This window comes from Sorghum bicolor, chromosome 3, assembly GCF_000003195.3.
Source record: "Sorghum bicolor cultivar BTx623 chromosome 3, Sorghum_bicolor_NCBIv3, whole genome shotgun sequence".
Classification (NCBI taxonomy): domain Eukaryota; kingdom Viridiplantae; phylum Streptophyta; class Magnoliopsida; order Poales; family Poaceae; genus Sorghum; species Sorghum bicolor.
The window spans coordinates 55,720,333-55,790,287 of record NC_012872.2 but is presented as its reverse complement, the minus strand read 5'-3'; the positions used below and the strand labels follow the sequence as shown (position 1 = coordinate 55,790,287).

The 69,955-nt window shown below is 41.3% G+C and overlaps 6 protein-coding genes across 11 annotated transcripts; 3 read left to right on the top strand and 3 right to left on the bottom strand.

The window, feature by feature from the left end:
• Nucleotides 28,109-34,681, bottom strand: LOC8054389 (cleavage and polyadenylation specificity factor subunit 3-II). Its single transcript, XM_002455915.2, has 13 exons — nt 34,265-34,681; nt 34,013-34,199; nt 33,828-33,900; nt 32,267-32,384; nt 32,082-32,155; nt 31,825-31,961; nt 30,890-30,953; nt 30,533-30,598; nt 30,284-30,353; nt 30,097-30,201; nt 29,623-29,764; nt 29,397-29,490; nt 28,109-28,713 (listed from the first exon to the last, which is right to left on the bottom strand). The coding sequence occupies exons 1-13, from the start codon at nt 34,287-34,289 to the stop codon at nt 28,192-28,194; spliced, it is 1,677 nt and encodes a 558-aa protein (XP_002455960.1). The 5' UTR covers nt 34,290-34,681; the 3' UTR covers nt 28,109-28,191.
• On the top strand, nt 34,796-40,401 carry LOC8054388 (transcription factor bHLH121). 2 transcript variants are annotated; one of them, XM_002458118.2, is made up of 5 exons: nt 34,796-34,988; nt 35,334-35,455; nt 38,765-38,892; nt 38,971-39,486; nt 39,583-39,916. In XM_002458118.2, the coding sequence occupies exons 1-5, from the start codon at nt 34,942-34,944 to the stop codon at nt 39,718-39,720; spliced, it is 951 nt and encodes a 316-aa protein (XP_002458163.1). In that variant the 5' UTR covers nt 34,796-34,941; the 3' UTR covers nt 39,721-39,916. The 2 variants fall into 2 exon arrangements, with proteins under 2 accessions (XP_002458163.1, XP_021312273.1); XM_021456598.1 differs by having other exon boundaries at nt 34,819-34,988; nt 38,741-38,892; nt 39,583-40,401.
• LOC8054387 (perakine reductase) lies at nt 41,246-45,349 on the top strand. Of its 3 annotated transcripts, none has more exons than XM_021455255.1 (6): nt 41,248-41,692; nt 41,839-42,216; nt 42,353-42,525; nt 42,628-42,724; nt 43,925-44,073; nt 44,753-45,349. In XM_021455255.1, exons 1-6 carry the CDS (start codon nt 41,621-41,623, stop codon nt 44,775-44,777), a joined length of 894 nt encoding a protein of 297 aa, XP_021310930.1. In that variant the 5' UTR covers nt 41,248-41,620; the 3' UTR covers nt 44,778-45,349. The 3 variants fall into 3 exon arrangements, with proteins under 3 accessions (XP_021310931.1, XP_021310930.1, XP_002458162.1); XM_002458117.2 differs by having other exon boundaries at nt 41,257-41,692; nt 43,920-44,073; XM_021455256.1 differs by lacking the exon at nt 43,925-44,073 and having other exon boundaries at nt 41,246-41,692; nt 44,753-44,933.
• Nucleotides 51,489-54,779, bottom strand: LOC110434184 (psbP domain-containing protein 5, chloroplastic). Of its 2 annotated transcripts, none has more exons than XM_021457983.1 (11): nt 54,588-54,779; nt 54,307-54,485; nt 53,908-54,028; nt 53,724-53,773; nt 53,501-53,568; nt 53,140-53,238; nt 52,478-52,537; nt 52,329-52,388; nt 52,102-52,156; nt 51,950-51,999; nt 51,489-51,789 (listed from the first exon to the last, which is right to left on the bottom strand). In XM_021457983.1, exons 1-11 carry the CDS (start codon nt 54,656-54,658, stop codon nt 51,691-51,693), a joined length of 912 nt encoding a protein of 303 aa, XP_021313658.1. In that variant the 5' UTR covers nt 54,659-54,779; the 3' UTR covers nt 51,489-51,690. The 2 variants fall into 2 exon arrangements, with proteins under 2 accessions (XP_021313658.1, XP_021313659.1); XM_021457984.1 differs by having other exon boundaries at nt 54,307-54,479; nt 54,588-54,773.
• Nucleotides 56,025-59,452, top strand: LOC8054386. The gene is made up of 5 exons (XM_002458116.2): nt 56,025-56,319; nt 56,430-56,519; nt 58,537-58,607; nt 58,688-58,753; nt 58,872-59,452. The coding sequence occupies exons 1-5, from the start codon at nt 56,253-56,255 to the stop codon at nt 59,139-59,141; spliced, it is 564 nt and encodes a 187-aa protein (XP_002458161.1). The 5' UTR covers nt 56,025-56,252; the 3' UTR covers nt 59,142-59,452.
• LOC110433823 lies at nt 60,937-69,668 on the bottom strand. 2 transcript variants are annotated; one of them, XM_021456529.1, is made up of 14 exons: nt 69,358-69,668; nt 68,884-69,068; nt 68,698-68,783; nt 68,526-68,625; nt 67,978-68,165; nt 67,318-67,901; nt 67,074-67,220; nt 66,962-66,992; nt 65,336-65,418; nt 64,478-64,589; nt 62,469-62,551; nt 62,036-62,144; nt 61,833-61,940; nt 60,937-61,304 (listed from the first exon to the last, which is right to left on the bottom strand). In XM_021456529.1, the coding sequence occupies exons 1-14, from the start codon at nt 69,499-69,501 to the stop codon at nt 61,180-61,182; spliced, it is 2,085 nt and encodes a 694-aa protein (XP_021312204.1). In that variant the 5' UTR covers nt 69,502-69,668; the 3' UTR covers nt 60,937-61,179. The 2 variants fall into 2 exon arrangements, with proteins under 2 accessions (XP_021312204.1, XP_021312205.1); XM_021456530.1 differs by having other exon boundaries at nt 60,960-61,304; nt 69,511-69,644.

The window sequence follows — 69,955 nt, the reverse complement described above, 5'->3', positions numbered from 1 at the left end:
GGGCTTTCAACATGCACTGGCCAAATCTGGCCTGGCTGGCTGTACCGGGGTACCGGCTAGTCTAGGAAGGGAACCAAACACGCTCTTTGATTCCCCCACGTAAGTACGTATATTTTTTATTTTATTTTTTATTTTATTTTTTCTTACTTTATTTCCTTTTCTTTTCCCTCCCGCGTGTTTAGTTTTCTTTTGTTTTTTCTTTTTCTGTTTTCTTAGTATTTTTTTCTTTTCTTTATTTTGTTTTTTCACTTTGTTTCTTTTCTTTTCTTTTTTTATTTATTTTTTATAGCTTCAACTTATTTTTATTTTCTTTTCCTTTCTTTTTGATTATTTTTTATTTCCTTTTTCAATTTATTTTTTCCTTAGTTTTTGTTTCAAGTGATCTTTCATTATTCTTTTCATGATTTTTATATTTCTTAAACTTTTTCTCTTTTCTTCCTTTTAGTGCATCATTCAATTTTAAAATTTATTTCTTTGTTTTATGTGTTTTTTATTATTTTTATTTTTTTTTACTTTTCTTATTATTTTTATGATGTTCTGTGTTGTTTTTATGTTTATGTAGTATACATGTGATTTTTTTATGTTTATGTTTTACGCATGTGATGTTTTATGTTCACGTGATATATATGCAATAATTTATGATGTATTTTGTGATATTTGCGTAATATACATGTGATGTTCTATGATGTGTTTTTGTGATGTTCACACAATATACATATCATATTTTATGATGTATTTTATTGATGTTATAGAATTTTTACTTCAAAGAAAATAAATATCATATATATTCAGCAAATGAAATAGAGTCGGTGAATTTAACGTATTCACTAACAACTCAATTTACAGATCAAAAATGAAAAAAAGAAAGCACATAATATATATGTGTTGTTTTATAATATATTAAGTGATGTTCACTTGGTATATATATATATATAATATTCTATAAAGTATTGAGTGATGTTCTATGATGTATTTAATGATGTTCACTTAGCACAGATATGGTGTTCTATGATGTATCTAGTGATGTTCACACAATATATATACGATGTTCTAAAATGTATTTATTGGTATTCTATAGTGTATTTAGTGATGTTCAGTTTAGTATACATATGATGTTTTATAGTATATTTTTAGGATGTTTGAAAAGTATCCATATGATGTTCTTTTAAAATTTTTCTTTATCTCGTGTTTTTTATTTTTTCCTTATGCATTGCTCTAGATTGTATTTTTTATTTACATTATTTATTTATTTATTTGTTATAATATTAGTTTCATGAACCTAAAACTAGAACAATATTTTTTTGAAACCGAGAACATTTTTCTTACAAAGACGGAATATTTATTCTCTGAACCTAGAACATTATCTCTCCTAAATAAAAAAGTTTTATCATTATAAGATAAATGTTTGTTAGTAAAATTTTATCTAAATATATTCATGTAGGATCTTGTTTTGAAGGATTTATTATAAGGAACACGATGATGTAATTGGATTTTACTTTACATATTTAGTTTAGGAGTTATGACTTTTGAATTTGTTGATAAAAGTCTCCTATATACAACTAAAAAGACCAAAACGTGGACAAACTTTTCGTGCTGACATTCTACTCTCGCGGTTTCGTCCTGCCCCTGCGACGCGCATCATTTCTTTCGTTCTGCCTCTTGCGGCATGCGACCATATCCCCATACTAGGAAACAACCGCAATCTGCGATCCCCTCCCCCTGCTCTCTCGCGTCGTGATCCCCTCCGATCTCATCCCTTCCTATACCGCAGCAAGCGCCCTGGTCCCTCGCGATCCCCTCCCTCCTCCCTCGTGATCCCCTCCCTAGTCACTCATGCCCCAATCCCCTCCGCGTTCGCGAGCAGAACCACGAGCTCGTCGGTGGCCGCATCCGAGTCCGCTCTCGCCAGTGGCTTTGCATCAAGATCCCATCCCGCCCACTGGTAGCTGGCCGGGTGCTCTCCTACTAGGGAGATTTGGGAGTGAAAGGTCCTAATATGGCTAGAGGGAGGGTGAATAGCCTATTTAAAAATCTACAAACTCACTAGAGCAAAGGGTTAGTAAATAACAAAGCGAAGCTTTTTGCTCTAGCTTTAAAGGGGTGTTTGCAAGCCACCTATCCAACAATTCTAGTTGATATGATCACTAGGCACACAAGAGCTATGTCACTACTTACACTAGAAAGCTTCCTAAAGTTTCTATACAAGTAAGTAAGCTACTCTAGTTTACAGGAATGTAAAAAGAGATAGTTTGATCTTTATACCGCCGCGTAGAGGGGATGAACCAATCAATAATATGAAGTCCAATCACCGGGAGAAATCCAATGAATAATCACAATGGAGACAAACAATTTTCTCCCGAGGTTCACGTGCTTGCCAGCACGCTACGTCCCCGTTGTGTCGACCAACACTTGATGGTTCGGTGGCTAAGAGGTGTAGCATGAACCTCGTCCTCACTAGGACACCACAAAAACCTACCCACAAGTGAGGTAACTCAATGACACGAGCAATCCACTAATGTTGCCTTTGGCTCTCCGCCGAGGTAGGCACAAACCTCTCACAAATCAATGTTTCTTAGGTACCCACACTTGCTTGGGTCCTTGGAGGTTAGTGACTAAGCTCTTTGGTACCCAAATGGCCTTCTTCTTTGGACCCACAATTGGTGTACCAACAAACTTAGCATGCACACCCTTCTCACCCTTGGTAAGCACATAACAAGAATCAAAAGGAATGTAAGGTACATTAGCAATTTTCTTGTTCTTGTTCATTTTGTTGCAATTAAGCTCTAGGTGCCCAATTTGCTTGCATTTGTTGCAATACCGACCATTGCTCTTCACAAAGCTAGGCTTGTGAGTTGCAAAGGCTTTCTTGCCCTTCTTGGGGGTACAGCCTAATCACTCTTTATTGAGAGAAAACCTTTGGCTACCCAAGCACTTCAGCAAGCGGGCCTCACCACCATAGGCTTTGCCTAGGGCATGAGTGAGCTCATCCACCTCTCTCTTGAGAGTCTCATTCTCAACCTTTAGTGAGGTATCACAAGTGACACTAACACTAGAAGTAGAGGTAGAGTTGGTGGTGGTGGATGAAGACCTACATGAAGAGTTAGTGGCAACAACAATAGGTGGGTTGGGTGATTCTTTAGTTAAGTCACATGTTGTGCCCACATCACATGATACAACAACCTTTTCCTTGTTCTCTTCTAATAACAAGGAGTGAGCTTTTTCAAGCTTGGTGTGAGCCTTGCCAAGCTTCTCATGGGCTTCCACTAGCCTCTCATGATTAGCATTGAGCTCATCAAAGGATTGCTCAAGAGCTTTTAACTTCTTGGCCAATTCTTTGCACTTCTTGTTTTTAGATTGAATAAGTGAATCAGCTTGTTCTAGCATGTCCATGAGTTGTTCATTAGTGAATTCATTTTCATCATCACTATCACTATCATGTTCATTTTCACTTTCACTCTCATCATATTGTACCTTGTGGCCCTTGGCCATGAAGCATGAAGGAGTGTCGAAGAGTGATGGCTTGTTGATAGCAATGCTTGCAAGCGCCTTCTTCTTGGATGACTTGTCATCATCACTAGAATCATCATCCGAAGAAGCATCACTATCCCATGTCACAACATAGGATCCACCCTTCTTCTTCTTCTTGAAGACCATCTTCTTCTCTTTCTTTTCTTTCTTCTCCTTCTTGTTCATCTTTTCATGCTCATCATGATCACTATTATATGGACAATCCGTCACAATATGATCGGGGCTCTTGCACTTGTAGCATAGCCTCACATATTCCTTGTTCTTGGAGTTGTCCCTTCTCTTTCTTGTATGGTAGCCCTTCTTCTTCATCATCTTGCCAAACTTGCGGACAAAGAGTGCTAATGCTTCATCATCACTATCATCATTGGAGCACTCCTCATCACTTGATTCTTCTTTCTTGGACTTGCCCTTGTTCTTGCTCTTGTATGAAGAGCTAACTTTGAATGCTACACTCTTCTTCTTTTTGTCATCTTCATCCTTCTTCATGACCTCATCATCATCATTGTCATTATATTGATCTTCGGTCATGACATCTCCAAGTACCTCATTGGGAGATACACCGGTCAATCCACCTCTAAAGATGATTGTTCTCAATGTCTTGAACCTCTTGGGCAAGCACATCAAGAACTTGTGAATGAAGTCCTCATCCTTCACTTTCTCACCAAGGCCCTTGAGATCATTGATGATGACTTGGAGCCTATAGAACATCTCCGGTATAGACTCACCATCCTTCATCTTGAAGTTGGATAGCTTGTCCTTGAGCATGTACAACTTGACACTTTTTACCGTTGTAGTGCCCTCATATGTTTCTTCTAGCCTTTTCCATACTTCACTAGCCTTCTCAAGATCTTTGACTTGTTCAAACACTTTTGAATCAATGCCATTATAGATTGTGTTGAGAGCCATAGTATTGCATTGCTTGTTTGCTCTCTCATTGTCGGTGGGGTTAGCCGGATCAAGAATCACAAAGTCATTTTCCGTGACTTCCCACACTCTATCATTGATTGATCCAAGGTACATCTTCATTTTTCTCTTCCAATAGTCAAAGGAACTTGTGCCATCAAAGAATGGTGGTTTGCTCCCAACATGGTTGAACACTATTTGAGCCATAATTTGAGCACCGAGGTTGTTAAGCCTTCACAAACGGTGACCACGACTCTGATACCACTTGAAAGGTCCTAATATGGCTAGAGGGGGGTGAATAGCCTATTTAAAAATCTACAAACTCACTAGAGCAAAGGGTTAGTAAATAACAAAGCGAAGCTTTTTGCTCTAGCTTTAAAGGGGTGTTTGCAAGCCACCTATCCAACAATTCTAGTTGATATGATCACTAGGCACACAAGAGCTATGTCACTACTTACACTAGAAAGCTTCCTAAAGTTTCTATACAAGTAAGTAAGCTACTCTAGTTTACAGGAATGTAAAAAGAGATAGTTTGATCTTTATACCGCCGCGTAGAGGGGATGAACCAATCAATAATATGAAGTCCAATCACTGGGAGAAATCCAATGAATAATCACAATGGAGACAAACAATTTTCTCCCGAGGTTCACATGCTTGCCAGCACGCTACGTCCCCGTTGTGTCGACCAACACTTGGTGGTTCGGTGGCTAAGAGGTGTAGCACGAACCTCGTCCTCACTAGGACACCACAAGAACCTACCCACAAGTGAGGTAACTCAATGACACGAGCAATCCACTAATGTTGCCTTTGGCTCTCCGCCGAGGTAGGCACAAACCTCTCACAATCATTGGGAGATGGCCACGAACAATCACCAACTCGTGCCAATCCTCCTCCGCTGCTCCAAGCCGTCTAGGTGGCGGCAACCACCAAGAGTAACAAGAAAACCGCAGCTAGAACGATCCCCAAGTGCCACTAGATGCAATCACTCAAGCAAATGCACTTGGAATCACTCCCAATCTCACAAAGATGTTTAATCTATGAAGGAGATGAGTGGGAGGTGTTTGCTTAGGCTCACAAGGAAGTCTAGTAGTCAAGAATGCCAAGAGAGTGAGCCCCAAGCCGGCCAAACACGTATATATAGCCCCTCAAACAAATAGAGCCGTTGGCTCTATCACTGGGCAAAACACGGGGTCACCGGACGCTCTTAAAGGGGCACCGGACGCTCAACACCAGCGTCCGGTGCTCCTAAGTCAGCCACGCGTCACCTTTCAAAACGCTCGTGTCAGAGTCTAACGGTCACCTGCAGTGCACCGGACGCGTCCGGTGCACACCGGACTCTTGCGCAGAGAGTTCCGCAAACCGGCAGGTCACCGGACGCTAAGCACCGGTAGCGTCCGGTGTTCACCGGACCCATGCGCAGAGAGGGTCGCAAAACGCCCGCACACCGGACGCGCACCACCGGACGCTCCAAGCTGCGTCCGGTGCCTATCGTCCGGTGCCTAACCCTAACCGAGTCAGGCTGCCTACTCACCGGACGCACAGGAACAGCGTCCGGTGCTTCTGAGTCAGCGTCCGGTGAGTGTTCCTCAGCGAGAAACACTCCCGCGACTTCTCCAATTTTCCCACCGGCGCAATAGAGAATATGCACTTCATTTTCTCGAATCCCACCTCGCAAGCTCGGCATGAGGGAGAGAGGAACCATCCTCTCTCTACCCTTCAAACTCCACCTCCTTCTCAAAGTGTGCCAACACCACAACGTGTGTACCAACAAGTGCACGTGTGTTAGCATTTTCACAATCATTTTCTTCGAAGGAGTTAAGTTAGCTCACTAGGTTCTAAATGCATGCACATGGACAATGACACCTAGTGGCACTTGATAACCGCTTAGCCAAAGAATTCCCCTCTTTATAGTACGGTTATCTTATTCTAAATGTGATCACACCCTCTATGGTGTCTTGATCACCAAAACCAAAACCCTAAGCAATACCTTTGCCTTGATCTCCATAGGGTTTTGTTTTTCTCTTTCTTCTTTTCCAAGTTGAGCACTTGATCATCTTGTGGTCATCACCATAATCATCACTTGCTCCATCACGTGGCATGTACCAACCTCATTAAGTCTACACATACTTAGCCTAGAGGTTAGTACTAGGGTTTCATCAATTATCCAAAACCAAACTAGGGCTTTCAGGGAGGGATACACGCACGATGTGGACGACTTCGCCGGCGGCCTCCTCCATGGCTGCGGACCAAGGTACCAATGCTCCCATTCTAGATCCCCTAGAGCTCTGATTTGGCATGAGACGTCTTCTCCATTATTCTAAGAGCACGCAAGTTTCCTTAGGCAGCCATGACGATGAGTGACGCCCTCTGGACACAAGTGAGACCAGCGGCAAAACGGATCGATTGTGCGCTCGGTCTTCCTCTCCGACGCCGAGCTCCCCTGAGCCCCCACGGCTAGCTCCCCTGTGTACTCCCCCACGCTGCGCGCTCCGCACACCTACCCTCGCCCGCGCGGCCCGCTTGCCCGCCATGGCCGGCCCTAGCTCGCCATGGTGTGACAGCAGCGCCTCCACGCCAGTGCTCCCGGCCATAGAGCACAGCACCGCAGCGATGTCCTCAGGGCACACCAAGTATTCAATACCGAGAAGCCGAAGGATTTCAAGTGATGGACTCCCTCTTGTTCATTGCGAGCACTGTAAGTGCCGGTTTCTCAAGGTCCTTACAGCGAAGATGCCCAAGAATTATGATCGGCAGTTCTATGTTTGTCCGACTTGAACGGTGAGAACAAATGGCTACAAATTTCTATGTGATTGTGTGATTTGGTAACTTGATTAGTTTCTGTTTATTTTGGCTGCTCGATCCGTTCTGGAGCGGAAGAACTGGTGGCTCCGTTCCATTCCAGCAGCCACGCAGGGAAAGAAAATAGAAGAAGGCAAGGGGCAAAAGGGGCATTAAAGGCTCCAAAAATTATCCGATGACATTCTAGCGATTGTGTCGCGTTTCATAATGGTACATTGACGAAGCCTCGTTGCGGGATGGTATATCTCCGAAGCCCACTTCTCGTAATGCTACATATCCAAAAAGCTCCAAGTGATACATGATCTTTGTCAGATTTTTTTATATCGATACATGATCTGTGTAATGTTATTTAACATTTGATCCTTCCATGTTCAAGTTGAGCTTCTTAGATGATTTGGCCAGTCATGTTTTATGCAGTTAACATTACACCGACACATGGTTGCAGTTGGGATTCTCAAAGGAAAGAAGCATGAGAGGTATTTGTTGAAATTCTCAGAAAAATGTGTTTGTGATTAACCCATGTTTCGCTCTATTCTGTTTGATGGAACAGGAGCTGTCTGACTTCAGCGACGTTTGCCGGAAGGTAAGGATTCTTTTGCCCCCCTGTTTTCTCTTGAGCGTGAAGCCATGGACTCTTGTTAGCAATTCAGAAATAAGGAATATATGTGACTAATTTAGCAATTTAGAACCCATTGTTCAAGTTGTGCTTCTTAGATGATTTGGCCAGTCATGTTTTATGCAGTTAACATTACACCGACACATGGTTGCAGTTGGGATTCTCAAAGGAAAGAAGCATGAGAGGTATTTGTTGAAATTCTCAGATAAATGTGTTTGTGATTAACCCATGTTTCGCTCTATTCTGTTTGATGGAACAGGAGCTGGCTGACTTCAGCGACGTTTGCCGGAAGGTAAGGATTCTTTTGCCCCCCTTGTTTTCTCTTGAGCGTGAAGCCATGGACTCTTGTTAGCAATTTAGAAATAAGGAATATATGTGACTAATTTAGCAATTTAGAACCCATTGTGGCACAAGAAAAAACAAGCACCAAGAATCAGAATTAACATACCAAGTCCATCTTGGTAAGCAAAAGCCAAACTGAGTAATTATGCTCATTTGACATAGCAATATATGCTCTGGCATAGCGGTTAGCAACTAATTTTACCTTGCACTATAGCTCTAAGCTAATGCAACTGTTTTGTGCTCTTCCGTGTGTGTTCTGTTAAATATGATAAATGCATACACACCTTTGGACAAAAATACTGCTTGCATGAACCACACAATTTCTTGGAAACCTATGCATTGTAATTATTAAATTCAAACAAAAAGGGTGTATTGTCTTGTGGAGCGCTCCTAATCACAATGACAAGATCCTTTGTTAAATCACAGTCCATTATATCTAATGTTGAGCTTAGGTGGTTGGACGATGGTGTGCATGACATCATGATAAGCCTGAGCTACTAGGATCAATGGAGAGGGCAGAGCTCCAGCATGATAGATGAAGGGTTCAGCATGTGGACTGAGCACAAATAAGCAAAATAATTTCCCTTTTGCTGTTGGACATTGTGGACGAGTAGAAAAAAATAACCCACCACTCTATCCAAGTTCTAGACTCAAAACATTGGCTATCATTTTCACATTTTGGTTCACTATTGGATGACCAAGAGGGTGTTGGTTCACTATTGGATGACCAAGAGGGGGCAAATATTATGAATGTGGGAGAAATGTTTCATGCTCACAATATGGTTTGGTTGCTCGGTCTCATGTATTAAGGTCTCAACTTTTTAATATTTGCAAAATCTCAACCGATGATTGTCCATAGTATCTTTTATATTCTTTCTTTCAAAGGAGATTGGTCTCTAATTATATATATATATATATATATATATATATATATATATATATATAAAATCTTTAATCTTTTATTTGGTGCTGCCGAGGAGGATTCGCCACATTGGAGGTGCAGGAAGGAGGAAGGGGATGGGGAGGAGAGCAAGGTGCTCGACAAGAGAAAGACGCTGATAAGGGCGCCTATGTCACCTTTGACCCATGCAAGCCCCAAGTCCACCTTTAGGGCAGCAGAGCTGGCGCGGCATCCCGACTATGGAGGCTGCGTGATGCTCCCCTCCCACCCCTCCTCCCGCGTTCTCTTCCAGTGCAACACCGACGCCGTTACTACACTACATCGACGTGTATGTTTATTGCAAGGTTCCATGTCATTCCTGTGCTGCATATGATTTCGTTGGCTGGATCCCTCAACCATCATTGGCATAGCAGATCATTCTCCTACTACCTACAAAGTGCTCGAGGACTAGAGCCACCATCGACAGATTCGCCTTTGTCAAGCATAAAACTACAGTCAGTGCATTGTCATTGGTTATTGTCTGATCTTGTAAATGGTTAGCACAAAATATCAAATGATGACTGAAACAACCTAGCCAGCCTCATATCAGTTCTTTAAAATGTTAATTTTTTTTCTACAAAAGTAGTTTATTCCTATAATAGTGCATGAGTATCATGGCTTCTCCATTTTTTGGTTACTTTTTAGGTCTGGCAATAGTTAAACGTCTATTTGATTGAGTTATCATATTGCTAACCTGATTGTTCTTACATTATTGAATTTACCTGCTAATGAGATTGTGCACTAAATCTGAAGGATGCATGTGTCCATGGTAGTGACATAGGTAAGTGAGATGGTTGGGATGGGGTGAGGTATGGTCTTGTATAATAGGGGTGATCATGTTTTATTATGGCTTATGAAAGGGTGAAACAAGATACTTACAATTGTGAGATTGGTGTTTTTTTTGACAATTTTGGGATTGGTGTTAGATGGCTGAAAACAAGATAGAGTTTTGGGATGAGAAACGATTGCGGGATTGCCGGTGTCAGATGCCTGGCATGCTAATTGTTGGATTATTATAATATGAATGTTGTAGCAAATGATTATTTTTTTTATCATTGGTCTATTGAACTTCTTGATCAATAACAATTTAGATACCTTTGGTGGTTTTTCATGATTGAGCTATTAATATATAGTGACAAGAACTACTGGCGATTTAAGAAATTTGAACTATGTGTTTTCGGTGTTAATGTTTTGATTTGAAACTTGTGTAAAAGCGATGTTTGGCTACAAACTAAATGTTTGTAATGATACAACAAATGTATATTTAAAGTGTCATTGTCTTAATTGTTTCCCATTGGGAAAGGTCATTGTATTGTTTTCACGTTGCATTGTGTAGAAAGATCTATACAATAGAGTTGGTGAGCTTGTGATGCCGCACTCTTCATGAATGTTAATTTCACGAACTTTATTTTTTTGAATGCACTTTAAAGTTAATATTTAATTTCACAATATTGTTATCTTATTGTGTGATCCGTGTATTTTTAATATAAAAATTAGGTTGTCCCGTAGCAACGCACGGGCACGCTACCTAGTGAAGAATATATGGATGGGGTGGGTATCTGTGCGCGTGTGCTAGTTCTGATACCGGTCCTGCAGACTTTGTTCACGTGCGCCTGCTCTGTTTAGGCGGAAATTAATTGGGTGGGAAAGCATCGTCCGTCCAATCTAACTCTAGCAGCCCCCCTCGCCCCACCCTGATACATGCATGTCTAACCTACAAAGTTGCTCAATGCTGCATCACACTCGCCCCACCCACCCCGCAACTGTCTGCGTTGTGTCGCTAGCGTGATGCCATACCCATATTGCCATGCGAGGACCCGTGCCACCACATCATGCGGTACACTCGCACTACCACGCTACAACATCATGCCTATGCAGACGTCGTTATGTTGTTTCCTTGATGAGGCACTTTGCCCAGTGTAGGCATGCACACCCATGATCCACACGGACAAGCTCATCATAAAGGGGTTGAAGGAAGGCCAGGAGGGAGGAGAGTGGTGTGTGAGGAGATGGTGAGCATAAGAGCTTCATGATGAGGGAGATGAAGTGTTGGTGTTTCATAGTATCGATTGCTCCCTTTGTCCTAAAATATAAGGGATCTAGGGTTCAAATTTTGTACCAACATATAAGGTATTATGAGTCCTCAATCCTCTCTCCCCTCCCCCCTCTTTCTTCGGTAGGAAATATTGAGATTTCTTTTAAACATGATGTCATCTAAAAAGTTATCCGGTAACTAAGGGTGTGTTTGGTTTGAGGATGAAGTTGGATGGAATATGACAATCCATGGATATTAGAATAAGAATATCCATGATGCATATTTGGTTGGTTGGATTGGACGAGTCATTTTTCTGTTTGGTTGGATGGATGAAAGCTGAAAGGACCTTGATGTCGCCGAGGAGGCCTAGAGGGGGGGTGAATAGGCCTGCAAAAATTCTGCTCAAACAAAAACTAAAACTCAGGGCGGCACTGCCTCCCTTTGAGGGCGGCACTACCTTCCTGCAACCGTGAGTCCAACAGAGCCCAAACTTGGTGAAGATGTACTTGAGATATTCAGTGACAAATCTGCAAAGTTTCAACTCAAAACTCTATCAGATTAGAGGGCGGCACTGACGCCCTACGCAGGAGGAACTTAGTATAATTCAAAATTCCACCAAGGAAATTTAGATCAAATAAATTTCCTAGCTTCCTGCAAGTATGTTAGTCACTGAATAACAGATATAAGCAGTAGCACAAGTACCACCAAGTAGATCGGCCACACAAGGACCGGCTTGCCACCAATGGCTTGCCCTTCCCTCGTTCTCCAAACAAGAGTGTTACCTCTTGAAGGAGGGGTGATTTCACTAGCTGCAAGAGATGATTACAAACTGTTCCCGCTGCTCACCACAAGCACGGGAGCTCGCCGGGTGACGCCTAGCCGTCTAGGAGGCTTCACCTCCAAGAGTAACAAATGCACAACGAAGATCGACGAATCCCAGCAAGTGCTCAAGGTTAGGATTGCTCTAATCTGCTCTCTAACACTTAATCACACAGCCCCAACACTTAATTGTGGACTAAGCACAATACTCTCACAAAGAGAGGGTTGGGGAGAGGCTTTGCAAGGTTAGGAAGGTCTGGAGCATCAGCAGCACGACCAAAAGCGGTGGGATGGGTATATATACTCATCCCACTCAAACTAGCCGTTAGGATTTGAAAACTAGCTATTGTGACTATACAAGGGCGGCACTGCCGCCCATCAAGTGTGGCACTGCCGCCCTTGTAAAAACAGCACAGGTCACCTTACGGAAAAAGCCATAACTTTTTTGCAGTGATCTTGGACTTTTCGGAAAGCTTGTTTCAAGGGCTATCCAACCTTGTAGATGTCACACCCATATTTTAAGAACAAAATAGGATGCATAAAAGACTCATATGTGCCCCAGAAACAGTCGCACACATAAGTAGACAAATCTCAAATGTACCATTGCAGTGTTTATTACACAGCGGAATATATTTTCAATCACATAGTCTCATACAAAGATGATAACAAGAAGTAAACAACGCTCTCGACGGAAGCTCCACACAGGAACACTGTTGACTGGTTGACTCCAAACCTAGTACTCATAACGATAATCCTCATTCCAGTCATCTTCATTATCATATCCTGAGGTGTTGGAAAATTGCAAGAGTGAGCACATATCGTACTCAACAAGTATAACCAGGGGTTCATGAGGCTCAAATAGCTGACACTGGTTTGACTGCATTTAGCTTTTAATAGTGGATAGCATGTTCATAATTATATAACAAATGTCAAGGTAGCATAAATAATTCATTAACCACATGATCAAGTGTAAGCATAATTAATCCATAGCATAAACGATAATCAAATGAACATAACAACTTAATAAGCTCATCGTCGGCGCAGCAAGAACCCCCAAGGCCGCTCATAACCGTGAGCACGGCTAGTATACCAGTTTTACACTCTGCAGAGGTTGTACATCTTTACCCATGAGTCATGATTTACCCTTTCGCCCGAGGTAGCTAATCTCTTAACCCCCTTCCTAGGGAGGTCGGCAGGGATCACTATGAAGTCTTTCAAAAGTTCGTCTAACAAGTTAGGGCCGCAAGGTTTCCTTTGCGCGCAGATATAGAGCCCCCCTTCCGATGGCACAATGACTCGCAGCCTATACTCATACAGACAGAGGCCACACTATACCCAAAACGGTTCAGCCCCTCCGCCCTTTCGGGTAACCGCTAACAAGCTAGAAAAGGGCTTCATACTGAGCTAAAGCCAGAGCCATTATAGCCCTCATGGTTGCACTGTTATCCCGGGTGATCACGTACAGACAAGATCTCATACAGTTATTTGTCATTCTTTTATGTTCATTGCATAGCTATTAATCATCTTACAAGATCATGGATTATATCAAGCACTAGCGCATCTACACCAAATGCATATCAAGTAGGTAGCAAGGAATACAGGTAACAATCATCTATGATTTTGCTAAGGTCGACAAGGTGATAGCATGCATATGATATATATGTGTACTTAAGTGAATAGGTAACAAGGATGATCCCAAGTTATACTTGCCTTGCTCAAAGCTCTCCTGAGCCTGCTGGTCTTCGAAAGCTTGGTCTTGATCACCAACGTACGGCTCACCGTCTAAATCCAATCACCAATCAACAACACGCAATCCAATGTAGACAATCATACACAAAGTAAACAAGCGATAATTAGAACATTACACCAAACAGTGGTAAAATAAAGATAAAAGTTTATGAAAATAATCTATGCAGCGCTACGATCACACAAACGTAAAGTTCACGAAAATCGGAATTAAAACGTGAAAGATATGAATTTTCTAAGATTTCCTATAGAGAAATAATTAATTAAATGCTACTGCAGAATTAAAAAGTTTCAAAACAGTAAACTAATATTTCTAACATGTAGAGATCGTAATTACGAATCCAACGGAATTTGAATGGACAAAAACGGAGTTAAAATGACCATTTTATAAGCATTATAAAATCAGTGGCAAAATTGTAATTAGCCGAAAACGTATTTGGCCTTAACCGAACATAAATATACGCTTTCAACACAAGGAAACGTAATCTGTTCCAGGGCGCCAGGGACCGCGCGGTAATTAACCAATCTTTCCAGGGACTCTTTATGAATTCTCGCAGTGAAAGGGTATCTTCTAATCCTGGCCCTTGATCTTGGATCCGACGGTCCTCAGTCCATTCAGGGGCGCAGCGGCCAGCGGCCGGCCAGCTCCTGCTCCGGTGCGGTGGCTTCCATTGCCGCTCGCCGGCGACGACGGGATTCTCGATTCCGAGCACCGTTTCGCGAAAGAAAAACACCATCGGAACGAGGAGCTCACCGCGAACTCGAGGAGGTGCTTTGCTGGGGCCGAAGAACGACGGGAGGAGCTCGCGGCTTGCTCGGCTTTTGGTCTAGGGCAGCAGGAGGTTCTAGGGCACGGTTTTTACGGCGAAGATAAAAAAAACAACACGCGGGGTTGTTGCTAGCAGCTTTATAGGATCAGATACGCGCGGAAAGGAGAAACCCGAGGAAACCGGGATCGGATCTCCTTCGATCGAGTCCGGATTGATTTCGTTCCGGGGAAGAAGAAAAGAGGAGGCTGACGGGTGGGGTCCGGCGGTCAGGGGCAGCAAGCAGAGAGGAGAGGCACGCTGCGGGCCTGGCTGTGCGTGCGGGGTGAGGGGGGTTCGGCTGGGGTTTTTCCTGTTCCTTTTTTTTATTTTCTTTTCGGTTTTCTTTTCTAAAATAAACCTTTTTCAAGTAAAATTTTGAATGCAAATAAATTCAAGCCAGAGGCAAACAATACAAAATGAGATCTTCGGCATGAATGCATAAACAAGTTTCTAATCTTATGTTAAATTTTAATTTTGACAAAAAATATTTTATTTACTAGATTAAATGCTCATCAAAAATGCTTAATTAAATCAAATAAGTTCCTATTGATTGAAAACAAATTTTTGGGTGTTACAGTAGAGAACAAGCTCTAAGATCAACTTGTGCAGGTGCAGTGCTAAGTGTTTTCTCTCATGTTAGTACTTGGGTTCGGTTAGTTTGAGCACTTGAGACTTGTCTATCATTCGTATTACATCCCCCTTGATAGTACGGCATACCTATACTCAAGAATAAAAGAATATAACTAATTTGATCACTTGAGTCAATGTCTTCATATGCCATTTCTTCTCAATATTACTCCATAAAGGGTTGCAATCAACTTTGTCTCCTTTTCTTGAGCAAAGACACCTTGAGCATGTGACTTGACCCATTTCAACACATATGAGTTCACCTTCATGGCTTCAAGTCACTTTTACTAATGATTTGATTCTCAACACAATATGACTCCTCATAGCTTGATTAGTTCCTCGACTCAATGCAAGTACTCTCTTCTTCACCTTAGCCATGGTACCTCGGTCCTTAAGCCGTCGCTTATCCCTTCACCTCCGCTTAGTCCCTCGAAGCCCTTTCCTTGCTATCTTCACCTTACCAAGCCATACTCAAGTCATATCACATTAAGCATCCATTGAATAACCATTTCTTCAATATCATGATCCTTGCTTGAATATCTTCTAGATATAAATATTTAGATCAATCAAGTTTCAGTTTGACTCACATAGAGACATATATAGATTAGCATCAATATGGTCAAGCCAATTCACGGTTCCTTATATCCTCTCTACTTTGGCTTGACACTCAATACTCACTTCAATCTTTATCTTCATACTTCTAGCTTGATCAAACCTAGTTCACTATCAAGCTCTTTTTGTTCATGAAAAGCAAGCCATTGTAAAGACCAATCCAAGAACATCAACTCATGTCTCTTTTGCCATTTGTCAAATATGCTTGCTTTCTCATGATGTTATGATATCCACAACATATAAGCCATTCCATAGATTTTATTTGCATTGTTGTCTTTTGCTTGACCTAGATTGTTTCCATAATCCTCTAATACAACAATACACAACTTGGCCTTCATTTCAACACTATGTGGTATATCATCAAGTTTGCCTGCTTGTTGAGCCTTGAACATACTTGTTAATACACAACCCACAAGTATGTGCAATAGACTCAATATCCTGTTCAACACTTAGCAAACATATTAGACCTTTAATCATGTTGTCATTCAATTCACCAAAACCCACAAAGAGCTAGATGCACTTTCAATCTCCCCCTTTTTGGTGATTGATGACAACACAATGAAAGCTTACAAGAGATTGATAAATATTAAGATTTTGAATCCCATGATATAGTGAGCTCCCCTTAAATATGTGCATAGAATAGAATTTCAAGTTTTGGCCTCAAATGCCAAATGCACATATTCAAGATGATGTGTGGGAACTCTTCTATATCTTAGCATCCGTGGGGTGCAAGGTGTCAACATGATAACCGTGGTGCTCAGGGCAAGTCATGCACTCAAAGTTTGCTGGCCAGCAGAGGGCGGCACTGTCGCACCAAGAGGGCGGCATTGCCGCACTTGCCAGAACAGCCCAGAAGTAAAGGCAACCACCAGTCAAGGCATGAACATTTCACACTAACATAAATAGTCCTTATCAAGAGCATAAACTATCCTTGCACACACCACACAATTTGAAAAATCTTATATGCCTCTCCTTTACCCCTTTCAATCCACATATTAATCTCTCCTCATATCAATCTCTCCTCCCTTACACTCTCTCCCAATATATCTCCCCCTTTGGCATTAATCTCCAAAAAGGATCTCTCAACCGAAAGGAAGAAATAATGGTAGACAAATGAGGGCAAGAGGTAGGTAAAAGTTTAGCATATAGGATTTCTCTCCTAAGTTTTCTACCAAACCAAGTATGCAACACCTTAAGTCAAGATTCTTGAGAAGTTAGTATATTTAGCTCATACCTCACTTAGATGATAGTTCTAACATGAGACAAACTCACTTTATCACCACAAGAGGTATCAACCAAATATCTAAGTTATTCTCTAATCGTCACCATAAGAACAAACTCATGGTGTGGCTCAAATATTGCATACACATGCACACACTAGCATGTAAGGGCCTAGATGCATAAAGGTAATACAAGAGTTCATGGAGCGATACAACTATGTTCTAAACCTCATAATCTCCACTGTGATCATGATATTATGAATTTGGTGCTTTGATGGGGTTGGCAAAATGCAAAAAGACTTCATTTGTGCCCATCTCTCTTGATCATCATCTTGAAGGAGATATCATAAACTTGTGCTTGATTTCAGTGGAAAGTCCATTGCCAGCTCTTGTTGTCATTTTGAGATACCAATTGAAGACATATTTCTTGATATGACAGGTTAAAAGATTATCCACCAATACCAATTGAAATATGATCTTCTCAATTTTGACACCAATTGAAGGAATCTTCAAAAGCTGATGCCAATTGGATGGGATGCTTGTATCTCATATTGTCACCTAGGTAATGCTCACAAGACAAGAGATAACATCAAATTGCACAAGCTAGAGTTTCACAACTAGTGACCTTTTGGATGTGGAAGGCATGTAAGTCACTAATTGCAAAACCTCATAACATAGACTAAATTCCCCCTTTTTGATACTGCATACATATATGTGTGGAAGGCAAGAACATATGCACTTTTGGTCAATTAAGTCCAAATAAGGGAATTTAAGCTATATTATGGAGAGTAGCTACTTAAGTGGTAAAATTGCAATCCATGTAAATATGAGAGATACCTTTACCCATTTGGATTGAGTTAATGTAGCATACCCATGAGAAACTCATTCTCACCAAGAGACTACACAAATTCACTTGAAGAAAAGGTTAGTCTCAAAGACACAAGACATAGAATAGACTCCCCCTTAATATATGCAGCAAGTACTTGAATTACTTATAAAGTGCATTTGAGTCGGTTTAAGAGTCAAGAGGAGTTCATCCTATATCTTGGTCAAGGCATCATAAATTTGCAATAATTCAAATTATCCCAAGGGAACATACCACCACAAAGGTAGATAGATTACCACATAGATTTTCATTGATATGACCATCATAAGTGAGACTCCAATGATTTGGATGGACATATATTTCTCAATTGATGACATGTGGTGGATTAGAGCTCTTATGATCATCCAAGATACAAATTATGTTCCTAGTTCTTTCTTTACCTAAGGCAACCCACATAGAGAGCAAAAGGTAAAATTCATGAAATTTGCAAATTATGAACTAGGAGTTACCACTCTTTGTTGACAAGATCCTGGGTAATCAATGAGATGAGTCGTGAAAACTTGAGAGCTCTAGAGAGGAGAAATAGCCATGAAAGCTCATTCTTCAGTTATTTTCTCCAACTCATTCAAATTCAGTTCCACTAAGGATTGGGGCATTCGACATTAAACTGGCAGCACCTGGTTTATAAAAACCAAGATCCTAGAATAATTGTGAAGCACTAAGAGAATCCATTGGAATTATCCATCTTACTTTTTCCATTGTGTGGGACTGCACAACATACACTTGAAAGAAACCAATAGTCTCACAATATATAGTCTAAACTCCCCCTTAATATGTGCATACAAGAGTACACAGAGTACACTCACGCATATCAATACCATGAGGTCAAGGGAGAAGTTTACACTGCATTCCAACTGGTTTCAAACTCCTTCAAGTTGCTGTAATCCAATTAGTTTCAGCTAGTTTCAGTTGCTTCCAATTGATTTCAGCTAGTACCATCTGATTGTAACTCATTTTTGCTACTTGTCACTGCTGAAGCCAACTGGTTTCATCAAGTTTCAACTGATCTTAGCTGTTGTTTCTGAAAGACTGCATTTGAATTCTTCTAACAACTAATTGCAATTATTTGCTACTGCTTGTAATCTGATTGCAACTTGTTTGGATCCTTGTATGAGTTCTTTTCTTCCAATAAAACTCCTTTATCCAAACTGAGGCTGCTCATTTTTAATAAATCTTTCATGACCAACTTGAGAGCCAACTGAAACTTGTTGTTACACTGCAATCCAATTCCAAACTGCTAGTTTTCAGATTCTGTCATCCTCAGAGAAAAATTCATATCTCTCATACCACTAGCCCAATATGCATGAAATTTGGTAGAGGTCTTCATCTATGAGTCCTCTAACTTATGTATAAATTTCATCTCATTTGGACTCCATTGGATCAGTCAAAATAATTTTCTACCAAAACTGCTATGGTCTGAATCTGCAATGCTGAAGCTGACAGAATTCTACTTGTCATCTTGTGAATTCTTCTAATATAGCTCATCCAATTCAACCTCAAACTTGATTTCATTCAAATTCAGATTTTTGATCAATATGACCTCTAGCAGCAATATCTTACTTTAGGTGAAGAGTAACCTTCAAGCTTGTGAATTGTTCAATTAACCCAAGCACATCCTCTTATTGATTTTCTATACAAGTTCAAGCTCAATAGGGTATTAGAAACACAAGCACTAGTTTCTCACTTAGTTAGCCTTTATATGTGGATGGCAAGTGGGTCACTAAATAGAGAAACCTCACAGTATGGACTAAATCTCCCTTGATGTCTCATGCACACTCTTTGAGTGGTGTGAATGTGCATAGTTGGTCAATTAAGTCCAAAGGGCAGATTTAAGCCATATTATGGTGAGTGGCTGATCATAGATGAATCAATTCCAAAATAGCTAGAGAGAATACATCACATGGTTTTGGAATAATGATCTTCATATAACAGCACACTCCATTTGAGAAACACATTCTCATTTAGTGAGACTACATAAATCACTTAGAGAAATGGTTAGTCTCACAACTCTAGTCATAGAGTAAATTCCCTTTTGATAAGTGCTCTAAGCATTTGAATTTCTCATATAACACTTTTATTCATTCAAGAACTTGGGATTTTCACTCTATGTCTAGGTCATGGCAATAATAGCGTAATCAAATTGAAATATGTCAAGAGATACTTACAAACCATTGCAGCATGTAGATGCCCTTAAGATGAAAATGAGAATTTTGGCAATCTACCATATGACTAGATTCCATCAAGTAGAGAGTTCTTGAATTGTAAATAATAAGTGCCTCTACTTGAGCCTTCTTGAAATTCTTGGTTTGAGGTCCACAGAGGAAACTCCTTAAAGTCATCTATGTTGCTTGGTGTGGATGATCTATTCAAATCCAATCATACTTTTCTTTCATGACCAGCAACAAATGAATATCTCCAAGTGCTTCATTTATCCTAAGTGACTACACAAGACACAAAGGAGTTTAGTTTTAAAATAATTGCACTTGAGATATTGTTGTTACCACCCTTCTTGAGATATAATGGATGAGGTGGTCTCATCATTTTCACTTTGCTCATCATCATGTTGTAGGCTTCATCCATGTTTTGGACTGATGTCAGCTGCTGCTATCTATATAGGGGCGGCACTGCCGCTCTGAGGGGCGGCACTACCGCATCAGAGGTGTCAGCGGAATTGATGCAGCAGTAGCTTGAGTATATCCTTATCACTATTACTTGAACTTCTTTGGTCTCATATCATCAGTGGCTATTTTCTTGATTACCTCATAAGGTGATTCCTCATTACCTACAACATGAACAAGATCTTGCTCTACTAGAGAGCCATTAAAAGCATCATATGATAAATGATTCATTTAAGCTTAAGGTACTCTAGCCACTCTTTATAATTCACAAACACACATATATTTGTGAACTTCTAGAGACTACACAAGTCAAATGGCTAGCTAGCAAGGGTTAGGTACTAGTTACCAAGATGAATATGAAGTTTGAGATAATTCCATTAATTTATCTTCGGGTCAACCATATAAGAAGAAACAATATGAATTGGTTGATAGCTTGAGTGAATATTTTCAGTTAATTTGCTTAAGCACCCCGAAGCTTCATATCACCTTCAAGTACCTACAACACTCATCATGCACAATTTGGTACCCAAACTATGTTGGGTCCATCATGGTTAGTCACAAGAGACTTAGGTACCCAAATGGCCTTTGTGCTACCACTTGGTGAACCAATCACCTTTCTAGCACAAGTGTCATTTTTAGGTCTCCTAAGCATATTTGAATTAATTGATGAGTTGAGCTTAGGAGTGTTACCCATGGGACAATCCATGCTTAGGTGTCCCTTTTCTCTACAAGTGTAGCATAGGCGGCTCTTGTTTTTGTTAGCCTTCTTTTCTTGCATTTTGCTTGCTACCTTGCTGAAGAACCTCTTTGTTGATGATGACAAACCTTTACTTTTCTTGTTGGGACATGAGTCAATTTCATGTCCCTTCTCTTGAATCTTGCTCATGCTCTTCTCTTCTTTCTTTAAGGTGCAATCTTTCACATGGTGACCCTCTTTCTTGCACTTGAAGCAAGCGATGAGAGTCTTCTTTGGTTGATGCTGCACCTTGATGGCTTTGGGAGCTTTATTGTTCTGTCTTGACTTTTTCATTATGAGCTTAGTTTGATTAGGAGACAAATTGGTAGCCTTCCCATTTTTGCGGGGCGTGGCACTGCCGCCCTTGGGGTGCGGCACTGCCGCGGTCTGTGCAGGCTGAACTATACCAAACTGCTCTCTCCTCTCAAACTGCACACATTCAAAGCCATTCATAATTTTCTTGCCAGCATATTGAGTTTTGTCATTCATGCACCCTACTGCTATGATTTCATTGAGCCTAGCAATCTCCTTTCTCATGACTTCCATATTGGCAAGGTTAGTGGCATAAATATTCAAATCAAGATTAAAGCATTTTCCACAACCTTGGCTAGTGGAGGGAGTATAGGCATCCTTTGCCTTAGAGGGATTTGAGGTGCTCTCCCAAAGAAGACTATATTGCAGCTCAAGCTCTTTGTGCTTTTCATCTAAGTCACAATACTTTTGGTTGAGTGCAGCATTTGTCTTCTTTGTGAGAGCATGGTCATCTTGCTCTTTAGCCAAAACCTTGTGCAAGGAGGCCACCTCACTTCTCTCTAATGCAAGAGCTTCCTTACTAGCAATATAAATATTTTCTTGTGCAATAAGATCATCATCTCTAGTTGCTAGTTCAGCTTGAATGCCCTCTAAATCCTCCATTAGTTTAGAGATGAAGAGTTTGGTCTTAGGATCCAAATTTTTAATTATGTCATCAATCTCTTTATCACTAGATTCATCATCACTAGAGCTATCACTAATATCACTACTAGAGATGTCACTAGGAGGTGAAGGAGGTTTGGCTTTTGATTTCACCTTCTCACCTTTTGCCATGAGACACATAGGAGAAGTGGCATGGAGAGTTGAGCTAGTAGGTGAGGTGGATTCATCATTTGGCCTCCATCGATCACAAGCTTCTCCTTCCTTCAAAATGTTAGAACAACAAAAACTAGAGGAAGTAGAAGTACCACATGTAAAAGCATTGTTCTCACCAACCATTTCATTACCATCAATTAAGTCATGTGTTGGCGAGGAAGTGGATGTGGTATGATCCATTAAGTCTTTTGGGAGAATCATTATTTATCGGTGAAGTTGAGCACTCCTCAAGCGGTTCCTCCAATGAGAGCAACTTTCCATCACATTTGGAGCTGCCATATTTTTCTTTGAGCGTGGTCCAAATGATATGAGCATCATCAAGTGGTTCACCCTCTCCAAATATGATAGCATCAAGAACATCTTCACTCAAGGCACTAAATAAGACATTAGTAGCTTGAGCATTGTATTGTAAGCATTTCACTTCCTCTCTAGATAGATAGTCCAAATTATCACTAGGAGGTGAAATACTTACATCTATAATCTGCTCTATTTGAGGACCCATGGCCCTAAAAATATCAAGCATACAAGCAGACCAAGATGTATAATTTGATCCATCTAAAAGTAAAAGTTCTAGAGATACCTCCTCACTTGTCGACATCGTCTCTCAAGGCGGTTAAGCCCGAAATTGAGAGCCTAGCTCCGATACCAATTGAAAGGACCTTGATGTCGCCGAGGAGGCCTAGAGGGGGGGTGAATAAGCCTGCAAAAATTCTGCTCAAACAAAAACTTAAACTCAGGGCGGCACTGCCTCCCTTTGAGGGCGGCACTACCTTCCTGCAACCGTGAGTCCAACAGAGCCCAAACTTGGTGAAGATGTACTTGAGATATCCAGTGACAAATCTGCAAAGTTTCAACTCAAAACTCTATCAGATTAGAGGGCGGCACTGCTGGCCTTAGAGGGCGGCGCTGACGCCCTGCGCAGGAGGAACTTAGTATAATTCAAAATTCAACCAAGGAAATTTAGATCAAATAAATTTCCTAGCTTCCTGCAAGTATGTTAGTCACTGAATAACAGATATAAGCAGCAGCACAAGTACCACCAAGTAAATCGGCCACAAACCCTACAATCACCTCAACAACAATATTGCAAGAATATAAATCAGCACACAATATTTATCCCGTGGTTCGGCGTCGCCACTAAGGCTGGCCTAAGTCCACGTTGTTGAGGTGGACACACAAGGACCGGCTTGCCACCAATGGCTTGCCCTTCCCTCGTTCTCCAAACAAGAGTGTTACCTCTTGAAGGAGGGGTGATTTCACTAGCTGCAAGAGATGATTACAAACTGTTCCCGCTGCTCACCACAAGCACGGGAGCTCGCCGGGCGACGCCTAGCCGTCTAGGAGGCTTCACCTCCAAGAGTAACAAATGCACAACGAAGATCGACGAAGCCCAGCAAGTGCTCAAGGTTAGGATTGCTCTAATCTGCTCTCTAACACTTAATCACACAGCCCCAACACTTAATTGTGGATTAAGCACAATACTCTCACAAAGAGAGGGTTGGGGAGAGGCTTTGCAAAGGTTAGGAAGGTCTAGAGCATCAGCAGCACGACCAAAAGCAGTGGGATGGGTATATATACTCATCCCACTCAAACTAGCTGTTAGGATTCGAAAACTAGCCGTTGTGACTGTACAAGGGCGGCACTGCCGTCCATCAAGTGTGGCACTGCCGCCCTTGTAAAAACAGCACAGGTCACCTTACGGAAAAAGCCATAACTTTTTACTCCGAACTCCGTTTGCAGTGATCTTGGACTTTCGGAAAGCTTGTTTCAAGGGCTATCCAACCCTGCAGAGAACAAGCTCTAAGATCAACTTGTGCAGGTGCAGTGCTAAGTGTTTTCTCTCATGTTAGCACTTGGGTTCGGTTAGTTTGAGCACTTGAGACTTGTCTATCATTCGTATTGCATCCCCCTTGATAGTACGGCATACCTATACTCAAGAACAAAAGAATATAACTAATTTGATCACTTGAGTCTTCAATGTCTTCATATGCCATTTATTCTCAATATTACTCCATAAAGGGTTGCAATCAACTTTGTCTCCTTTTCTTGAGCAAAGACACCTTGAGCATGTGACTTGACCCATTTCAACACATATGAGTTCACCTTCATGGCTTCAAGTCACTTTTACTAATGATTTGATTCTCAACACAATATGACTCCTCATAGCTTGATTAGTTCCTCGACTCAATGCAAGTACTCTCTTCTTCACCTTAGCCATGGTACCTCGGTCCTTAAGCCGTCGCTTATCCCTTCACCTCCGCTTAGTCCCTCGAAGCCCTTTCCTTGCTATCTTCACCTTACCAAGCCATACTCAAGTCATATCACATTAAGCATCCATTGAATAACCATTTCTTCAATATCATGATCCTTGCTTGAATATCTTCTAGATATAAATATTTAGATCAATCAAGCTTCAGTTTGACTCGCATAGAGACATATATAGATTAGCATCAATATGGTCAAGCCAATTCACGGTTCCTTATATCCTCTCTACTTTGGCTTGACACTCAATACTCACTTCAATCTTTATCTTCATAGTTCTAGCTTGATCAAACCTAGTTCACTATCAAGCTCTTCTTGTTCATGAAAAGCAAGCCATTGTAAAGACCAATCCAAGAACATCAACTCATGTCTCTTTTGCCATTTGTCAAATACGCTTGCTTTCTCATGATGTTATGATATCCACAACATATAAGCCATTCCATAGATTTTATTTGCATTGCTATCTTTTGCTTGACCTAGATTGTTTCCATAATCCTCTAATACAACAATACACAACTTGGTCTTCATTTCAACACTATGTGGCATATCATCAAGTTTGCCTGCTTGTTGAGCCTTGAACATACTTGTTAATACACAACCCACAAGTATGTGCAATAGACTCAATATCCTGTTCAACACTTAGCAAACTTATTAGACCTTTAATCATGTTGTCATTCAATTCACCAAAACCCACAAAGGGCTAGATACACTTTCAAAAGTGGATAAAATTAGAATAGTTGACTAATTCTATATATTATTTAAAAATAATAACTACTAATTAAATACTAATAAATATGCACTAATACTAATTTTGCCATGATAATCACTATTTTGAAATAAATATGTTGATTAACACCACTAATTATCCAATTAGCACATGAAACATGCACTAATATTAGCACTTATCAAAACTAATCCTATCATCATAATTACTAAGTAATAATATAACATACTAATAATCCTTATTTTTTTTTACTAATGACAAAGATTAGAAGACATGGATGAGCTAGTTCGTGAGATTTTTACGAACTAGCAAATCCAACATCTGGAGGAATATATTTCCTATCCATGGATTTGCTGATCCAAATGATCCATCTAACCAAACGCCGGTGAACCGTGGATGGTCCAATCCTATCCATACAAATGCAACCAACCAAATACATCCTAAGAAAAGTAACAACTTAACCACTCTATTCGGGATTGGAGTAGTGATAGTCCACCCACGCCTGGATTGGTATAGTAATGACAGAATGCCCATACCTAAGTTGGTGGAGTAGTGACACTACAATCGTCCACGATTGTTGGTGTCACCACTTATTCTGCAAATGGTGGCTACATGGCAAGTCATGGTAAACCCTATTCACATCCTCACTTGTAAGAAGGTTAACAATGGGCCCTTCGTCTTGTGGAGTGGAGCGAACATCCAACCCCCTGACCAACCCGACTTTTCAATAAGGCATTAGATAACTGTGCCGAGGGAGGTCAATCTAGCATCTCTAAGCGTTTGGCAAAACAACTTAGTATCCATAGAATTTTGGTAAAATAAAAAAATGCCTCCAGCAGTTGGGCAAATCAACTTGGCAAAATAGCAACTTGACATATCATGACTTCTAGCGCTCAAAAATAGCAACTTGACATATCAAGTTGCCATCTCGATTTCTGGCTCGACGTTTCCTTTCTCCACGCGCGCAAAGAAAAGGCCATGCCTCTCCTTCATCCGTGTGAAGAAAAGGTTGCACCGCCGCCATTCTTCGCTCCTCAACGCAAAGTCAGGCCATCCAACGTTCAGGTACGTGGTTCCCTCTTTTTCCCACCGTCAATCTTCATGTCCAGCTAGGATAGTCGGCGTCTGCTAGGGCAAGACCGACGCTGTGGGTAGTCATTGTTCTTCTAGGGTCCACGCTAGGTCTGACGCCAGGGAACCGATCGATGAAGCTACGATGCGGCGGCGGCGTTCTCGCGAAGGGGAGGAGGGGAAGCACGCGGCCCAGAGGAAAAAAATCATCTTGTGGGATTTTTTTTTTCATTTTGCCAAGTCCAAAATAGCAAACTCTTGAAGAGGTACTATTTTTTTTAGTTTCCTTATTATTTTGAGAGTTGACAAATCATAAAATTTGTCAAGTAAAAAATAACAAACGTTTGGAGATGCTCGGTATCCTCAACCTATCATGGTCGTTTCCACCGGAGGCGTGCGGGCACAACTAGTGGGCCTACCTCACTGACTGATCCGAGTCACCAAGGGCTTAGTCTCTTGTGGAGTCATACCATGTTAACGAGGATACTTGTGGAGCAAGGGCTTTTAGTCTCATGTGGAGTCATATCGTGTTAATGATATATGGTTGTATGGGCACACCAGCAAAACAGTGTAGGCAGGTGTGGGACGACGACACGACCATGGCACATGGTGAGGACTGAGGACAGTGCAGTACGAAGGAGGGTTTGGGCTATATGATACAAGTACTGGAACAGATATGAGAACTTAAAGCAGTTTTACAGAGTTGAGTGTGCAGGCTTAGAGAGCCAAAGTGTGCGATAAGTTTAGAGAGTTGTATGTACAATTTGTAAATACACTCGGGATAAGTTTAGAGTTGTGTGTACAATTTGTAAATAAATAAATACCTGAACCACGAATGATAACTCGAAACAAGTTCAACCGTCGGTAGAATTTATTCTAGTCTAATCATGGAATTTTAATGGATAATATAATACAACTTGGTATGTATTAAAAGGCACAAGGAAACCGTACCTACTGAAGGTCCCAAAATTTGGTACCTAGCTCTCCAGTCTACTTAAGAGCAGCTCCAACAACATATTTCAAGATCATATATATTTCAATATCATGTGAGGTTGTCATATAAGTCGATCATACTAGGAGTCATTGCTAAAAGTAACACCGAGATTATCTTACAGCCAGGAACTAACTAGCTCTTACAGCTGCAGGTGCCCTAATAGGTGGTAATTCTCAAGGACCCTAAAAAGGCTTGTAGGTAAGGTAAGAGCAAGTATTATGGTGGGCTGTAAGCTGGCTAAATGCTGATGTGGAGGAGAGAAGGAAGAAGAGAGAGGAGAAGCAGGTTGTAAGCTTACAGCCAGCTTAGACACAAAAACCAAAAAACTTTGTGAGAGAGATAAATGGACCATGTATTAGAGCAAGTTTAATAATACAGCCCACTTGCTGGCTGTAAGGTTTCCGAGCCCACCCATACAATAGTTAGCTATTCACTATTAATACATGACCCACTTGTCTCTCTCACAAAGTTCCTTGGTTCCTGTGCCTAAGCTGGCTGTAAGCTTACAGCCCGCTTCTCCTCTCTCTCCTCTCTTCTCTCCTTCACCTCAGCATTTAGCCAGCTTACAGCCCACTATAATACTTGCTCTTAATAGTGAATAGCTAACTATTGTATGGGTGGGCTGCAAGAAGGCTGTAAGGAACCTTACAGCCAACAAGTGGACTGTATTATTAAACTTGCTCTAAAGTGGTGTATGGCATTCCCCGCATTGTCGGGAAAGAAAGGTGAAATAATAATGGGCCAAATTATGGCAATGTACACTTATACTGTTGCATTCATTTCCCATCGCTATCTAAATCCGCTGCCTTAGCCCGCTGCAACTCCGATTCAACATCAGCTACAATTCTGGAGACCATTGGTTCAAACTGGACAAGATGCTGCTCCATGCCCAGCACTTCAAGGAGCTCATCCTCACAAAGAATTTTCGGAGACTTGTGTTTCTCCATCAGAAGAATGCCCTCCGCCGCCTCCTCATCGCTGCCAATCACTTCTGACAAACCTGTACCACAAATCAGGTTCCGCTTGTGCAGGCTACGTTTACCTTGCTCCACAGCACAGCTTGTAATGAACCTTTCTGTGGCACTCATTTTAAGGTTCTGGGTTGTCGGAATGGAGACGGATTCATTATTCCCTGGGTAATAGCAAGGCATCCCCAATTCAGATTCGATCCTCTCCTTCAGAAAAGCCATCTGAGGCTTTTCACCATGAACGAGAATTACATGTTTGGGTGACAGGAATTCTGTCAGATCCATAATCCCTTTGGAGTCTGTATGAGGACTGAATGCTAGCTGATGAATCTGGTAAAAAAAATAAAGGGGGCAAAAAACTCAGTGTAGGGGGCAAAAACATCAGAAATTAAAAAAATGCAAGGGTTCGAGTAAATCTTAGGTGCCAAAAGAGACAAAACTGAAATGTAAGATATTAGACACTGACAGCAGCATTCTATCAGAAACTTCAAACATCATGATTAATCTCAGAGAAAGCTCCAATTCCTAGACTTACATGTTTCCTGTGGACCTATTGTGTTGAGTGCTAACACTCATATGCTTCATGAATGGTACTGAGTAGATTTTTTTTTTCTTTTTTTTATCAAACAACACAGGAGCACTCCGTGCCATTTCATTAAGATAAAGTACAAAATGTACAAAAACAGGGAGGAGACTACGAAAGCCCCTCCTCAACACATACTACTCACAAAAACTCATAAAAAGAAACAAAAACGACCAAAACCAGCCAACCGCACTAGACAACTAAGGGCCTTGAGCAAGCAACCTTTAGTGAGTAAAATTTAATCGTGCAGAACAATAAGTAGAGCTTGATATGGATCGAATTTAAAAGCCAGACTTCAACAATGTATAAGCATATGGTAAAGATAAGCACTAGTGTTTTACATGGCTTCCTTCTGGTTGACCATGTTTTTGTCATTAGTATTTAACTTTGTACATTTTTTAGCAAAATATGAAATGAGGTGAAAATCAACCTGACATCTGACATCAATATGAATGTCCTTGTAATCAATCCTTGTAGGTTTCCCACACATTAACTTATGACCAATGGTTCCAGAAACACAATATCTGTCGGGAAAAATAGAAAGGCAGCATCAGAATAACTGTAGAATAATAGGTTTCATAAAGCTTGCCTATATGAATATGATATTTAACTAAAAGATTAAAAAATGGAATAAACAAGAAAGGTAAGGAGTATACCCGGGAAGTGTAATCAGATTCTTCTCTGATGGTGCCCATTTCTTAAACGCCTCAAGAGAAAATCCCCCACTAATCATACCAGGTGTTGCAAAAAGTACACAGGGACCAGGGTTGTTAATGAAGGAACGCTCAAAGTGGCAAACTGAAATGTAAAAAATACTCTCTGTTATTTCAATATTTGCGAATAAAAGACAGAACACCTCATATCTCAATTGTGGTTACCACATAAAAAGTGAAATAGCAACAATTATTATCAATATTATGATTAAATAAACAAATGTTTCATTAAAGAAATATAAAAAACCAATTGGTGTCATGGAATTACAAAATATAGCAAAAAATAAAAGGATAAATTGGAGGGTTAGTTACTTAGTTAAAATTCTACTGATATTCGGATTTTGAACTCAATCATATGCACTTCATCTTCACTCAAAGTAGGATCAGACAATTAGCTTTTGTAGAACTGAACCATACCATGCTTGAAGTCAAAGGGGTTATGCACTGCATGGCTGTCCTTGATCTTTTGGCTAGTCCATCCGATCAACATTTTGTAGTACACGTTAGCTTGAATGGTTAAACCTATAGCACAAATCAACAAGTAAAACTTCACATGCAGCAGAAAATTAAAAGACTGTTTCAACTTTCAAGAAACCACACATACCAGCTGAAAAATAAATAGGAACTTTCAAGTCCATCCTCTCCCAATAGTCATCCAGTAACATGCATAGTTCCTGAAATACAGGCGTCATACCTCATAAATGGATACTCAAACTATGAAACCTTTGAACACTGTGCCTTCGGGATGGTACTTCACAGTGAAACTTGCTCATTTAACTATTTAAGTCATATAGTTATCACACTTAATCATCACTTGGTCCCATAAAGTAGAGTTAAGAGAGACGAAGAATACCTGAGCTCTTCCCAGAGCAAACGTTGGAATTAGAACTTTACCTCCACCAGAAACACATTTATGTACCTAGAGGGAAACATATACTCAGTTATGCCTTAGAAGCAAAATCAACCGTGTACACTTCACAAGATTTTGGCTTAATACAGTCAGAATGCATCTTCTTGGACCAAAACGTCAGGGAATAAAAACAAACATAGACACACTTGGTGGACTGTATTGTGCCCAAATAATCTTAAGCACATACAATGTAAAACCTAGAAAATAGAGTAGTGCATCATTGGAAAAGCATTGGTTGCTACACATGCAATGAAAAATCTACAAATCTATACACTGCAGCGAAGTTCAGATTTTGCATACCGCTTTTAAGAACTCCCTCTCTCGGGCATGCTTTGAGTCACGTATAGTTTTAGCATATGTTGATCTGCATAAAGAAAATCAGTTAATTGGCTATGTATGCAGGAAAAAAGAATCATCCACAACATTAGATGCTCTTGATTCAAATATAACAGTAAAACTTTAAGCCACTGCAACCACAAAACAAATGCAGGTTCATTGACTATCGCAGCATTAGAAACTAGTACATTCAACTGCGTAGCAAGTCCAATAACAAACTATATAGATAATTTACAAGTATAACCCAAACAATGTCCGGGAGAACAGATTGGCTAACAACAAGAGCTAAGCAATGGTCCACGGGTGGTCTGGAGCATATTCCCAAAATCTGATATCAACCAAGACAATCACAGACATGAAAAGTCAAATAGGTAAAACATACCCTCTAGACCCTGTTTTTATGTAGGGCAAGCACTATAGCAGATGCTCCATGAAGAGCGGTGCAGGCGTGCCATGAGCATAGCGGTAACACACCAGAGAGTACGGCAACAACTGCTTAACAAGTTACAAGGTCTTTAGTTTCAGTTGGTTTGGTCAGTTCTAGGATTGCTTTGACTTGTTAGCTATTGGTTTGTTAGTGCTTGGAAGTAGGAGGTTGCTGAACTTGGTGTTTATTAACTGAGCAGATGTAATCAGTAGGACTTGGGCAACAAAATACCATCACTCCCTCCCTCTCTTCCCAAATATAGGGCACCAAGGTGAACACGCTCGCCCCTCTACCGATTATGACTACCATCTACATAGTCAGGGTCCTCCACCCCATAAAAAACTGTGGTGTGAAGACATAAGAAATAACCTATGGATATAATGTAGCATAAATCACAACACTTGGTTACAAATCCATGTAAAGGCAACCAGAAAACAGAAAAATATGTTTAGAGTTTGAGGTTAGACCATACTCTGTTATCAAGAGATCCAACTTCAGGTGATCAATTTGTGCGGCCCCAAGATGTCTATCTGGTGTCATATTGTAATCCCCGGTGTAAACCATAGCAGCATCCCCAACTTTTGCATAAATCATGGCAGCCCCTATAACCTTGAGTTTGGCAACGGTTTTACTAGATTAGAAAGTAGAGAACTAAATCAATACTTGACTTCAAATTACTTAAAGAACACTAAGCAGAATGTTGAATGAACAACAGCGTAAGAAACTTACATGTCCAGCATAATAGGCACGGATCACTAGGTCTTTATCTACTTGAATAGTCTGCTTCAAGTCCATTGGTATGACTGAAAGGTCAAGTATTACAAGTAAAGAGGATTATGATACAAGCTTACTTCTGCGCCAGCATCAGTGCTAAGTAGACAGGTACTAGAAGTTCCAAACTGAACTAAGATTACCTTTCTTCATACACCTAAGAATATCTTCATAGCTATATTGCTCTTCCTCCCCTCTCTGATCCATCGTTACTTTCCGATAGTCCTCGAGCATAAATGGAGCTAAAGCCTTTGTAGGATACTGATTGAGGTACCATGACATAAGTTATGGAGTGACCATCAATCATCGCGACATATAGATGCTTCATATAAGAAGTAGGGAGACCAAGGAATACAACCACCCAAGCATATAAGCTAATAATGCAAGACCATTCACCCAAGCATACTTCTTCGATCAGAAGCAGTACAATCCAAACTTTAAACAACCCAATCAATCCAGATTGCTCTGCCTTTAATTGATTTCACATGTTGTGTAGAGCATGTTTAGCTAATTTAGAAGACAATCAGGTGCAAAAGTTATAGTTTGTTTCTATGGATTAAGTTCAACCGCATCAAAACTGCTTCATGGTAATCATGGTTATGAAGTATTTGGTTCTTCATATATTCATATATGTAGATGAAGATATATACTATAGTTATTGAATACATGGTTCTGGACATATTCTAGATATGTAGATGGAGATATACAAATACGATTCCCAAGCTTCTCTTCCTGAAAGTAGGTATTGGTTGCTTGGTCAGAGAAATATTCGTGTGGTGCCAGGGGGGGATGCCTGTACTCTACCTTTACTATCCAGCCCAAATGATGTATCCACATTGCTAAGACAATGCTTGGCTGCTAACCATATGATTCCTCAGGTGATTCTGTAACTGGGTTTTGATATCACACATTTGTACGTTTTGAGTGATTGTTTGAATGTAACATTCCAGTTTAAGAATAAAGTCATTGCAATTGATCGCCATTCAGTCTTAACTGGAACATTGAAACTTCAGCATGCCTTACTCAATATATTATTCATGTGCTTGCTGCTTTCAATTAGTTTTTCAGTAAACACTAACTGGCTACTCTGTTAGACTTCAACATCAGCACCAGTCCGAAACTAGCTAGGTGCCTCAGTTTTATTATACCATCTATATACTGATCATGGAAGAATAACTACTCAATCTTGCACAGCAGGTCTGCATCAATCTCCATTGTGAAAACAAAAAGATGTCCAAGTATGTTTCAGTCAATTTCAATGTGCTCCAGGAAGTTACTCAGATATTGCAAGGGGTGATATGCGTGCATATTGCATTTGTACACTTACAGCTGATGTCAATTAAGAGACATGTCTTAGCCAAACCCAAGGTTTGTTCTACTATGATGGCTTTAATTTAACCTGGATTTATGGTTTCTATTGCTTGCGATGCTTTCTGGATCAATTTTGAACAATACTCACTGTGTTGCTAGATTTTTGTGTTTTAATTTTAATATTAATTGTAATTTCCTATTGGCAAGGAACTTATGATTTTTGTTACCATCAAAATAATTATGAAGCTTTTATTATAACAAAAAGTTATAAAAAAATTGCAATTAGCAGTTAAATTCACATGAAGCAACTTTTGTTAATAATTTCTGTTGGCCATAGTAACTCACGGGCACTTAGCTAGTAACACTAACAATAATCACGTGTTCATAGCTCACCGTCATGTAGATGGGGCCGTGGTACCCGCAGATCTCAGTGAAGTAGGGCAGCGCCCCGATATGATCCAAGTGGCTGCACAGCACAAGCTTCCTCAGCCCGCATCCAATCGTGAGAATTTGAAGAAAATTACCAGTACAAAAAGAAAAAAAAAGAGGAAAGGGTGAAATGTTTATCTGCAACGCACAAATGCGTGATGACGACGCAGGAGATGGCGGTGGTGAAGTCGGGCGCTCCCCAGGCAGCGAGCGCGCGCGCAAAGTCCGGGTAGTGGCGGTGGTCGTGGTAGCCCATGTGCATGCCGCAGTCGAACATGACGCGCTTCCCGCCGATGGTCACCACCACGCAGCTTTTCCCCACCTCCTGCCCCGCCCCTGCAATCACCAGCGTTAGCATTGCGTTCGAAGGAGGGTGAAGAGAGGAACGCGATGCCGCGTACCTAGCACGAGGCACTCGATTGCCATTGTTGAAACTCCACGCCTAGAGCCACAATCTAAACACCCATACCGGAGCCGAGGGCCCTGTTTGGAACAACTTTATTTGATCACGCTTCAATTGGGAGTGTGCTTCCAGGAACAACTCAGGCACACAAAAATCCAGAGGAGAACTCGGCGCCGGCGGGCCTAAGCCCGCTCGGAGAAGCTCTCTCGGGGCTCGGGCGCCGCCACCTTCCCTCGAGGGGAGGAACTGGAGGCAGGCGCGGGACCGCGCGAGCCGGCGAGGACGGAGAGTATGGAAGAGGGCCGCGTGTCGGCGAGGACGACGGAGAGGGCGGCGGCGGCGGGACGGCGACGATGGAGAAGGGCGGCGCACAACTCGACTAGAGGATGGAGTACGGCGGCAGGCCGGGGAGTTTTGCGGAAGAACGAAGCCCAATGTTTATGCGGCCCAGTCTGCTAGCTAGGCTCGTTCGTTAGAGAAAGTGGCCCAGTAGCGCGCGGAGAAGTTTTTTTTTTTTTTTTTTGGATTGGGAACGCGGAGAAGTATAGCTGTAAACAGCCTCGGATGAACTGCGCTCAGCGCTCTTGCGTTCACACCAGTCTGCTGTTTCTCTTCTCCCGTTCACCCCGCGCGCGCGAGAATTAGAGCGACCGCCGCCCTACACCCCTGCTGCCCATGTCTTCGTCGGGGCCTTTGCCGGCGACCGGAACCCACCATGGCAGGTATGCCCGTCCCTTCTCTTTCCTTCCTGCTGTGTAAAATTGAGCACCGGAACCCTAACTTGAGCTATCTGGCTATTTGTATTCGGATCTGATCTAACTTGAGCTATGTGGCTATTTGTATTCGAATCTGATCTAATTACAAGTGTATACATGTACTACGCCTACTAACTTCGGTTTTCTTTTTATCGGGTGTACATGTGTACTGTCTACACCCATGTCTTTTGTTGGGTTCGGCCCTGTAACCAGTGGAATTCTAACATGGATCATCTTGCCTGTGATTTTGTACAAAACAATTTATTATCAGACCTGAAATTTGCTCTAATTAATGTCCCTTCTTTTATCAAGTCAAAGGGCAGAGTGTAAAGCCCAGGGTTCAACCTCTGCACGCAAGGTACAAAAGGCTGATCGAGAGAAGATGCGAAGAGATAAATTAAACGAGCAGTTCCAGGACTTGGGAAATGCACTTGGTATGATGTAGTTTTCAAGGATTTTCTTGTTGCTCCTATGAGTTATAAAAAGAAAAGAAAGAAAGACTAAATCAGCAAGAATGTTTATCTTAAAGCACAAGCTACGTCTACGACCTGTTCATCCTATACAACCAACATATGCTCCAATACAGTGCCATACTGCCATATACTAACTATATAGCATTTCCACAGTATCATGCTGTATACCAATCTCTTCAAGTTGACTAGGAAAGTTAACAAGAATATATAGTTATTACCACATTTAATGCCTTATATTAGAGATACTGTATGGTACTGGTAAAAATTTTATGAGGTCTACAAGTGTCTGTATCCAATTTGAGTTTTGGTCTTGCTGTCCTTATGGTTCACGCGTCATACTCTATCTCTTTCATAGTGTTTCCCATGACGCATACCAAGGGCATGTTTGGTTCGGACTAATTAGAAGGAGGGAATGGGACTTAGGAGGTAGGAATTTAAAAATATTTTGTTTGTTTCATGAGAGTGGGAATTTTGGTGGGACAGGGAATGGAGTTTAGAGGACCAAATCCCCCACTAATCGCTTCCTAGGGGAGGGGTGGTAATTGAGTGGGAACTGTGCTTTTAGTGGAAGATAAATACATTCTATCCACCGATCATAACTTGTCATATAATTTCCGACTCAAAATCCACACACCAAACTTAAGTGCCCCCCTCTTATTTTTCCTCCACAAACCAAACAAGGGATCGGGACTGAAAATCAAATTACCATCTTTATTCCCTCTATCAACTACCACTACTAATTCCTGTGCCCCTTTCCAGTACTTGACAAATGCACTGCAAGGGTTATAATATTTAAGTAATGTTGAATTAGACCACATTTTTCTCTATTATTAAAAGGATTGTGCTGCTCCATCTAATTGAGGCAATTAGGTCTGTTTCCTTTAAATATTACTTGTGTATCTTTGCCAATCTTTTCTTGGTTTATCTGTTTTACTTTTGTAATGATCAATATTTTCAAATAATATCGCATATTGATACTGAAACTAATTGTGTAGTTTAATTGGAAACTTTTCCTTATGGGGCTGGAAAAGTTATATTTCCAAAACTTTAGTCATGGAGCTCACATCATGTTAACCCTATCAGACCTGATGTTCGAACCAAAAATAAGTTATCAGGAACTGGTAATCCTCACACATGGTGTTTGTAACTGCAGATATGTGCATAATAACTGCATAAACTGTACTGCAAGTGCTTTGTGTCTTTGCATGTTTGGCTATCTCCACATGTCCTACTCAACTCATGATTTTTGACATTTGTTTAGGATTTCTTTTGTTCTGCTGTCATACTACTTGAAAGTTCCATGTTTTTTTTCTCAAACAAGCAAAAGATTTGTGTATCATTTCATTAACAAGGGAGAAGAGAGAAATACATCGGTGAAAAGGAGTTCTCCCACTCAAAGACACACACAAAACCCTAAAAGAAAATAAGAGGGAAACCACAGATAAAAAACTGAAAAAAGATGATCAGGTCCCCTGAAATAAAAAATGAAGGCCTCCTGTAAAAGCCCTGACCAGGAGCTCTTGGAGATCTTTAGCTTCTGCTGAGCACCAGAGGACACACTCATCTGCCACTACCTGTAGGATGTCATGACATTTGGCCTTATGCCATTATAAACACATTCATTCTGGTGCTTCCATATTTCCCATGCCATCAGAATGATGAGAGAGTTGAGGCCTTTCCTGATTTTCTTTGGCAACTTTTTTATTGCTTGGCGCCACCAGCTTGAAAAACTACTGGTATTGGCCTGGGGCGCCCTTAGGTCCAGATACAGCAGGCACAAACACATGAGACAAGGAGGTGTTGGATGGATTTTTCAGCTTGATCACAAAGGGGGCAGAGAGCCAGGTGAGGAAGACCATGCTTGGCAACGCGATCAGCAGTCCAACATTGATTTTTCACCGCAAGCCAAACGAAAATTTTGGACCATAGGGGGCCCCAAGTTTTCCAAATCCTTTTCCAAGGCGCTGAGCGAACCCTTCCTAAAAAGAAGGCATTATATGCAGATTTTCTGCTGCATTGCCTTGATTTTTAAAGACAGGGGTGGTTGCTCCATGGAGCGAACTTGGAACTATCCACCGACCCATGCAAAGATGGAAGGGGCACCATTCAATCCTTCTGCTGCAGTGGACTCGATTAGGATCTCCATTGGATCGTGTGGTACCCATCACAGCATGAGCACACATGCTAGCCGAAGGGGGGTAGGATGTTGTCTGCCGCCACGAACTAAGGACAGTTATTGAAGACTGAAAGATCCTATAGCATGGAGCTAAAATATCAGTTTATTATTAATATTGACTCATGGACAGAAGAACAAACAAACATTATACCCCTAGTGTAGTTCAATACAAGAGTACATCACATTCATCTCTGGCGAAATTTCACAAAGAGAAAAAGGTGACCCAGAGAAACGGTGCGCCTTGCTAATGACAACTCCAATGCTAGGAGAGCGTCAGGGATCGCCGACAGCGGCTGCGGTCGCTGGAGGCGTGGAGGAGCTAAATCTACTAGTTTCATCCTGTGCCCTCCTACTCATCGGGGCATTCTCTTCAAACAATGCACAAGGAACTTACATTTGCTATGTACCTTTCATTGACCTTATTTGTGTGTTAGTAGTGAAACTATGTATTGACAGTATACTTTAATGAGCTGATCTGCAGTGAAACTTGTACGTACATACATGCATAGATCTTATGCAGTTATGCAGTGAACCACAGGGTGATAAGTTCTTTTACTGCATTTTAGAAGCGGCCCTCTATACTAATCAATTTTGACCTGTTCAGCATCAGTGTAGGACATTTGGGACAAAGTCCTGGCTTCTTTAGTCTTTTTTCTTCTCCATCCACCAGACCTAACAAAGGCCCTGTTATGAGCCTTTTATGAAGCTATTTCAAATAACCAATAACAAAAATTATGATATAATGCATCCAAAATCTTGGAAAAGGATTGAAGTCACTTTCTTGAGCTGTTGGAAGGTCTCCACTTCTTGGCTTAGCCTGTGTATAGGTGCCCTTGATTTTTAGTGTTTATTAGTCAGTAATTGTCCACAGTGGCACCTGTAGAAAGGTTAATCACAGTAAGCTAGTCTGGGACCTTGTGTTTGATGTCCTGCAAATAATGTGTTACTTGTCTTAAAATTAAGAAAAAATATGTTGTAGCTTTGATAGTTAATCATAATCAAAATTAAACAATGTTCAAAAGTTGTATGTGCTACTCATAATACTAGCTCCATCTATTTGATTTCTGAAGTGGTAGAGTTGACTCTATATCCAGATCCAGACCGTCCCAGGAACGATAAGGCAACTATACTTGGTGACACAATCCAAATGCTGAAAGATTTGACTACTCAGGTGAACAAGCTGAAAGCTGAATACACGTCACTTTCTGAAGAAGCACGTGAGGTAAATATTAGTACAAAGAAACAGGTCAACTGCAGAAATGTTCTGACTCCTGATACACATTTCTACTGGTACTTGTAGTTAACACAAGAAAAAAATGAGCTTAGAGATGAGAAAGCTTCACTGAAATCTGAGGTTGATAATTTGAATAACCAGTATCAGCAACGAATGCGAGTGTTATACCCGTGGGCTGGAATGGAGCCTTCTGTTGTCATGGGGCCACCTCCAGCATATCCCTATCCAGTCCCAGTTCACATACCCTCTGGTGCTGTACCCATGCATCCGCAGTTGCAAACATACCCCTTCTTCCACAGTCAAACTTCCGGAACCATCCCAAATGCATGCATCCCTTACATGGCATATACACAGCCCTGCCATCTTCCCACTGATCAGCCATCTAACCAACTTAATACTCCAGTTGGCCATTCAAGTAGTCATAGGTCTAACTCTCCAGCACAAGACTGTAGAAGCAAGTCATCTACACCGCAGCAACCAAGCTGCGGAATGAGAAGCAGTGATGTTGGTGATATCGCTACTGATCTGGAATTGAAGACTCCTGGTTCTTCATGTCAATCACACTCAGAGATTGCTAACAATGTAAGGGACATTTTTCAGTTAGTAAATTCTTTTGTTCAAATTATGATTAGATATAAAAGCAAGCTAAGTTATAATCGATGTTTGCCATTGTCACAGGATTCCTCTTCGGATTTGAAAACAAAGAAGCATTGCATAAAGCAAATTAATGGTTGCACTCTCACTGAAAGCAGTAGTTCAAGCAGATGCTCTTCCAGTGGGCCCCCAGATGTTTCTAATAGTGCTGTTGATGAATAAGTTGCTTGACGATTGATTAACATACAAAACGTAGGCAAGTATAGATTGAGAAAAGATCTATGTTAACCTCCCATAAGTGAGCTACCAACATTATATGCAGTGTAATTTGCTATTGTTGCTAGCTGGATGACTCACAAATTGGGAGGCGTGTGATTTGGTAGAAGCATAGTATCTGTTAAACGGGGTGCTGTTCTCATGATTGTTAGTGGATAAAAGTTTGCTGGAAAGGAAAACAAAAGGTAGAGAACAAAATCATAAGCAGCAAAATCAATGGCGGTTCAGTAGGGACTCCAGTAGGCAAGCATTGTCAGTATTCTGCATGCCAGATAGATATTCATAACAATAACTGGATTCTAGTACCATTGCATAGTTCGTCCTAGAGAATCATTTTACATAAATTTCTGCATGAAATAGGTAAATAAGTGGAATATAGATAATATAGTATAATGTTTGCTTAATCTATTTGCTGGGCAACGCGGGGTTTGGTAGTGATTAATTTCAGCTGCAAGTTTGTTCTGCTGGCATCTACAAGAAATTGTTCCTTGGCTACCTCAGCTATACCAAGCTTTGCTGAACAAGGCAACAAGCCCTTGAAGTTTGTACATTGAGCTTTGTTACACAATTGCATTGGAATATAGTTCTTTGTGTATTAATTTGACAGACCACCAGTCCTATTCTTCCCACGTTATATTTCATGGTGGATTTGTTCACTTGGCGAGTTCGAAGGTAGGTATTATGCTTTGGGACAAATCATGTTTCTATTTATGTAACACACAAGCTTTGTTATACCATTGCATTGGAATGTATAGTTCTTTGTGTATTAATTTAACTAGACTACCAGTCTTATTCTTCCTACTCACTCCATTTCAAATTTCAAATAATAAGACGTTTTAGTTTTTCTATAAATATATTATTTATACATCTAGTTATGGTATACCACCATGGACATTAGTAAAAGTTACGAATCTTGGGCCAAATCGTCTTACATAATTTGGAAGCAATTACAAGTGCACCAGAGGCACTCCAAGCATTTTTGCAAGCTGTCCAAAAAAGATTGGCATGTCTACCGCCTTTATAGCATGATGAAACATCGATCAGTAGTGTTTGCGTCGAGGCCGCTAGGCACTGTTTAGAGAGGGAATTAGTCCAAAAAAAAGATTGGCAATTCCACATGACTAACCTTGCTGCTGTCCAAAGTCTAGGCTGTAGCAGTAACCGAAGGAAGAATTAGTGTAAATTTCCATACAATCAGGTGGCGTGCTAAAATGGGCACCTTGCCTTCAGTCTCAAGTTTCTTCAAAAACTTGTGGTCACTCTCAGGCCTTGTTTAGATCCAAATTTTTTTTAGATTTTGATACTGTAGCACTTTTGTTTTTATTTGACAAACATTGTCCAATCATGGAGTAACCAGGCTTAAAAGATTCGTCTCGTGATTTATAGGTAAACTGTGCAATTAGTTATCTTTTTTATCTATATTTAACGTTCCATGCATGTACCGCAAGATTCGATGTGATGAAGAATCTTGTAAAGTTTTGGATTTTTGGACAAGACCTCAGACGAGCGTTGACTTTGCGGCGACCGGCGAAAGCGAAAAGTCCAGGCTCCATGGTATCCGGCCCCGAAGAACTAAATGCCCACCACATATATAGACATAGACTGATAGAGACATGATGAAATATATGAAAGCAATACACATGTGTCAAGATGACAATCATCAGCTAACTAGCTAGTTAAGGGAATTATTAACTAGATTACAAGGTTGCGGTTAAGCTTAAAAACGAGAAGTGTTGGTTAGAATCCCGCCGGAAATAGGTGCGAGCTAGTAGTTCTACGACTACACCACTGCAGTGCACCGTTGTCGTCCTGCTGCTCTCCCCTACGCTACGACGAAAGCTAGGCTATGGAGGAGGAGCAAGCAGCAGCCATCCAGGTGGTGGTTCCCCGAGTCAAGCTCGGCGCCCAGGGATTAGAGGTGAGTGATCCGATCCACTGTTCTCCTCATCTCTGCATGCGTGTGCAGCTGATTATTCAGGAGTCGTTATAGTTCCATTGCCATGATCGTCGTTTCATTTCTCTTCTGGCTCTGGGTGGTTTCGTTGCGATGACAAACAAATTAAGGTGTCCAAGCTGGGTTTCGGGTGCTTCGGCCTCACCGGCGCTTACGGATCGGCGGCGCTCGACGACGAGGCGGCGGCCGCAGTCATCGCGCACGCCTTCCGTCGCGGGGTCACCTTCTTCGACACCTCCGACATCTACGGGCCTCTCACCAACGAGATCCTGCTCGGGAAGCAGCTCAAGCAGCTGCCGCGGGAGCAGGTGCAGGTGGCCACCAAGTTCGGGCTTGCGCGGGACGACGCCAGCGGCGCCTGGACCGTCTGCGGCCGGCCCGAGTACGTGCGCGCCTGCTGCGAGGCCAGCCTCCGCCGCCTTGGCGTCCACTGCATCGACCTCTACTACCTGCACCGCGTCGACACCACCGTCCCCATCGAGGACACGGTCTCTCTGATCTGCTGCTGCTCTTTCACTTCCATAGCTAGTTGATGTGAATTCTCTTAATTGCTGTCATCGGTGCTCATCGGAGTTAATTAATTAATTGTTATATATGTGCGAAATCCAAATTAATTCGCGGCAGATTGGCGAGCTCAAGAAACTGGTGGAGGAGGGGAAGGTCAAGTACATCGGATTGTCAGAGGCGAGCCCGGACACCATTAGGCGTGCGCATGCTGTGCACCCGATCACCGCGGTGCAGATGGAGTGGTCGCTCTGGTCTCGCGACATCGAGCCCGAGATTGTGCCGCTCTGCAGGTGAGCTCGGCTGGAACTTGGGCATGTGTGCATCATTCTGACCTTCACGATCATCATCATCTAGCTAACCCAATGCATTGTGTGCTCCTGTGTGGGCGCTAGAGAATTGGACATTGGAATTGTTCCTTACAGCCCGATTGGCAAAGGGTTTTTCGGCGGACGAGGAGTCACGGAACAAGTGTCCGCTGCATCTAATCTGGTAAATATACTCTATCAAATCTATGCTCCTAGACGACTTAGAATCTTTTGCCCATAGGATAATTGCCCAGAGTCTGATTTTGGCCATATCAAACCTCAAAACCGAACATTTTCGCTGCGCGTCAAGGGCCACTGCTGCCCCCCGCCCTTGCCACGCTCGGGCACACCGCATGCAGCGCGGCCGCCGCGCGCCTCGTGCAGGCCGGCACGGCACGCCGCCACCTGCCCGGGTCAAATGGCAAGGCCGCCGCGGTCAGGGCCGCCACGGTCAAGGCCGTAGAAGATAAGAGAGAGACAGGGGGCTGAGGATGGGATGGAGCAGGCCCCACATGTCAAATACATACCACATCAGCATAAGTGTGGGTTAAGATCCATTTAGATATTGATGAGACCCGGAACCAAGTTTAAAGACCTAAAACTAGCATTTTGAGTGTACAGGGACCTAGAAGGCATTCCATATCAAGTTCGAGGACCGCCAGTGAATTTTTCTCAAAAAAAAATATACTCCATCCGTCCCAAGATGAGGTCTTGTTTAGTTTCCAAAATATTTTGCAAAATTTTTTTAATTTTCCGTCACATCGAATCGTGCAGCACATGCATAGCATAGAGTATTAAATATAGATAAAAGAAATAACTAATTACACAGTTTACCTGTAATTGCGAGACGAATCTTTTAAGCCTAGTTAGTCCATGATTGGACAATATTTATCAAGTACAAACAAAAATGCTACAACGTCCATTTTGCAAAAAAAAATTGGTCAGTCAAGCGTTTTTTAAGTTTGACTATGTTTGTAGTAGATATTAGCAACATTTTATATTTTCAAATAAGTTTATTGTGAAAATAGATCTAATGATATATCTAATGATTCTAATGATAATAATTATGTATTATAAATGTTAATACTTTCCTGAATATATTTGATCAGAGTTGAAAATATTTGACTCCTCAGAAAATGAAAATGACACTTATTTTTGGAATTGAGGGAGTAGATGATATCTAATTATTATTAGTATTAATGTTAATTAGAGTCCACTAAATTGAGGTCGATCTTTCGAATTTCCATGGTAATTTTTAGGGTTTATCTTTCTTTCTAGCGCATCTCGTAAAAATTAATATGGAGACTCCGTTAGAGCTAGTAAGAGTAAGATTTTTCCTTGAAACATCATTTCTTAAGCATTTTTACTTTTTTTATCAGCGAAGGCACCCAAGGTTTTCAGCAGAAAATTTGGAGAAGAACAAACAAATTTATCTGAAAATGGAAGAGCTGGCCAACAAACACCGGTGCAGCCCTGCTCAGCTAGCTCTAGCTTGGGTTCTGCATCAAGGGGACGATGTGATTCCTATACCAGGTGTGGCTTTGTAATTCTAGTTTGATGACATTAATACAAATATCAATACCCTCTCAGTACTTGATACAATATATAATTATCAAAAAGTTTTTTTAGTGAAAACTGAAATATAGCATTCAGAAGTTGTAAATAGGTGCAGAAAATAAGGTAACTGAGGCATCCATCTTTAGTAATGACTATATTTGGTTTGACTGAGGAGCAACAATTTATTTACAGAAGCAATTCAGATAACATAGAGAGCTCCCTTTCAAATGTTATCTAAGTGGTAAAACCTTTTGCTAACTACCGAGTGATGTATGATTCATTTGCTAAGCTGCAAAATGTCAATATTGGTTCCAAACATGGGCCGTGTTTAGTTCCTGAAGGGAAAATTTTCGTCACACTGTAGCATTTTTGTTTGTTTGTGGTCATTATTGTCCAACTATAGACTAACTAGGCTCAAAAGATTCGTCTCGTAAATTTCGACCAAACTGTGTAATTAGTTTTTATTTTCATCTATATTTAATACTTCATGCATACGTCTAAACATTCGATGTGACGAGGAATCTTAAAAAAATTTTGGGTTTTTGGGTGGAAGTAAACAAGCCATGACACATGTGCCATTCTTGAACCCTTCTTGGTTTATTATTCACTGCCAGCATTTAGTTTGACAGAGATATTATTCTCTAAATTTACTCAGGAACAACCAAGATCAAGAATCTTGATGCCAACATTGACTCCTTGAAGGTGAAGTTAACGGACGATGATCTGAAAGAAATCAGCAGCGAGATACGCGAAGAAGATGTTGCTGGTGCGAGACAGAACACTTCTTTTGGGCCTACTAATTGGAACTATGCAGATACACCAAGGAAATAGAGTTGCTAAAATAATAAAATGTTGTAGCAACAGATGAGCTATTCTCCCTGCAATTCTGTTATATTATGGGGACAGTATCTTGAGAACACTCTGTTCCAGATAATGTACGACAATGCATGATGCCTCGTCTCATCAGGAAATATTAGTAATAGCTAGTTGATTTTAGATTCTATTTTGGACATCTGTCGCGATACTGAAGGTGGCGGCAAGCCACAATAGAGTTGGACGCGGGGCTGCTGGGTCTTTTGTGCGTGCCGGAGTGTTGATTCTTTCAGGGGTAAAAGCTGACAGGTGATGAGGATGTGGCTCGTGCTGTGAACGGGTCACGGGGTGAAAACGCTGAAACAAACAGCTCCATTGTTCTAGCAACAGCAATGACTTGTGCAGTGCGACAGTTATGATAAATCATTTAGATAACATATGTTTGGAAATACTATGTTCAAAATAATGGATGACGAAGAATAATACATTAAAGTGAAGATCTGAGTGTAGAGCTCATGGTTCTATGGTCACAGCCAAGATTGAACCTATTGAATACATGTATGCTGACTCTAATCTCATTTGAAAGCTGACACTGACAACAAAAGCAAGAGATTAAACAAAACATGATTCTCTGGTATTTTTGTTGTTCACAAATGTGTTGAAGAGTTCATGAGTGCAACTGCTTTCAGAAAATTAGACTGCTAAAGTATCTACATGTGCTCAAGGACTTATCTGCAACTCCAGATAAGGGTATTGGGTCAAACTTCCCATGATTTACTTCAATTTGAACTGGACTTAATCCTAAGAATCCAAACATGCGCTAATATGGCACATGATCACAAAGAAAAATAAATCATATTTGGAAGGAGAAAAATACCCATCAATAATCAACAAAGTTGGATGTGATGAAACCCAGTTGTGTTAGCGCATGACCATACAAAACAAAAGTAAATCATATTTTGGATGGAGAAAAAGAACCCAACACCAGTCAGCAAAGTTGGATACGATGAAACCCAATGCGTTCGCTGCAAGCTATTTTGGTGACATGAAGCATCGTGCAGTTTACAAGGCTTAGGGGTGGTCCTAGGGCACACCGGAGCCATGTAAACCGCACTGACTCAAGTCAATGAAGAGGTCATCCTTCAGAAGAATAGATCTCCAGAAGAAGCAAAGCAGAAGAATCATGGAGACCGGAGAGCATTGCAGGGAAAGCATGAAACACAAATGGGAGCACTATGGTGAGGAAGGCGTATGTTTTTTTTTTTTTTTGAAAGTAATGAGGAAGGCGTATGTGAGGAAGGTAAAAGCAGCAGTTCTGAAGCATGCTTTAGTTGTTGTAATTTGGCCAACCTAGGATTTCGAGATGATATAGTAAGCCAATTTGGTATAGCACAGTGAGGTCCTATTAAGATGTCATCTGGGGATGGTTGCAACTAAACAGATTAGACTGATATGATTATCTTATTCATTATATAAGGTCGTTCCCAGAACAGTGTGTTCAGTATCACAAAATTTGGTTTAAACAACTGCAGATGCAGTGTGCTGCAATGATGAAATCTCTTGCCTGTGCTAGACTGCCAATAAACTATGGTTGCTTGTGGAAAAACTAGCAAACTTCTCCAGGATTTTTTTTTGAAAACCGCAGGAGAGCTACGTTTCATTGTATTATAGAGAAGAAAAATAGGGTGGGTCCCCAACACGATCCTCACTCATACGGGGACCAAATATGAGTGAGGCAATTACACACACCTTTACTAGACTCATAGAAAACAGCTGAAGCTAGACCCTAACTAAGCAGCCCTAGTCAGCCAACGCCAAACCAAGCTCAAGGAGCTTCTTTGCCCCAGCCATGCACCAGAGACTATGTTCATTCTTTAGCTCACTCCAAAGCATGCTCAGTGAAGGAGAAACCCCCTCAAAGACACATGTGTTTCTATATTTCCAAATAGTCTAGGCCCCTAAAATAATTAGAGAGTTCACTCCTCTCCTGTGTTCCTTGCTCACTCTGCCGATCGTCTTGCGCCACCATTCAGCAAAACTCCACTCGTTTTGCCGGGGAGTTGAATCAGCTAAGTTCAATGGGGTGAGTAATTTGCACCATACTTGTCTTGCCATCACACAAGAAGTTAGCAGATGTTGTATTGTCTCCTCTTCCTGATCGCTTAGGGGGCATTTATCCGGATGTGAAAGACCCCTCTTAGCAAGCCTATCAGCTGTCCAACATCTATTACGGATTGCCAGCCACAAGAACATTTTGCATTTGCTCGGAGCCCAAGACTTCCATAGGCGGTGCCACGGCTCAAAAGTCACTGCACCATAGAAAAAAGCTTTATATGCAGATTTGGAAGAGTAGCAGCCATTTGAATCCAGCCTCCATATGTGGCAATCCTCTTGGTCAGTCAGAGTGATACTCATGAGACAATCGCAAAGCTGTAGGAATTCTCTAATACCGATCGATAGGCCGCCATGAATGTCTCGTGCCCATTGCACATTAGAGAGAGCTTCAGCCACAGTGCGTCTTTTGCGAATTCTTGGCGAGACACTAGCAAAAACAGTTGGTGCAAGATTTTCAATCGAGCACCCATGCAGCCACCGATCGGTCCAAAAGAGAGTATTTTGTCCATTCCCTATCTCTGTTGTGACTGCAATAGAGGACAAAGCTGTAGAATTGAGATGTGTTGGGAGTTCGAGATCAGACCATGGACGATCAGCTTTAGTCTTTTTCAGCCACTGCCATCTGACTTGCAAAGCCCAGGCCATCACTTCTAAGTTAGGGATGCCCAATCTCCCAAGATCCAACGGTCGCATGACCTTCTCCCAAGCCACCAGACAGCAGCCTCCATTTGCCTTTTTCTTTCCTTGCCACAGAAATCCCCTTCTGATCTTGTCCACTACCTTGATGAACCATGACGGGACGTTGATAGCAATTAGCAAATGAATAGGCATGGCAGAGAGGACAAATCGGACTAATGTTGCACGTCCAGCCCTATTCATAAGGGCTGCCTTCCAGCATGGAAGTTTGTCCGCAATTTTTTCTATCCATGGCATGAGATCCCTCTTACGAAGCTTCCTGTTTGATAGTGGTAGGCCCAAATACTTGCAAGGGAATTCTGAAATTGTACCCGGAAGAATATCTTGAATTACCCCCAAAGACTCTTCTGTACAACTAATAGGAATGGTATTGCTTTTCTGAATATTAGTTCGCAATCCTGAAGCATCTCCAAACACCTTGAGGATATCTCTGGTGATCTGCAGCTCCCCTTCAAGTGGCTTAATAAATAAGGCAACATCATCAGCATATAGGGAAAGCCTTTGTCCTGTCACCCGTGGGGATAAAGGTTGCAACAGCCCCTCATTCGCTGCCTTCACAAACAGACTGTTAAGCACATCCATCACTAAAATAAAGAGCATCGGGGATAAAGGGTCCCCTTGACGAAGGCCTCGTTGATGTTTTATGGGTTCTCCAGGTTCCCCGTTCAATAAAATTCGAGTTGAGGATGATGACAGCAGATTGGCCACCAAATTGCGCCAAGTGCATCCAAAGCCCAAATGTTGTAGCACTTCCAAAAGAAACGGCCACGATACCGAATCGAAGGCTTTTGAGATATCCAACTTAAGGAAGAGGCTAGGCACCTTATGTCGATGTAATACCTTCACTGTTTGCTGTACTAGGATGAAGTTGTCATGGATACATCTTCCCCGAATAAATGCACTCTGATTAGTAGAGATTAACGAGTCCAAGAATGGAGCCAGCCGATTGGCAAGGATCTTGGTTAGAAGTTTACTGAAGATGTGCACAAGGCTGATGGGGCGAAAGTCTTTCGCCATCACCACATCATTCTTTTTCGGGATCAGCGTGATATAGGCTGCGTTCAATAATCCAAGCCCCCTTGCATTACCTTGCTGGACAGTGATTATTGCTGCCATAAGATCTGCCTTAATCACCTGCCAACAAGTTGTCATGGGCATAAAGAGGGGCGCCATAGGGCGCAAGTGTCTTAATTGGGCCTTAAGCCCATTAGTGTTAATTAGTGTCTCTCTTAGTTATTTGTCTATAGGAATAGTACCATATTGTCTAGGCACAAGAGGTGTTAGTCCTATGTACCTTTTATATTCAGCCCATGGGGCACAATGGAAAGCAAGCAATGAATTATGAAGAAACAATTCTAGTCTCCCTCAATCTCTCAAGCTCTTGGCAAAGCATAAGGCCTAGTTATCCCAAAGCTCTTGGCAAAGCATAAGGCCTAGTTATCTCCTAAATATCGTTCATAACATCTGGTATCACGAGTCTGTCGATCCATCCACAGCTGCTGCCAATCCTCCACATAAAAAAAAAATCAATCCAGATCGCCGGTCGATCAATCTTCCACGGCCATCCACCACCACAGCCCCCAGGCGCCGCGCCTCCCTCTCCATCAGCCACCGCCAACAGCAACTATCCCGTCGATCCCCTTCGTTTCCAAAAAAAGAGATCACCCGATCCTGGCAGCCAGCAGCAGCGTCACCTCAACCCTAACCACGCCGCCGCCGCTGCCCCACTACGCGCCGCCACCACCACAGCCCAATCCCCACCACCATCTCGTGCAGCCACAACCCTGCTTCTAGCCGCTGAGCCAACTCTCTGATCCCGATCCGATCAGCACTGTCCGCCGCCGATCCAGCAGGCGCGACCTCGACCCGTCAACGCCCGTACATGATGGAGTTCCCGCAGTTTGATGGAACCTCTGATCCGGAGGCCTTCATCAACCAGTGCGAGCTCTACTTCCGTCGGGAGCGCATCATGGTGGAAGAACGGGTATGGCTAGCTTCTCGCAATTTGAAAGCTGATGCCCGCGATTGGTTCCGCCAAGTCACGCAAGATGAATACCCGGCATGGCGTCGCTTCACCGAGCTCCTGCAGCAGCGCTTCACACCAACTCTGCGCCCCAATCCGCTCCACCGGCTGTCCCTTGGTGTCGACAACTGCTTGCGCAGCCTTGCGGAGATAACCGCACAGCTGGATCGCCTCCGAGTGCGTCTCGAGAAGGAGGACCGTGAACGCCGGGCAGCTGTACGTCTCCAAGCAGCAGCACAGGGACTCCTGGCACGTCGCCGAGCGCAGGCTCTTCGTGCCACAAAAGCATCGAAGGAGCAAGCAACGGTGCGCCTCCAGGCAGCAGTGCGAGGAATGCTTGTCCGTCGCATGGTGCGGCAGATACGCGTGCTCCTCAGCTCGACGTTGTCGTACGTGTTCATCCACTCGGACTCGCCGATACGGTTTGCGGCTCCAATTGCAGTGGAGGTCCAAGTATGGGCGTTTCCAGTGCAGCGATCTCGCATCAGCATCCAGCATCAGGCATCAAAGGCTATCTCATTCATCCTTGTGTCTGCCGTGGTGTTAGAAGCCAGCTGCTTCACACTCCACCCTTCAGCCTACGTGAAGCCAGCAGAGGCACTCTTCCCATGGGATCCAGGTGGATATCCTTGTATTTTAGTCTTCAATAAAAAGGGAAAGCCGAGATGTAAAAGGCTTAACCCTATTTCGCGTCAGCTCTCCAGCTCGAGGACGAGCTGGGTCTTGAAGGGCGGGGGAGATGTCATGGGCATAAAGAGGGACGCCATAGGGCACAAGTGTCTTAATTGGGCCTTAAGCCCATTAGTGTTAATTAGTGTCTCTCTTAGTTATTTGTCTATAGGAATAGTACCATATTGTCTAGGCACAACAGGTGTTAGTCCTATGTACCTTTTATATTCAGCCCATGGGGCACAATGGAAAGCAAGCAATGAATTATGAAGAAACAATTCTAGTCTCCTCAATCTCTCAAGCTCTTGGCAAAGCATAAGGCCTAGTTATCCCAAAGCTCTTGGCAAAGCATAAGGCCTAGTTATCTCCTAAATATCCATCATCATAACACAAGTTTTGTAAAATCTTCCTGTGTATCCATCTGGGCCCGGGGCTCTATCTGAAGGCATTGTCTTGATTGTATCCCAAACTTCATCCTCTATGAATGGAGTATCAAGGGCAGACAGGTCCAATGATTCACGGTGGAAGAATTGCAGGTCCAAGGACGCAGATCGGACCGGGGCAGTACCTAGTAGCTTCTCATAAAACCCAAACAACCCAAACAGTACCTTGTGTTTATCTTCCTGGGAAGCTGCAATCTGATCCCCATCTATTAGTTTGGGAATATAATTCTTTCTCTTTCGGAAAGCAGCTTGCTTATGGAAGAATGATGTATTAGCATCACCATCCTTAAGGAACCTCACCCGGGAACGAAGTCTTGCCATCGTTCTTTCCAGTGAAGCTACTTAGACCTTCCGCAAAGATTTAGTGTATTACTCCCTCCTTCCCAAAACAAATCAACTTCTAAATTTGACCTAAGTCAAATTATTTTAAGTTTGACTAAATTTATTAGAGTATTAATACTTATGACATTAAATTAGTATCACTGGATACACCAAGAAGTATATTTTCATAATTTACTTACTCCTATTTGGTGTCATAATTTTTCATTATTCTTCACTATAAAGTTGGTTAAACTCAAGATAGTTTGACTTAGGGTGATTCTAGAAGTTGATTTATTTTGAGACAAAAGGAGTACAGTAATTCTTATGGTGCATTTGACTGTTGATTAATCAAAACAGGCAGGATTGGTGAAACCAAACTGGATCTCTGAATTTCATCTGTCAAGCTGAAAGGACAGGCACTCACTAAGGATCTGGTGTGAAAAAATGGTCTAAAACCTGAAGCTATAATGTCATCTGAAGAGAAAAAATGGGAACTACAAAAAGAATCTCCATTCACCAAAATCTCCAAGGATCCTTGTAGGGAGGAACATAGTTTTCTGTAGGGGGGAGAAGGCGAAAGGATGCCACAGTCTGTTGTAGAAAGGGCCCCATCTGCGTTGCAAAAATTCAATATTGGTTAGAAGCTGATAAACATATTTGTATGAAAAATACATGTTCCTCCAATAATTGAAGTCACAAAATGAAATCAAACACTAAAGAATACTATTTCTTTGCTGAAGTGGTATGAAACAATGGGACATTTGAGACATACAGATTCCCACTGTTTGCTAAGGGTGGAAGCATTCAGTGAGTACAGGAACCCTATCAAAAGAAAGAAAGATAAAAAGGTGAGTGAACAAAGAAATACATCAAATGTAAGGGAGTGAATGGTCGATGACAAAAACTGGAAAGATGAAGTAATACCATCACGCTCAGCAGTGCAGGCTACATTGTGTCGAAACAAATTTGGTTCTGGTGCCTGATGAAACAAACGAGTATCATTAAGAACGTCTAAGCTGCCTTATGCACTACTTGGCCATCAAATAGTTAATACAGTGCACCATGAAGTTTTAGTCTAAGCATATGTCTCTCTTTGGCACTCTTCATATAAGTATATTTGTTGTCAAATGTATATGTGCCAGGAAACTTACAGATTTTGTTGGTGATTTCCGAACAAGATACTCATAATACCAATATGGTTCTCCGTCAACCTACAAATAATTTTCAATACATACTGGCACATGTCAACTCCGAAAAACGAAAGTACTCTTAAAGGATGATAGCAATGGTCAGAGCTTACCTCTGTAGCGTGTGCATCAAGGACAGAACTCTCTGTCATGCGCTGGCCAGTCGTCACCTTCTACAAGGTGATAAAGTTCGGTGTAGAATCAATATGTCAAATGTCAACATTAAAAAGTTGGCTTCAAGGAACTTAAAATCTTTTTCAGCATGTCAACAATCTCTGACCAGTTCTATGGATTATTAATACTTTGTTGTTTAGCAACCACCATTGCATCAGTCCATGAGACAATGTGCATGTTTCTTATGACACACGAAGGTGCATCTGAGTTTAAATTTATGCTTGATTGAATTTAGCTTTCTAGATGTATTAGCCGTTCAGTGTGTGACAGAAAGTTCTATCATGCTTATCCAGCTTTCATCACCACAGATTCCAGCAAAATCCGGTAATGGTAGTTACATTGTGGGGGTCATAAGCCCAGAGTTAGCTTCACTCCATGAGACAATGCACATGCTTCTTATGACACGTGGAGAGATAACTAAGGAACATAAGAATTTAAATTTCTGCATTTATTTGCTTTCTGTATGTATCTGATAAACTACTCGTATCCTTCTTGTATTGATCTATACAGTTTGTCGGACACAATTTAGGTCAACGAATGCAAGAAATGACATATTTAAAAGAAAGCAGAAAGCCAAACCAGAAAGCCAAAAAGTATGTACCAGGGTAGATCTATCAGACAAAATGCAATCAGCAACATCTTTCGGATCCCACGAGCTCTTGTCTTTTGAAGGCAAAAAACGTGAATTCGGTGGCCCAATCTGCAACAGAAAAAAATTATGGATGTCACCATGTATACTCAAATTTGTTTTTGCAGACTTTCAACTGATGTATTTCCCATCCAAATAATCAAGCCACATAACAATTTGCACTGGAAATGAAAGATTTAGTCACAGATACAGCAATTTGCAAAAATAACAAAATACAGAAACTTAACTATTTAAAGATGATATTGGGTTAGTACAACCCAACAAATTGCAGATTTATGCATTTCCTAGTATCATAGAGTATTTGAGGAGTTACCGAGACTGAGATGACAACATTATGTATCATGTCAACTCGCTCCGATACGATACGTTGCCGTGCATCAGCTGCATAGAGACCTAGTCAGTTTGCTACATTACGAAATATATGGTTATTTCAAAAAGCGTAACTGTGGAAGTCCTTATGCTTAATAATCTAGTTCATTCATTTGAACAAAGTAATAAGACCATTTCTTATCATTGTTATGCCAGAACCTACTCACGTGATAGTGGCGCTGCAGAGGAATATCGCTCTGGTTTTCTGGACTCTACCCTAGGAACAGAATAATACGATAGTAATTTGTAAGTGACAAGTTTTATCCTAGTTCTCATGAGAAGACATGAGAGGTTAAGACTGACAACAAGAGTAGATTGGACAAATTATTATAGTGCAAACAACTGAAATACCATTTGAAGGAAAATTTCTTTCCTGGCAGTTCGACCGGGTAAAGAAAAGAGTATGCATTGATCTCATCAACTTGTGTGTTCATCTTCACGTCTTCATCAGTCTCCATGACAGCATATGCTTCTACATAGTTGTTCCCAACAAAGCACTTATGAGCATTCAAAATTTGATTTTTCGAGAAAAGAAGCACATTATGCATATATTCATAAAAAAGGTACAGCTCATGAATTTACTCTAAATTTTGCAATCGCATGCCTCAGAACTGACACGCCTGACAAATTCAATGTGGAAATTAGCAGAGAGTAAAAATGCTAACTCTTCCATCCAGAAGACCCGAACTGGCTAACTGAGTTAACAAAGAATCATTAGGAGCGGAGGCTTCCCCTTCCAGTAAACTCAACCTGAAATCGGGAGCACGATTGCGAAAGAAGACACGAGCCCGGACATGAGAAGGCGCCTCCTCTCCACCTCCAAGCCGCGGTTCCTATCGGGAGGCTCGCGAGAGCACGAAGCGAGCACACAGGCCTTCCTCCTCGGTGGCAGAACACGCGCTGCCCCAGCGCCGAGCGGTGCCCTGCTCCTGCGCAGTAACAAGAATGGGCGGGTGTCTTGTGCACAGTAACAAGAATGGGCGGCGAGTAGGGAATCGTGTAAGCAGCAGAGAGAGAGAGAGCGCGCGTGCCTGGGGCGAAGCGAGGACTGAGAAATGGGGCTCGGGAGAGTGTGGGGAGAGGAGAGGAGAGCCCCCGCCATGGCTCGCCGGCGTCAAGCCCCCTCTTCCTACGTCCACTCGGGCTAGAGCTAGACCGAAGGACGGAGGAGCAGAAAGTTCTATCCAAACCGTTTGTTGCGTGAGAGCAAAAGATCTCCCTGTTCTATTGGCGTGTACATGGCCATTTTGGCATATCCACCACTAAAATTTAAAGGAAAACTGAAATAAACTTGTTTTTATGTACCCTCCGTTTGACGGTACTCCCTCTACTTTAAATTGTAAATTATTTTACATTTTTCTATTCCATCCTAAAAAATACAGTTCTAGATTTGATACTAGTCAAACTATTTTATAGGAAAATATCATCACTCATGTCTTCAAATAGATTTACTATAAAATGCATTTTGTAATCATCTGATGATCCTTATTTTGATATAAAAATTGCTAGTAATTTTTTGTATTGAGGTAGTTCAATTTTAAATTGTTTTGACTAAGTAATAGTTACATTCTTTTTAGGGGGAAGGGGGCAGTAACTTCTTGACATAGTGTATATCTAGTTACGTACCTAGAAAAGCCACGATTACTTATAATTTGAAATGGAAGAATATAGTTTTGTCTTAAATCAATCATGTCTAGCTTTGACTTTTGACTAAATTTATAGAAAAAAAAAACATTAACATCTACAATGTCAAATAAATGCATGATCAAAATATATTTTGTGGTTTATCTATAATATTATTTGATGGCGTATATGTTTATGATCTTTTTTTCATAAATATAGTTAGAACTAGCAAGGTTCGATTTAGAATAAAACAAAATTTATAATGGATGAAGTAATTAAACATATTTATAGTTAACACAAACACAACCATGACTACGCAATCCGCACATACTTTCACACCATGCACATATTTATAGACACAAATTAAATGCCCCCTATCTCAAAATATAATTATTTCTACTTTTACCAAAAGTTTGGCACTTTTTATGGGATACAGTTAATATTCTCCTCAAAAGATTTGGTCAAATTTAGAATACTTTTTGGTTTCAAATAAAACTAAAAAATTTAGGAGTATTTTTTATTTTTTTTTTCATATACCAATCTAGGAGTATTTCTTTATTTTTTGGAATTTGAAAAGCTTAAACACATTTTTTTAGGATTTTAAAATTTTAATCATCTAGTTACCTATTTTTTTAACTAAAAAATAAACCGCTCTAAAATGGAACAGACAGATAATTTAAACGGTCTTGAGAGTTTAGAGGTAAAATATTTTTAGTTCTAGAGTTTTAGGGGGGAAATTAGATTACAAGGATTTTTCAGACACGTAGAGATTTTTTTTTCTTTCCTGTTGCCCTAACAATCAGGTCCCGCACCTTCTAGTTCTAGTGCCAGCCCCTAAACTACGCGGCCCGACTCGGCCCATTCAATTATTACGCAGGCACGCAGCCGTGGCGCCGAGCCCCCGAGCCCTACTCCTCCCGCCGCCGCCTTCGGCTCTTCCTCGCGACGCGACGCGCCGCTCGCTCTCCGAGCTCCTAGGCTCCACCTCCAAGGTCTGACTACTACGCCGCTCCTACGACCCCGAGGCGCCTCCACCGCGCCACTGGCAAGCTAACACACTTTACCGGAGCACCATGGGAGAGCCGAGCAAGGAGCTTCTGGACCTGCCCTCCGACCCCAGACCTCCCGCCTCCTTCATCGGTAGGCTTCCCCATCTATCTAACCCTCCTTTCTCTCGCCTCGAACTTTTAACCCCTTCGGCGATTTCCCTTCTCCCCACTTGACGACGTTTTGGTCCGTGTTACCGGCAGAGTCGCTTCTCGCTGGCAGGGAGCAGCAGCAGGACAAGGAAGGGAAGCGTAAGTCGGGGCCGCCCACTGATCCCTTCCCCAAAAGCCAAGGTACTGTTGAACTAGCTCTTGAGCTCCTACCAGTGGCTGATCCAGAAACGGGGTAAGGGGGCTAAATAGAGGCTCGAAGAAATCTTGCTAGCGGCACAATAGATGTAACAAATAATGATATCAATTTCATTGCCTGTAGGCAGGAGCAGAAAATCATAACGCTACATGCAACTCTAGGCTAGTTATTAAGTCTAAACTAAGCAGAGGCACTTGCCAAAAGGATTTTTTTTTCCAATGGTGAGCAGCTCTTCCTCTGCACATGAGCCTCTAAACATGTTCCAAACTCAACATCAGAATCGCAAATGCCCAACAAGCTTCCCATCCTCTACAATAAGTGGCAATGCAAATAAAACTAGAATTAGCATTTCTTTAGCCATTTCTTTTTGCGAGATCAACTGTCTGTAGCTCTACCTATTGCTGTGATATCACATCTGCCCAAGTGTCGGTTCTCCTTTAGTTGCTTAACACCACCCAATACTTTGGCCCATATTTCTGTGCTAGAATTACAGCCACTGGAAAAGATCCTAGACGGCCTATCCATTATAAAGAACGATTTGAGATACAGGAAGGACCGTGAAAATGGAACCTGAGACAGGATTGGAAACACAGCAGGTTGTCTTGCATCAGCATTTGGCAGATAACGAAAAAATATTGGAAATCTTGATATCGTAGCCTCTTACCTGTGTGATGTGGCAAATGTGCTCTTCTATGTTCCCTCTCGATTTGTCTTGGGTGGTTGGTTCTCGGTCAGCCACCAAGTCTGATGTGCCGGCGGCGGACGCTGGAACAATTGCAGATGCAGGAGTTCAGAAGCAAGCAAGCAATGGCGCGGGTGCAGGTGGATCTGTGCAGCATGCCCACTGCCTAGCCATAGCGTCGGCTAGCCCAAGCAGTGAGGCCTGAGGAAGAGGAGGCAAGGACTTGAGCGGCGAGGGGCTGAGGCGCTGAGGGCTGATGGTGAGGCTGGGGGGCACCATCGCACCAGCACGGAGGAGAACGGACACAAAGTGGAGGGCGCGGTCAAGGGGCGGCTTCTGCGCTCGGCAGTTGGAGAAGTGGGAGGCAGCCGATTCAGCTAGGGTGGGCTGGAGTCCTTTGGTGGGCGGTTGTGGGCTTTTCTTGGGCTGCACAGAAGAGTTGTAGTGGAATTTTTCTGTGCTGGCGCAGGGCTGCAGCAACCCCAGCCTTGGGGCCTGAATCTGCCTCTGTTTCTTATAGTACATAGTGTTAGGAACCTAGGATTCTAGCGATACATACTTTTTAGGAAAAAGTCCATATTACTCCCTCCAAGTTTGGCCTATGTCCAAATAACCCCTCAAACTAATATTTGGTTCAATTTACTCCCTTCAACTATTTAAGTTGGTCCAACTAACACCTTAAAGAGATTTTTCTTTGTTTGTTTCTCTATGTACAAATTATATTTTGGTTTCAAATTTTGTGAGGTGATAGACGATATTGTATTTAGTGTTAGAAAAATGCACTATGATTTTTCATCATTATGTTTTATATGATATTATATATCTACTGTTAATTTATTGTTAAATTTCCTAAGCTATCAAAATTTTGGTAAAAATTTAAAATATATTTTTTCTAACATAACTTATGATGCTCTCTATAATATCGCAAAAGTTGATAATAAGACTCAACTAATACGTGGAAAAATAGAATTAACAAATCATATTAAAGGGTAAACTAGACCAACTAAAATAGTTGGAGGGAGTAAATTGAACCAAATGTAAGTTTAAGAGGTAATCTGGACATATGCCAAACCTGAGGGGAGTAATTTGGACTTTTTCCTACTTTTTATATTATAACATTTTTCGACTTTGATGGCTAACCCTAACTCCCAAGTTATCACATTAACTTTTTATATTATAGTCTTAAATCACACCACCGAATCATGTAGGTTTCAAGGTTTAGGGCTGCAGTTGGCATAGTTAGTAGGTGGTACGCAAAAGAATTTTTTGCATTCTTTCGTGTGCCAGTTCACTGAATTTTGATTGTTTTGGGGTTTCAGTTATTGGGAAAGTGAAGGATTTCTTGGGGGAGATTGCGAAGGCCAACCAGAAGTTGCAGCTTGACGCTCAAGTACAATTCTAAGATTCTAACCAGTCTTGCATTAACCATGTTATTCACAATGTGGTTAAATCATATTCGCGCAATTGCAGAACAAGCCTCCTGTGGAGTACGATATTGAAGCCCTTACCGGGAACGAGGAGGAGTACATTGAGATGGTGAGAGAGATAGTATATTAGTATATTGTCTCAGCTGCATCATGGAGGAAACCTTGAGGTCCAAGCTGGTTGAACTAATGTTCGCATGACGTTCTTCCTATGTGTTTGTTTTCTACAGGATCTGCTTCTTGGTGTTGCTGATCTTCATTCAGAGAAAGCTGTGGAGGCTGCTGAAGCAACAATAAACGGCTCCCAGCCTTCAGAAATGCCATTTGCCTGCAGCCCATCTGACTCGGAAGATGATAGTGAAGACAGCGATGAAGATATTGGTGACAAACCTATCGTGTCTGACAAAGATAATAAATGTAAAAGTAAAGATGACGCGAAGATGGGTCCAGCCAAAGGAAAGAAGCCCAATAAAAGACAGAAAATTGTTGTTCTCAACTAGTATCCTCGACTTTTCTACCTAAAAACAAGGGCTGGAGTCTCGTTCAGAAAATCAGAGCGCAAGTGAATGTGTAGGCCTGGTATCATCAGAAGTTGCGTATTATTTTCAGTGTTCTACAATGTTCAGGCCAACTAGGGTAACTTCCATAGGGGCTAAAAGATGTAAGGCATGTTCCAGTTTATACAATGCGTACCAATGTTCTGGCCTCTGTATGGTTTCCTTGTGGTGATTTAAGGTAGAGTGGAAAAGGCACATCCTTAAAGGGTGCTATAAATCCTGCAAAGCGTCAATACGGTTCTATATGTTGTTTCTTTCATAGATTCTTTGCATTATGTGGTAGTCAATCCTATCCAAAATTAAACAGGGCATTAGCTCCCTTCCTACTCCCTCTGTCCCACATCTCTTCGGAGACCAACTTTGAAGCCAAAAGACCAAAGTACAGACATCTCATATCTCTTCGGAAACCAACTTTGAAGTCAAAAGATCAAAATACAGACAAAGATGTATTGAAAAAAAGAGAAAGATGTATCGAGAAATCTCTTCGGAAACCAATTTTGAAGTCAAAAGATCAAAATACAACAAGATATATGGGAAAAAGAGAAAGATGTATCGAAAAAAGAGAAAGGTGCGCTGGATAGTGAAATAGGTAATATATTTTAGGACAAAATTTAAATGCTCTAAGATCATTAATTTTTGGGATACAGGGAATCCCATATATCTTCGGAAGGCAGGACATTTAGAACTCAAAGATAATCAAGTGTTAGCTGTTAGCCAATGCTGCTAGCGCTGCTCATGTTCCACGATCTAGGCCATTGGTCTCACACAAATTCTTGCAGGTATGTTGGCCAATACTGCTAACAATGTTCCACGATCGAGGTCATTGCTCACTCAGACTAATCCCGGCACACAAGTCAGCAAAGTAGACCAGGCTATCCCAAAATCGTTCCACACGAACGGCTTTACAGGACTTCGAACGGAGATCTTTATGCCTCATTTTTTTCACTTTTTTCTTGTAATGAATGAATGAGATTTTCGCTTTGAAGAAATGTTATTCTTAATCTATAACCAAGATCTTATCTTGCAGTGCTCAAGGCTAGAAGGTTTTCACTTCCCAGACAAAACTTGTGTCACGATCACTATATGGTCAAAGAATAGCTAGATCTAGTGGTACCCGTGCATCCGTAAGATATTTACAGGTGTCCTATCCTTCACTTTTTTATTCACCTCCAATTGGTCACGATTTTTAATCTTAGTGTCGCATCTTAAATTTCAAAACGAGATTCTACCTTATTGTGGATGAAACCGAATATAAACTATCTTTTATCTAAAAAAATCTAGGACCGATAGCTCTGTTAGACACGTGCCAGCCAGTTCTTGGGATAGTACGATCTATTTGATTCAGCTGTATGCTGTGAAAAAACCATTATGAGTCATGGGAAAGTTGCTAAAAGCTATGTGACTTGGAAAAGTTATAACATGTTCGGTTGAAACAACAATTAAACCTACCATCTCTTTCAATCTCCCTTAAAACAGCTATGAATTGCCCCTATTTCTATCCACTTTAAAAGGCAGAAAGCCAAAAATAGAATCCAGACTCCTTAGTGCTACAAAAAAGTGTACTACGTAAAGGCACCTTCCAGAGGCTGAACCTCAAACTGCCTTGCTATCGAGCACCACTATCACTATGCATACCGCTGGAGAACTCATAACAGCTGCACATCAACACATGCAAATGTCATTTCGCAGCCTAGACCCCACGTATCGAGTAGCCGAAGTGGAAATAGCGCATCCAAAGTAGAAGATCATAACAGCACATGCAAATGCCATTTCGAGCCTAGACTCGGCCGAATTAGAAATATCGCATCCACACTAAAAAATACTGACAACCATTCGATAGGACGTCTGCCTTACAAGTTCACATGCATTTCGTTGTGCAGCACTCACTCCAGTTCCACGGATACATGTCAACATCACATAAAGTCAGGTGACAAAGCAACAGGTCACAAGGCGTGATCTTCTTAGGAAAATGTTGGCTTGTTTAGTACTTCGCGGATTTAGCGACAAGATCTGAATACTGGTCAGGCACGAAAGATTTCACTTTCAATGTTTTCTTGCCGTCTTGGCCAGGAGAGTATGATTTGATGCCAATAACTGCAGGCAAAGCTGGAAAAGACACAAGTATTTGATTAAAAATGTAGCTGTTCTACTTTATTTATACAAAGAATAACTGCAGGCAAAGCTGGAAAAGATACACGTATTTGATTAAAAATGTAGCTGTTCTACTTTATTTATACAAAGAATAAACATAGGGATCTTGCATCGGCCCAACTAGGTAAGCAAGCAAAGCTGTGAAACGCATAACAGAACTTTGAATAATGTTATGTGATTATGTCAGTATTAACTATAGGGTGCTAACACAGTGCCCAACTGGGATTTTATTGTTTGTTTCCACCACTGTTTTTTTACTACCAGTACAGAGCAGGTTTTAATCTATTGAGTATCAGAAGTCTAGATGCACAAAGCTACTAGCTGTATTAAAATGACAGGCAGTCAGGCAGATGGCATTTTCAAGTTGGTGTGATGAATTTGCTGTAATATATTTGACCTTAAATTCAGATACAAGTCTTGGTCATAAAAAGAAAGGTCTGCATTGCTGACACATGTGCTAGATTAGTGTACTTAGTTACTTACTGTCATTTATAGGCCCATATAGTAATCTTTCACCAAGCCAATGCTCCAAAGGCCTTGAGCGTGTTCTTGTGCTTCTTCTCACTCCAGACGGCTGTGCAAGGCCAGCATCTAATGATAAAAATCCATGAAATAGAAACGTAGGCCATCAGTATCCTTCTGAAAATAACTGTGCTTTAAAAGTACAGAATGTGCAGAAGTAAGACCTCCAAGGATTTTTCTTTGATTCAGTTTTTTGGTCTTGTTTGTCCTTTGAGCTCCCTTTTGCCCCTTATCGTGGTTTGGCGACAGTGTGCTACTCAACACTGTATGTTGCTGAAAAGTACAAAGAAGCATATGAATGTGGGTTTCAGAGTAAAACACATTCTTAAAAAGGTGCGTGCAATGTCTATGTTTGTTGCTGGCTCCTGTGCTCTTGCCAGTGCATGCAACTTGAATAAAAATAGGGCCCTACACAAGTCTTCATCTGGCCACACATCTACAAAGTTCGATGTGACTACTCATCCCTCGTTGGCCTGAATAACACATGATTATCATGGTAAACAGAAAAAAAATCCTACCTTGGCCACTCCCAGAATATTACTTTTATATAAGATTTTAAGACAAGAATTCCAGTACAGAAACTAATAAGAAGTCTACCTCAATGTTCTGATCATCATTATGAGGTTGATTCTCCGAATCCAAATTTGCTTGTGATATTTCCAGTGCAAGGCTAGATTCATCTGTAAAGAAAATACACTTCATCACTCCAGACAAAAAAATATGTCATTATACATAATCTAATAATTTAACAAAGCTAAGTAGATAAGATAAGAGAACTATTAAGTTGCATGCACCGACCAATTCAACCCAAAAGCTTAAACTGAGGCTCCCTCATGTCTCAGACGTGGAATAGGAGCGAGCAGCAATTATTTTAGAGTAAAGTCCACTACCGGTCCCTAAACTTGTGCTGTCGTGTCATCCCGGTCCCTAAACTCACAAATCGATTGTTTAGGTCCTCAAACTTGTTCATCTGTGTCATCTCGGTCCCTAAACTTGTTCAATTGTATCATCCCGGTCCCTAAACTTAGAAATCATCCGTTTAGATCCTCAAAGTTGTTCAGTTGTGTCATTTCGGTCCCTAAACTTGGTTTTGAATCTCATCTGGGTCAAAACAAAGCGAACTAACAACTCTATATCAAAAAATAATTCATAACTTTTTCATATGAACTCAAATGAAGACAAATTTTATACCAAAGTTATAGTCCTCAGCACAATCTACAACTTTGTAGTTGAAAAGTTTTTTATTTGAAGTCGTTTAGTGTTATAAAATTTAATTTTAAATTTTAAATTTTAAAATCTATAAACTTATAAAAAATATTTTGGGAACCTAAACGATTTTAATTTAAAAACTTTTCAACTGCAAAGTTGTAGATCATGTTGCTGCCTACAATTTTGATATAAAGTTTATCTTCATTTGAGTACATATGAAAAAGTTATGAATTATTTTTCAATATAGAGTTTTTAGATTCGTCCTGTTTTGACCCAGATAAGACTTAAAAACAAGTTTAGGGACCGGGATGACACAACTGAACAAGTTTGAGGACCTATATGGGAGATTTTTAAGTTTAGGGACCAGGATGACACAACCGAACAAGTTTAGGTACCTCAACGGTCATTTTGCGAGTTTAAGGACCGGGATGACACATCTGAACAAGTTTAGGGACCGCTGATGGACTTTACTCATTATTTTATTTAATTGCGCTAACCAGGATTCAAACTCAACTCTGGCTTTGACACCATATTAAGTTGCATGCACCGACCAGTTCACCCCAAAAGCTTAAATTGATGGGGAGAGGTGGGCAATTCACTTATATTCCAACAAGAACAATCAAATACACAGGTATGTCACCAAGAAAGTAAAAAAAAAAAAAAAAAAAAGGCCAAGTTGGCTAGTTGACCAGGTGATGATGACTTTCAGCTGTATGTACGCAACTTTCCCCATAAAAAAACTAAGGGCAAAAGACAACATCTCTAGTAAAGGAGTGGTGTCTCCATTGAAAGCAAGGAAATCCTAGCTCAAAAGTAGGAAAGAAAGCAAATATCCAACCATTGTTGCTATTCCTGCTGGCAAGGTTGTTAGGTATAGGTTCCAAAACATGCTCTAAAAATTCTGTCCTTGTATAAGATTTAATCTAATGGTACATGGAAGAAATGGAACATGTAAATGATTGATCAAGCACAACAAAAGCATGATTCTGCTTATTTAAAGACCCCCAAACAATTCTAATACAGCCATGAAGGTATCAGCCTAGCTAAGAACAATCCACAGTCTAATAGCCAAATGATAACTGAATGATTCATGGTGCACATGCATTAAAACTACCCCTTCTGGTTCCAGATGCAAGTCATTTAGCACTTTGGCTTGAAATTTCTGTATAAATATATAATTTTAAACAAAGAAAGTTATATACTATGAAAGTATTTCCCATGATGAATCTAGTAACATCAGCCATCAGTTGTCGATCTTTGTAACTTTTATATAATATTGATATTGATGAGCCAAGTTAAAAAAGCACCCAACTAGAAAGAATCCTAAGACGACCTATACATGGAATCGGAGGGAGTAACAAAGTATAAATATAAAGTAGACTGAGCAGAAGTAATACCAGCCACTTTTTTGCCCCTCTTTGACTGTTTCTTCATTTTCCCTTCTTGGGCTGCTTGTTGCTTCTTCTGTTTGGTTAAGGACAGTGCATTGCACAAATCAGGTGCCAATTTCTGAAAGTCCAAAGAAGACAAGGATGAAATATTTGTCTTCTGAGATCAGGCAAACATGAAACATACCATTTATTTTAATAAGGCGTTTTAGTATTTGGGAAAATCTTTCAAGGTATACTTTGACAATTAATTTCTGTTATAATATATTATCAATTACCACAAACCAATGTCTTACTAAAAGCCATGTAAAACGACATCTGTTGATGCATCTGCTGAGATCTAGACATACATATACTTTGAGCAATTGATGGACAAATTTCGGTTTGGAAAATCCTAACACGCCCTACAATTGAAAATGGAGGGAGTATTATACAACGAAAAGTGTGACGAAGATTTGCACACAGGATAAAATAACTACCTCTCTGACGGTTGCTGCTTCACCTATGCTCATGTGAATATAAGTATGTAAAGGATGGCATCAAATGTTCAGATGAGATGTGACCATATTTAGGTACCACTAAGTGAACCAAACGTGCTAACGCATCCCTCAGTGATGAGCAGCTCAAGTGCTCGCCAACTTAACAGGACAGAATCCCATAACACTAGTTTGGATTCCTTGTCTAACTTTGAATATTTCCTTGTCACTCAGGATAGCTAACTTAATCTCTTTCACCATCAAGGATGCTCGTAATACATGATGAAGTGGTATTTTATCTATATAACAGCATGAATAAAAGCTCTTGACTAAGTTATTTAGAGCACCAACGATTGAAAGACAACAGTATCTAGGGTATATAAGAATCTACCTTAGTGCTTCCACCATGCATCTGAGGCTGATTCACTGGATCAATATCTTCCAGAGGCATCTCCAATGACTGGCTTGACTTATCTGTGGAGAAAAAATATATGCTACAAACCTCAACAAATACATGATACAAATTTGGCACTCATTGCCAGAATACCAAACAAAGATTTTCTGTCCCTATAAACTGCTATACATTGAAGTACTTGGATTTGTCAGTGAAAATTAAATTAATATATAGATTCATAAAAAAACTACTTCTATGCATAGGTTGAGTTTGCTGTTTTCATAATCAAGGGTGTTTATGTAATCTAAGAGTCTCTGACATGTGTGGGTGTGGGTATATTTAAGGGTTCTTACCCTTCTCCTTTAATATAATGATGCACACCTCTCTAGCATGTTCAAGGAAATACAGAATAATCACCAACAAGTATGGAAGACAGCATCCATGCCCTAAACTGACAAATAATTTAAGGCAAGGAACCATAATCATATATAACATCATACTCAAACATGATATTCTACACGTGGTGACTGGTGAATATTGTTATAATGTTCATGACATAGCTTTCTAACAATTTAACCAACGCTAAATACTCCCACCGTTCCAATTTATAGGTTGTTTTGGCACTTTTATTACGTATCTAGACATATCATATATCTATAGGTGCATAACAAAAGCTATTTACCTAGAAAAGCCAAAATGACCTATAATTTGGGACAGAGGGTGGGAGCTTATTTCCTTAATACCTCCATTTCAAATTATAGGTCGTTTTGCCTTTTCTACATATATATTTTTTACTATGAATCTAAAGTTCTAGACATAGCGTAGATCTAGATGCATAGAAAAAGCTATGTACCCAGAAAAGCCAAAACGACCTATAATGTGGAGCGGCAGGCGGGAGTATGTGCTTCTGTACTGTCTCTTTAAGCAGGGAACAATGTTGGACTTTCTTCTGGTCTGTTTGTAATGGATGATATTTTTTTATTGTGTGTGTGACTGAGCATTCATGTGTGGACTGTACACAGTTGCTTGCCAAGAGGTTGGAGTAGAAGAGGAATTATTCTAAACTTCAGAAAATAACCAATCCAGACTTTAAAAATACTCCCTCCACAGAAAAGATGCAATTCTAGAATAATGCCAAGTCAAATGATCTGAAATTTGACCAAATTTATTAAAAAGATACTAACATTTATCGTACTAAACAAGTATCATTAGATTTGCCATGACATATATTTTCACAGTATACCTATTTGGAGTCATACAAGTTGATACTATTTTCTACTCCCTCCATTCCAAATTATAAGGCGTTTTGGCTTTTCTAGATATATTAGTTTTACTATGTATCTAGAGTTCTAAACATAGTGTATATCTAAGTGCATAGCAAAATCTATGTATCTAAAAAATCCAAAACATCTTGTAATTTGTAATGGAGGGAGTATATAAACTTAATCAAACTTAAGATAATAGAATTGCATCCTTTTTGAGACGGTGGTAGTAATAGTAATAGTGCAAAGTTTTAGTATAATGGTTGTGGTTTGGATGACCAAAAAGCTGTAATAAATATGTTGTCTTTTCCTAAGTCCTGGAGGAATCTGTTTAGCTGGCATTTTCATAGAAAACAAGTACCTTGTAGAACACCACCTTCTTTCACCACTTCCTGTGGCACGAAACAGGAATCTAATCTCAGGATACACTCAGCAATCTATATTTTATAATAATAATTTGTACAGGCACTTACTAGATGTTGAATGCTATCCTCAGCTGTATGTAAAGTCCTATTGATACCCAATTCTTCTGTCGACCTTCCCTCCAGATGATGAGAAGAAGCTTCTGTTTCACTGGTAGATCTGCCAATAGTTGGATAGTCTATTGGCACATCATCTTCCTGCAGCGCAAAGTAATCGAGATATATGCCATAGTCAATGTATCAGAAGTTCAGTAATTAATAAGTAAAAGGTGATAAACGAGTTTAGTACAGGCACCTCCATAGAAATATTGCTCCTCCTGCATGCCTCGTTTTCTTTGGCAACTTCTGTGTCTCTGCACAAACCAACTGAGGAACCTCCGGGTTGCCTTTCATATGCATGATCGGATGGTTCAGGATCAAGAATATGGTCTGCTGCTCTGGCACCCAGATTTGGGGTCTCCCTGTCAATTTCACTTCCAGTAAAGTTCTCATCAACCATCGGAACATCAGAAGAATCATGCACTAATGATGGTTCGCCCATCGCAATATCTGGTGAACCTTCAGATTCATCATCTGTGCATTTAGCATCTGCTGCGCCTCCAGGAAATAAATGTTTCTCCAACTCTGAAATTCGATCCTGAAGAGGCTGAAGCAAAGGACTTTCTAAAGGGTGAGCCCTCATTGAACCTTTTTGTTCATTATTGCTTCTTAGGGACCTAACTCCAGGAATGGAGTTACGGAAACTAACTCTTTCCTTCCTTGGCTCTCCAATCCCTAAGGTCTTGAGGATAAACCCTTCCTCTTCAGATTCATCCAAATGTTGGAGTGAGTTCAGTAAATAAGTAAAATCGTCACGGCCATCCTTCTGAGTTAATGAATCTGTAAATATTGAATTTACATTAAGCAAATTTAAGTATAGATAATGGCAAACTAATTTAAACAAATGTTGTTTAACCTTCTTTCCCTGAAATAGCTTCAGCAGAACTTGAACGAACACATTGTTCATTTTTGTCAGCAACAGCATGCACAACATCCTGTGAGACCTGAGATCCTGTCAAAGTTGTTGTTTGGGAAGCCGGTACCTCAATGGGATCTTGAGTATCAGCATCCCCAATTATCTTGAAACTGCGGATTGATTTTCTCCTGTCAATTAACAGGAATAATCATGGGTCAGGTCATATTTCATCATGGATGTTTTTTAGCACATTGCAGGTAGGTTGAGAGAATGTAGGTACAGAAAAAGCAAGTATAATGTTTCCACTTTGTCTGCCTCAACTAGTAGCAATAACATGCTCCACTTTGTCTGTCTCTACCAGTAGCAATAACTTGCAGAATAAAAAATATGGATGCAAATACATCCAAACAAACAAGTTGCATAACACGAGCAAACAGAGAATATAGGCGACCTATGATTTTCTCCGACTACATTGTGATAGTGATACTTGCTAAGCAATATTATCTAATCATTCACTCACAGAATATAGAAAGAGATAAGACGCATACCCACATAAACCAGGCTGTCTCTTTGGTTGATCTACAGGATCAAATTTTAATACGCATTTTTCTGCTGCGCCATTTAGCCGTTGGATCTCCTCCTGAGCTTCTGCAGTGATGAACCATTATTAGTGCATTGCTTAATGTTGATCAACGAATCAATGGAAATGGTAAGAGTGACCTTCAAGCTGGTCCAAGGTCATAAAGTATTCGACTGGATCTGAAATATTCGTCAACTTAGATTGATCCACAACAGGCGTCGGTTTGCTGCAAAGAAAACAGCATCAAGACAAGTCATTAACAATATTCACAGCTCACACTGCTCCTGCAGCTCTATAGGAAGGTAACAGCCTAGCAAACAGCTTGCCTTGCAGTGTCCTTCATAGTGAATCTAGCCCGTTTGCGGTTCAGTGCTGGCCTTCCTCCCTGTTGCTCTTTGCTGCCATTTACAGGGGGCCTCACTTGCACTCCATCATCATGGTAGAGAGGCTGGATGTCCCCGTGCTCCTTCAGCACCATTTTAGCCTGCTTAACAAGCTCCTCAGACCCTTTCTACATGGAACGTTGTGAAACGCTGAAGTTAGGACTCGAGCAATCCAAATAATACAATGTTTATCCTGTGTTGGCGCTATGAGCCTGTATTCCCCTCTAAAGGTCTAACGAAGGTAAAAACAACTAAACTCTAAAATTGGGGGGGAGGGGGATGGTTAGAAACACAGAACCCTAGAAACTATCGAGATGGACCTCCTTGTCATGCCGCCCAGACCAAGCAACCGCAAGCACGGGTGGCGCCGATTCGAGACTGGGGGTCATGCGTCGAGCGAAGGGAGAGCGCGCGTACCAGCGACCGGGAGACTGCGATGGCCTCGAGGAGCGCGTCGCCGGCCTTCGAGGGGGAAGGCCCGGTGGCGGAGGCGGGGCCAAGGGTCCGCGGAAGGAGTCGCGCAGGCAAGGAGATGGCGCAGAGGGGGTCGGCGGCATTCATGCGGCTTACCGGAGGGGCAGCGCCGCGCGTCGGTCACGCGGTCCCGCCGCCGCGTGGGGATTCGGGGCGACGCCGGAGCGAGTAGAACGTGGCTGGGGAGCGTGGATGGGGGATTGCCGGATCCGGAGTTCAAAAATTGAAACGGCAAAGCAGTGGGACGGGGAGAGCGAAGTACTCCATAGGGAAACTCGGATCGTCAGTCCGTGGAGAGGGGAGGGGGGCTTCGGCCTGTGCGCCCGCACTAGAGATGGCCGGCCAAATGGGCCTGGCCCAAAGTTCATATGGCCTCTCTCAGTTTCCCCTCCAAAGTTCCTGAAATAAAAAAAAAAGGTCCCCTCAAAATCTCCTAAACAAAATTCCCCTAAAAAAGAAAAAATGTTGCGTGGGTGTTTCTCAAAAAGTTGTTGCGTTGGTGGTCCCGCTCGAGGCCTTGTTTAGTTCACCCCAAAAAGCA

Excerpts from the sequence above, each read along its gene's own strand:
- LOC110434184 (XM_021457983.1), bottom strand. The coding sequence starts at position 54,658 with ATGGCGGGGGCTCTCCTCTCCTCTCCCCACACTCTCCCGAGCCCCATT. Across the intron at positions 54,486-54,587 it reads CAGTCCTCGCTTCGCCCCAG|GAGCAGGGCACCGCTCGGCG; the intron begins GCACGCGCGCTC and ends GTTACTGCGCAG. Across the intron at positions 52,538-53,139 it reads TGTCTGATAGATCTACCCTG|AAGGTGACGACTGGCCAGCG; the intron begins GTACATACTTTT and ends ATCACCTTGTAG.
- LOC110433823 (XM_021456529.1), bottom strand. The coding sequence starts at position 69,501 with ATGAATGCCGCCGACCCCCTCTGCGCCATCTCCTTGCCTGCGCGACTC. Across the intron at positions 68,626-68,697 it reads GACCTTGGACCAGCTTGAAG|AAGCTCAGGAGGAGATCCAA; the intron begins GTCACTCTTACC and ends TCATCACTGCAG. Across the intron at positions 66,993-67,073 it reads AGGATAGCATTCAACATCTA|GAAGTGGTGAAAGAAGGTGG; the intron begins GTAAGTGCCTGT and ends TTCGTGCCACAG.
- LOC8054389 (XM_002455915.2), bottom strand. The coding sequence starts at position 34,289 with ATGGCAATCGAGTGCCTCGTGCTAG. Across the intron at positions 32,385-33,827 it reads ACGGCCCCATCTACATGACG|TATCCTACAAAGGCTTTAGC; the intron begins GTGAGCTATGAA and ends TACCTCAATCAG. Across the intron at positions 29,491-29,622 it reads AATCTGATTACACTTCCCGG|ATATTGTGTTTCTGGAACCA; the intron begins GTATACTCCTTA and ends TTTTCCCGACAG.
- LOC8054386 (XM_002458116.2), top strand. The coding sequence starts at position 56,253 with ATGGGAGAGCCGAGCAAGGAGCTTCTGGACCTGCCCTCCGACCCCAGA. Across the intron at positions 58,608-58,687 it reads AGTTGCAGCTTGACGCTCAA|AACAAGCCTCCTGTGGAGTA; the intron begins GTACAATTCTAA and ends GCGCAATTGCAG. Across the intron at positions 58,754-58,871 it reads AGGAGGAGTACATTGAGATG|GATCTGCTTCTTGGTGTTGC; the intron begins GTGAGAGAGATA and ends TGTTTTCTACAG.
- LOC8054387 (XM_002458117.2), top strand. The coding sequence starts at position 41,621 with ATGGAGGAGGAGCAAGCAGCAGCCATCCAGGTGGTGGTTCCCCGAGTC. Across the intron at positions 42,217-42,352 it reads CCGTCCCCATCGAGGACACG|ATTGGCGAGCTCAAGAAACT; the intron begins GTCTCTCTGATC and ends AATTCGCGGCAG. Across the intron at positions 42,725-43,919 it reads TGTCCGCTGCATCTAATCTG|CGAAGGCACCCAAGGTTTTC; the intron begins GTAAATATACTC and ends TTTTTTTATCAG.
- LOC8054388 (XM_021456598.1), top strand. The coding sequence starts at position 34,942 with ATGTCTTCGTCGGGGCCTTTGCCGGCGACCGGAACCCACCATGGCAG. Across the intron at positions 38,893-38,970 it reads TTTCTGAAGAAGCACGTGAG|TTAACACAAGAAAAAAATGA; the intron begins GTAAATATTAGT and ends TGGTACTTGTAG. Across the intron at positions 39,487-39,582 it reads ACTCAGAGATTGCTAACAAT|GATTCCTCTTCGGATTTGAA; the intron begins GTAAGGGACATT and ends CCATTGTCACAG.